Here is a 60,948-nt window from a genome sequence, read left to right as displayed (position 1 = left end):
TCAGGTGTGATTTCTGATTACAAATCAATACGTTCTATATGTTCTAATCCAAAATAAGTAAAAAAAAAAACACACTCAAAAGTAAATATACAATTGAAATAAATAGAAATAGTAGCTATAATAATATATATTAAAAAATAAAAGGATAGTTGTTGTTCAATCTCCTCCCATTTAATTAATTTATGCTTATGTTCTTAAAATTGTGTATTTTAATTGCGACATATAATTTACAGCAGAAGACATGGTGTATGAGATTTGAGTTTCTTTGTGCACCTGTTCTTCACACAAAGCTACAGAGTATTGTATGGATGTAGAAGATGTGAATATAGTGCACAAAACGCATGGGCTACATTTAATGTTCGGGGTTTGGCATGAAAAATCGCTATCATATTCTTTGTATGGAAGCTTGTGTGAAGTGTTTTAACTGTTTTTATGGTGGCTTGTTGTTCTGTTTGCATAATGGAAATACTTTCAAAACATATTCATGAATTTTTACACTTAAAAGGATATTACACACATTCTGATATTACACACACTTCATCTTTAATGAACCGAGAAACAGTCATTGGTTATATAGCGCCACACTGTGGTGTTTGTGATAAGTTGTTGAGAGAGTGAGAGTGATCTATACTAATCATTTAAATTCAGAAATGAAGATCATCAATAGAGAATATGCATGGGAATCTGACTTTTTTACAACATGAAAAACATTGTTTTCATGCAGCATCAATCTGGACACAGACCTGTAAATAAAACATATTAAGACTCAGATAATAATGTCTAAACCAAATAATACATTTTTCAAGAGTTGGATTGTGTAATTTACTTTGTTACCTTCCTCTACATCACATTTCTGCCGTCGCTGCGGAAGTTTTGTCCAGGACATTTTGACATCAGTGATCCCGCGTAATGCCAGAGCAGACTGAAGCTAAAAAAAAAAAAAAAAAAAAAAAAGATGATCATAATAATAATAATAATAATAATAATAATAATAATAGTGAAAAAAATAATGTGGATCTTTTTTTTTTTTTTTTTTTTAACAATCTTTTTAATTAAAAGAGATCATATTACTTTTTAGACAAACTATCAGAACAACTTATGGAAGTTTGTTTCTGACACAATTGAAAAAGAAATAAATAAAAATGTGACTTAATATCACAATTCTGACTTTTTTCTTAGAATTTTGTGATATAAATTTGCAATTCTGAGAAAAAAAGTCAGAATCGAGCTTTTCTGGTTTTATAACTCACAATTACAAAAATTATATTATTAAAAAAAACTCACAAAAAGAAAAAAAACTAGAATTATGGGATATATGTATATGCAATCACCTTTTTTTTATTTTTTATTCTGTGGCGAATGAAAACAAACTTCAATAACAACTTCAAGAGCATTCATGAAACAAATCAGCAAAGTCAGCTTGATTTGAATTTCCGCAATTTTCTACCATCAGACCGATGCATATCGACACCTGACTGCCTACATTTACACATCAGTGATGCCCAACATTAGACACAAGCAGCTGATCTCAGTTTGAGCGGCACATTTATATTGTACATTGATTTGGCAGATGCTTTTATCCAAATGAGGAACATCATAAGAGGCTAATATAGTAAGTGCCTTTGTTTATGGTTGTGGATTAGTTGAGTGTTTGTGGAAGAGGTTGTTTCTTTAAACTTTTAATGGTCTCAGCAGATCGAGTGACGACTGACAGCTTGATTTCAGGAACAGAGAGAGTGAAGTTTCTGGAAAGCAAATTTATGAATCTGTTTCTCAAAGATACAGTAGCAAAAATGCCTGTTTACTTGACTAACATTATAAGTAATAGGGATAAAATAAAAACAAATGCTTGATGTGACTCATTTAAAAGAAAAAAGTGCATGCTACTATAACTGTAGTGGATTTGATTGTTTTTGTATTCAACTAAGATGTCTTTTCAATTTTAGGCTGTTAAGTTTTTCTTTATATTTAAGAAAAAGGCCAAGTTGATGAATGGGATGGCAGTGAACATGAGCAGTGAACTACAGTGTAGTTTACAGCCTGGCGTCTGTTGCATTTTCTTTTCCCCAACCTGATATAGGAGTTTGTCGTTCTCTGGGTCAGAAGTGGAGACAAATTTCATCCTCACAAAGTTTTTCCTCACTGAAAAAATACAAATCAACACAGTAAAGTGAACACCCACAAGCTGTGGAATGAGTTTTACGAGATAATGGACTTTTTTCTGGATAGACATTTAATTTGGTGCTAATGAAAACAAGGTCGTAAAACATATTTTATTATATAAATATGCATGATTACACGGTTAGTTGCATTTGATGTATTTATAGGCCTATAGAGCTGTGTATTGACACAAATTTCATGATTGGATTTCAATTCACAAGCTTGCGATTCAATTCAATTCTGATTTCGATTCAATATTGATTAATTGGGTGATGTATCAGTACATGGCATATTTTCTCAAGGAAAAAAAAAATCAACTAATCCTGTAAACTACAGGGAACCCCAGCTGGTACATTACTATAATATTAAAGGTTAAAATTAACCAATTTGTATAGGTTACCTACATTTAAATTACACATATGAATGTTTTTTACAATAATAACTTCATAAAAATAACTTTTTAATGACATAATTATGTTTCTACTTGTAAAAATATAAACATTCAAATGGTGGCTGTCATAAAAACCATTATGGATTTATTCAAACATTCATTAAATATTGAAGAACAGGTAAGTAAAATACAACGAATATGTATATAGTGAATATTTTTTATCAAAACGCTCCTCTCTAGTGTTCATTTCTTTTAGCATTTCTTAAGTTTATGGATGTTATGTCTCTTTCATGCAGGCTTCACTACTGACGTCCACTAGTACTGACTACTGATTGTTTGAATGCTTTTGTTAATTATGACATATCGTTGAATAAATTATTTCGTTCACTACTTGCCCGTGATTTTGGTCATACCCCCCATAACACTGAATTACCTGTCAAACTCCCATAGACTTCTACCTCACACAGCGAAAGAACGTTCTTGTCTCCGGGAATGATCACGTTCACATAACGTCCCTCCATATGAGGAAATGAGTAGTTATAAGAAACAACTCCTGGAATATTCTGAATTACAGCACATCTGGAGAGAGTCAAAGAGATGAAGCAAAAAACAGGAGGAATGAAATAAAACCCCACAATGGCGTGTTGCGAGGTGAGTGTAGGTTCAACTCTTAGAAAAGATTTCAATTTTAGAAAAGAGTCCATTTTAAAGAATGCTTTATGCCAAAAAGGTTCTATATAAGGGGATATGTCTTAAAAGATTACATACTTTGATGTATTTAGAAGTTTATGAGGTGTTTAATTCATAAAATTCAGTTATAATTAAAAATGAATTAAAACAAATTGAATTAATTAAAAATAAATCCAAAAAAATGATCCTATGATGGGTACCCCTAAAATGTTCTGTGTACAGTATAAAGCGCCTGACGGAACCTTTAAGGTTCTATATAGAACTTTTTCTTCTAAGAGTGATGAGTAACTATAACCTGGGATTTTTGTTGCCGTCACTGTCCAGGGATTTTCCGATGCGAATCTCTGCTCCGTTGATTCGTAGAAAATCTCTGTCTGCTCGTCCTGTGATGGTCACTGCACTAACATAGTAAATGTCCAGCAGATCCAGCCTCCACCATGGATTCTTCTCCTCCTTTGTATGGGTACAAAATGAGGCTATGCCTGGGGCGATTTTTATTCCATCGACGGCACGTTCCGCATTCCAGTATTGAAATATAGATGACTGAACAGAATTTCCATTTAATTTCACATTGTCTGGAAAGTGATTAGGCTGCATGTTAGGGCACATTTTAACTAACACTAGAGCGGTCAAAAGTTTGGATAATTCAGACTTGTTTAATGCTTGCAAAGTCTAACAGTATTCTCATCGCTTCATAACATTACGGCTGAACCACTGTAGTCATGCTGTATATTTCCTTATTCATATTTCCATATATGTTTTTACTACTTTTCTGGACCTCAAAAGGTGCAATGACGTTGCTGCTCATGTGTGGTTCAGATACCCTCGGATTTCATCAAAAATATCTTAATTTGTGTTTTCTGAAGATGAACGAAGGACTTACATGTGTGGAAAGACATGAGGGTGAGTAATAAATGACAGAAATTTCATTTTTGGGTGAACTAACCCTTTAACAATATTAATTATTCCAGACTTTTGTAAATTTTATATATTATTACCTGTTCCATAGACTTTCACTTCACACAGAGTGAGATTCTTTGAATCTCCAGGAATGACCACGTTCACATAACGACCTTCCATTCCACTGCATGAGTAAGAGACGGATCCACCTGCTGGAATACCAGAAATGTTCGAACATCTAGAGAGAGAATATGAAACGTTAATCACTTCAAGTCAAGTCAAGTCACCTTTATTTATATAGCGCTTTTTACAATGTAGATTGTGTCAAAGCAGCTTTACATTGATAACTGGTACATTGTTTGGCTGCACAGCAGCTCTTAAAGAATAGTGTCAATGCGGGCAGATCAAAGCACTGTTGAATATCAAATGTCAAGTCAAGTCACATGAACATAAGCATAATCAAGAGTCTTATTCTCTTTTTAAAAATCCTTTTAAAAGGTCCTATTATGCTTTTTTTCCCATGTTCATCTTTCTTTAGTGTGTAATGTTGCTGATTGAGCTTGAAACGCTTGAAATGCCTCCATTGCAGTCTTGAGTTTTCTTTACAATATTCCTCATTTAAATAATTCATATGCAGAATAAAGGGGCAGGGCCTGGTTGAGTTAGCTAATAGTGTGTTGAAACTGGTGGTTATGGTAAGGGGCGGGACATTTCCCAAACATGCTTGAAGCTCTTGACTAATCACAACACTGCTCCAGCCAACCAATCAGAGCACACTGTGCTTTTCAGAAAGAGGGGCTTCATAGAGACAGGAACTAAACAGAGCGTTACTGACAGACTGGGAAGAGAGGAGCTGAACAATGGAGAATATGAGGAAAATAATCAACATTCAAGCAGGAAAACCTGTTCTAGTAGAGCCCAAAAACACCATCAAGACTTTGAAAAAAAGAGCATAATAGGTCCTCTTTAAATAATATTGCACGTTCATGTTAAACTTTTGGAGTACCGTCTATATTTCGATTGTTACTTTTATTTGAGTAAATGCAAATTTTTCTTATCAAGAACGTCACATGGGATTGTTGTTGCCGTCGTTCTCCAGGGAGTTTCCGATGCGAATCTCTGCTCCGTCGATTTGTTCCGGACAGCAGTCGATCCGGTTAGTGACAGTCACATCTCGAATGCTTTTCGAGCTCTTTAGATCCAGCCTCCACCACGGGTTAGTCTCGGTTTCGGTGTGGGTGCAGGTAACATTATCATCATCAGTGGCAACATTAGACTCATAGTAAAATGTGGATGACTGTACAGCCTTTCCCTTGATTGCAATATTCTCTAGAAAGGGTAAAGAAAATACATACATACATACACACACACACACACACATATATAATGTTATCATTATGTATCACTGCTTCTCAGAACATTATTAATAATCTACACTGAATTAGTTTCATCAGAGAACATGTTCATTTACTTAAATATTAAAGAAACAGTTACCTTGCAAGTTATTTGTTGTGGCATGAATGGCAACAGTGCCTGTTTGTAGAAATAAATAGCAAATGGTTATAAATCTGGCATAATTTCATGGAAAAGCATGAAAATGTGCCTCGCCGCATTTACCACGGGTTTGGTGTGAAATCCATTTTATTTTTTCCCAAATTCTGATTTATTTTTTTCATATGAATTTCTCTATATTCCGTTTATTTAAATACTGCACATCTAATAAATTGGACTGTAATATATAATCAAATTAAAATATAAGACCTAATTTACAAAAAAACAAACAAAAAAACTTGGATGCAAAAATCTTTTGATTGTGTATTTCTCAATAATAAAAGTAACTGTTGTTATTATTTGAAATTAATGTTATTATTTTTACTTTGCAAAGTACATTTTACTAAATAATAGTAATATATTTCTGAACCAAAGTTAAACCAAACTTTTATTTTGGTGGATAGTGAAGACCTTTTTCAGCCCAGATTCAGAGATTCCATCCACAGAAATCATACACTCTTAAAACTAAAGCATTGCACTAAAGATTCTTTAGACTTTTAAAACGTTCTTCACACTAATAAAATAATGGCTCTTTTAAGAATTGATCACTGAAAAGTTCTTTGGGGAACCAAAAAGTGTTCTTCTAATTTTTACGTGTAGATGAACATCCATGACTCTGTGTCATATAAGTATCATCTATCATAAGTTTTGGATATTTTAAATGGTTACAGGATCCTATAATCCTATTTATAATGACTGACTGTACATTATTTTTAACATATCTGGACTCATTTTATTCAGTGAACAAATGGCAGACTTGTATATACAATTTCGGAACAAATGCACATTCAGTGCATATGTCTAGTTTGAATTTAAAATGGCCATATTCGTGTTAAAACCAAACCATTTAAAGTTATCCATCAACTCATGCAAAGGAATCATTTGCTTAAACCCTTATTTGTAAAAGAGATGCAATAACATATTAAAACAATAGTGGTGCAACCAACTCTGAAATCAGAAATCAGAGAGTCAATTGTGTGTTATATGGAGTGTCATTCTGACATACACCTTTAATCACTCATACAACAGCATAACTAGCTGCAAGTGGTTATCACTCTAGACCAAACCTCTTGTTAGTTGTGCATTTGAGAAGTATTTTTTTTTTTTTTTTTTAAAGTAAACAACAGCTATTTAGTACAAGAGATGTGAGAGATCCTTACCGAGAAGTGAAAGCAGGAATCCAAACATCCACATCTCTCTTTTCAGCAGGACTACAACCAGATACGAAGATCACTTAAAATAAGAGAGGATGATTCTTTATTTCAATCCTACTTGTTGTAGAAAAAACATGACCTACCTTTAATTTACTCTTTTTAGTGTCTTGTTGAATTAAGTGGTTAGAGATGATGTTCTTCTTGATGACTTCTCTCTTCAACTGTCTCCGCCCTTCACTATTTTTCTCTTATCAACCTTAAACTCCGCCCCTTTAAATCATCGCTGCTTTGATTAGTAATTGGTGTGTTTTGTTTACAGTATATGAGATTTAAATTAGGGCTGTCAAGCGATTACAATTGTTAATCAAATTCATTACATGATGTGCCGATTATTTAAAATTAATCTCACATCAATGTTGGCTAGAAATGAAAGACTAAAATCTGGCCATAACATTTTTTTTTCCCCGAAGTTGCACCTGAAGTGGCATTTAGGTATATTTACACAGACTGTTTAATGCAGCTCAGAGGTGGCATGAATATAAATGAATAATGAAAATGATACACTAAATATGAAACTAAAACCGCCAGTAGGTGGCTGCAAGTCACTGCCTTAATGAGTGAGTCATTGAATCATTCATTCAACTGATTCATTCAAATAGCTGATTCATTCAGGAACGAAGCGATCATTGAATTAATGGCTTGCTCGATTTGTTAAAACCGTGGATTCATTCAGTAATGAAACATTGCTGTCTGTTTCTTGGTGACGCACAACAGTTCTGAAGTTTGTTTGGAATTATTTTCATTAGCTATGTTTCCATCCACTTATTTTAATGTCAGTTTTTTTAGATGTTGCATAAAATAACCTGGATGGAAATGCCAGAAATTCTAAAAATCTGCAAAATATGTGCTCAATTGAAGAGAATACATGTTATCTAAGAAGACATGGGCATATACTATGATCAAATAAATCCCTCGATGCGCAACTAAAAACTCATGTGACTTTGCCTCAGCAGAGACTGTGATTGGATCACTGGACTAACCAGCGGACCAATCGCATCGCAGCATCTCAAATGTTGGTTTGGTGGTTCTGAAACGCCTGAGCCAAAGTCTGTCATCAGAATGATTTGGTTTAATTCCCTCACAGAAGCGTCACGCGATTGAGTTCCCAAACACCAGCATCCGAACGCGAGATCACATGACAACGTTTATTGTGTTTTGCTCTGTAAGACAAAAACCCATACAGGGGCATTTTGCCCTCATATCTTGAACTTTAGTGGCATTTTAGCTGCTTTCTAATAGGCTTCATCATGCAGACAATTGTTGCTGTGCATCATGTTTGTAACTAAACTGCAGGCAGTGTAAGATGACAGAGCTCTTGGTGAGGCGGGGTGCGGAAAAAGCATTCATAATTTTAACATTATTTTTTCCATAATTACGCCAAATTAACGCATTAAATCGCCCGCCCGAGTTTAATTGTTTCACTGCATTGTTGTGATCGATTGCCAAATTCCATATACAGTAATATATAATTTAAAGTACTGGAAAATGTCTTCAAAACAACAATTTTAGTACATTAATGTACATTAATAGCATTTTAAAGGGGCTTCATCATTCTTATCAACCCTCTTGAAGAGCTTAAGTGAAACTGGGCATAACAAAAAGTCCCACCATACAACGCGTATGCAAACGTGGATAAGCGTTGATCTATTGGCCCATTTCAGATGCAAAAGGTGCTCATTTGTAAAGCAAACCGTGTCGTGACTCTGATATAATTGCCGAAATTCTTAGATGCACTATGACATTGTTGGTCCCTTTTGTTTGTTTGTTTTGGGCGTTGGGGTTGTCAGGCCTCAGAGAGGTGATTTATAGGAAAAGTCAGTAAAAGTCCTGAACATCATCAAACAGTGCAATTGCATTTAGTGCTGCTAGTTAAACACTGCAGATTTAAGGTTTAATTTTGACTGTTGTCTGTACTGATTGAATCAGACACAGTTTTGTGTCTCATTCTCACTTAACTTTGTCTCTAGACCAATGAGGAGTTACAGCTGTCATTATAAACCAAGAAATAAACTCTTATGTGTGTCTCCAAATTTAATAAAATTATGTATAAATGCTTCAGTATGCAAATACAGCTCTAAATGCAAAAGATTTTTACTATTTTTATTATCACACATTTTTTTTATTTTTTTTTATTGCATTAAAAAAAGTGAACTTTGCAACATTAATTGTAAACTGAAAGAACGAACAGACGAATGAATGGAGCACCATTTCTATAGGTGTTATTTTTTATTCATACACTACTGTACAAAGTTTTGGGGTGTGTAAGATTATTTAATGTTTTTGAAAGAAGTTGATCAAAAAAGCAGTATAAAACATGATATTGTGAAATATTATTGGACCTTTCTGCGTCAAATCAACAACATTCAGAAACCTGTCATCTAAAATTTTAGATTTTGTTAATAGTTCTTTCTGAAGAAAGACAAACATACACAGTGACAAAAGGCGAAACATATAATGCCATGGATGAATATTTACTGAGTAATCCACCATTTTGTAGAGGGGGGTCAACATTACAATTTTCACCTGAGATTTGAAGCCAAATTATAGGAGGGGGAAATTACTTTAGAATTAATTTATTATTTTATTTTTACACAGAGATTGGTAGGTCTATTAGTAAAATCAGATGACTTTAGCAGTCTTTGTTGCATTATATGCCAATGATGACCCCATTAAATTAGCTTTTATAAACTTGCCTTCGAAAAAAAACATTTTAATATATGTCAGTACAAGTTGCTTTCAGTTAAAACAGCTTTTAGAATTAGTAACGGATCTTGGGCTCAACTGTTAAACTGTCAACTTGAGATTTGAATCTGTGGCGGAAAGAAGTAGTTGTTCTTAATTAGTTACACACTCGTGCCGTCGAACTGTTGTATAAACGCAATATCACACTCGTAGATGTACAATATGACTGTATATCAGCACGCTGTGATTACCTACGGCCCTTGGCCTGCGAATCACAGCTGTGCTGATATACAGCTATATTGTATTGGTTTAAATGCTTATGTAATTTTTCAAAGATTTTTGAGTGTTTGTTGTGTATGTCTGCACTGTTTTTTGCATGTGGGTTAGAATGTCAATTTATTCAAATTATGTACGACATATTACTGTCAGTGAACCATTGTGTGGACAAGAAAGGATTTGTTTGTTTGTTTGTTTACATCCATAACTTTACAGTGCACAGACGTTTAGGAAATAATAATAATAAATCTGAATAAGTCATCCGGGAGTAGCTTTTTTTTATTTTTCAATAGCTTTAATATCAGATTTGGGGCAGAGAGAGAAGAGATTATATTTGCATATACAGTGGGGTCCACAAGTCTAATTTAAACCTGTAAATAATTGTTTCAGAAATTACAAAATAATTAAATAAAAACACAGTCGCAGCTTTCCAAACTCTTTAGGATTTATTTAGCACCACACTAACTTCAGTCACAGCAAAGAATCAGTGACTTTATTGCTCTCTCACATCTAAAGAACTTATATTTAAAATAAAGTATCTTCTAGAAAGCACAGTAAATATTATTACAATTATTAATTAGGAAGATATATTTCAGTATGCTGTTCAGTTAGTTTTGTTTTACTAGCTTAAACAGGGCAGCAGAAGTGCTTGAAGAGGCTTAACATTGTAAATAAATCAAGAAATCTACCATTCGAATTGTTTTCCTTTTAAAGATACCTTCCAGGGTGTCAAGTTTCTTTATCGCAACCTGTAAATTAAACATTTTTGCTTATTACATAACATGTTTTTTTTTGTTTTTATAATCATTTACATTGATGCAGTTTATGGCATAAGTTGTGAGAACAGACTCACGTTTATCAGCGTTCACCTTCTGGATCGCCTGTTTAGGAGTTTGAGACCATCGCAGTGTCAATCCTCTATCAGCAAGAGCAGATCCCAACTGAAAATAACACATTCATAACGGAGTAGATCGAAATGTGCTCAAATCTCTGTCTTGTGTTTTTACAAGGAATTTTTAGGTATGATAAATGAGTCAGACACACCCAAACATTAGTTTACATTGCAGATTTGTTTGTTTGTTAAGATAATGAAAGATAATGGGGTCCAATGTTATTCAAAAATACCTGCATGCAATTTCATGTACTGTAGATGTGTTGATGTGAATGTTGTTATACACAACATGTACACCTGGGGCCATATTCACAAAACATCTTAAGGCTAAAATTAGCTCCTAACTTGCCGATTTAGGAAAAACTCATAAAAATAATGGGCGTATCAGTCCTAATTTTAGGAGTCCTAAATTTTTGCTCTAAAAGTACTTCACAAAGCATTTTAGCACTAAAACTAGCTCCTAAATCTGTGAAAGGAGTAATCAAGAGGACTCCTATGTGACTAAGACCAAATCACAAACAATCCTAAAATGGTTGTTGACAGCAATCTGCGTTTTTCAATTATACCATGGGCTAAATATCATGTTATTTGGAGTCGCTTCAACTCGCGGCAACAGTGTAAAAGTAGCCCAATTCCACGGGAAAACCTGACAGCGACCCCTGCCCCATCAGCCAATCACTGTGGGCAGAGTTAGTAAGCATGCTGACATCATCCATAGCAATGAGGTCAACCCCGCCCTTTCTCTTAGCTTAAAACTTCTCTCTATTCCTTAGTAAAAGTTGGTCTCAGCAGCTTTGTGAATAGGTTTTTAGAAAAAAAAATCGTATCTAAGAACTTTTACTGCCATTTAGGAGAACTCTTAGCGGTAACATAAAATGTTTTTGTGATTTAGCCCCAGGTCTAAATGATTTTTCTGTGAGACGTTCACTGCAGTTCTCACACAGCCATGAGGAGATGCTGTAGACCTACTTCAAATTAGCATGCGCCTTCCTCATGTTGTCTGTTTTCTTGGATTCCGTGGTTCTGTCTGCATTTCCTGCTTCACGGAAATCAAAACAGGGCTCTGATATTCTCTCGCCTGTTTCAGAACATTTTCTCTCATCGTCAGGTTGGTCAGGTCAGCTCTGGAGTTAAACTGCATCGTTACAAATGACTGTTCTGAAACAGGACCTTTTTAAACAAACAAACAAACAAACATTTATACATTTAGACATTCATGTAAATGCACAAAAACACATTATTAGTTTGCATTTATTAAAAAGTATTAGTGCTCCTTACCGTGTCTCTTTGACAAAAATATAGCAATGTGAAGTCATTATTATTAGTTGAGATTAGAGATGGGCGATATGACCAACATCTTTTTAATTTGTAAGATTTTGAGAGTAAAAGAGTAATTTTATTTCATGAGACAGATATACCACACAATATAGTTATTTTTGTTGGAAATAAGGTTGTTGCAATATCAAAATAAAAAGACCACTTTGATACACTTATGGTGTTCCGGGTCAAAAATGACCAGCCTTTTAAATTGTTTGTAAATCTCTCATTATGCTATGTTATTGCCAAATTTTCCATTCAATCTTTTTATTAACCTTTTTTTTTCTTTCAGTTAGCACATGCAGGTTTTGTATTTGTTTTTGGAACTGATTGATCGCAGGCCTCTTGGATCTGAGCTCATGCACCTCGAGTTTTTTGAGGTGAATAAGCTTGAAAACTGAGGTGCATCAGCTCAAATCAATGAGGCCTATGATCAGTCAGTTCCAAAAAGAAATGCTTATTGAAAGAAAACAAGTTGAAATAAGATTGAATCCAATGTTTGGCAATAAAATAGCATGATGAGAGATTTACAAACTATTTAAAAAGCCTGTCATTTTTGAGCCGGAACACCAAATTAGGTTAAAGGTTTTCAGCAAAGTTGGCTATACTTTGCGCAAAACAAAGTGCAAAACTACTGAATTACGATCTCTTTTGGATTTTATTGCTCTTTTGCTCCTTCTTTTTAATATCAAGGACATCCAATTCTTAATTTGCTCTTTCATCCATGTTTTTTTAATCGCCCTAACGTGTCAATAACTTTAAGCTGTAGGCTAATGTGCTGAGAGAATATATATTTACATGCCGCAATATCAATTTGAACTTTATGTCGTTGCCAAAAGATATACCATCATACTGCCCAGACTTAGTAAATATTATAAACCAATTCTACAGATGTAGGCTACCTTTTCCAAAAACCTCCACCTCACAGAGAGTGAGTATCTTCATGTTTCCAGGAATGATCAGATTCACATATCGTCCTTCCATCCCATTACATGAGTAGCTGTAGGACTCTCCTGCTGGAATAGGAGGAATAACAGCACATCTACAGACAGAGAGAGAAACCGATGGAGATGAATAAAGTGTTAAATCTTCACATATACGTTAATCCGCTTGAGTGTCATGTTCTTTCAACCTCAAGAGTCTCACATGGGATTGTTGTTGCCTTTGTTCCCCAAAGAGTTTCCGATGTGAATCTCCAATCCATCTAATTGTTCTGCGCAGCAGTCGTTTCTTTTAGTGACGACCACTCTACTAACACATCACGCATATCCAGCCTCCACCAAGGGTTAGTCTCATTAAGAGTTGACGAGCATGATGCGTTCGATTGCTGGAGACCTCGATTACCATCAATGGCCTTTTCAGCAAACCAGCCCCCAAATGTTGACGACTGTGTAGCAGCTCCTCCTACTGCCTGATTTCCTAGAAAATGCATTAAGAAGAGTTTCACATTTATGTGAATCTTTTGCATAAAAACTCTGGATGGAAACACCAAGCTGGCATAAAAAAAAAAAAAGTATGCTCTGTAATGTTTTTATTCGTCATCATCGCACACCACCTGAAATGTGATTTAGTCCTCAAGTCAACGTGTGTCATCACACAACTGTGTGCGTCAAAAGATAACATGAAAGTATTTGTTAATGTGTTTCATCTATGATCAAGACAACAACATTGTAGATGAACACATGGGATGGAAACGATGCTTCATGCACAAATGTTTTATGCACAAAAGTAAAATCCGCATGCCAACGGCAGCATTACTACAACCCAGTTACAGATTATTCAGTTACAGAGCACAGGCTTTCTGCATCTTCTTCAGGAGGTAGCGATTCTCAGCGCAATATATGTTTGTATGTTTTATTTTATCTATAAAGTTATTGTGTTGTAAATAATCTATAAACCATCACTTTTTGCCATCAAAAAAAAAAAAAAAAAAAAACTGTAAACCATTTGCTTTTTGTCATACGTGTGTTTGTTTGACATTTGCGAAGTGTGATGTAGGCATGTTGTGAAACTCGCAGTAAATCCCCCGGTTAAATCAAGCCAAGAAGCAAACTGCCCAACTAAAGGAAACACACATTTTCCATAAAACCTCAACATCTAAACCTCTGTTAATTCTCAAAAAGAACTGTAGACGAATGATAGAAATAAAGTCAGTCTGGTTTATAATAAGAGAGATTTAATGTCTTTTCAGTTGATTTCATCTAAGGCTGTGGCTGGAAGTCATTTGTAGTTCTTGTGTTTCTCTTTCCTTCACTGATTCTGCTCGTTATTATCAGGTGTTTTCAATAATCATACAATCATCAACCCCCCCCCCAAAAAAAGTTATCGTGGAAACACAATGGTTTTGTAGTGTAGTTTGTACAATTTTAGAAGATTTAAGTTAATATGGATATATTAACCCATATGTGAGCTATATTAACTACTATAAACAACTTATTATGCAGGGTTACATACAAATAAAGGTTCCAAAAGGAGGTTTTCACCACGATGCTATAGAAGAACCATTTTAACCATAACCATTATGTTGGACAATTAAAAAAAAAAAAACTTTTTCCACTATGAAGAACCTTTTGTGCAATGGAAATATTCCAGTGATGTTTAAGTTTCTTCATGGAAGTGTCAATGCCAATAAAGAACCTTTATCTTTAAGAGTGTAAGCAATCCAACCAATGTTAACCTTGTAATGTAATCTGTCCTAACAGAGGCTGGCTAAAACAACCCCAAATTTGGTTGTTATAATTGGGTTGTGTAATTTTTGCACCAGTAGCGGCAACTGCAAAATGAATGATGGTTTTCAGACACATTTTCACTAGTCAGACAAACAGTTAGTCCTGCTTCATCACTGACTACACATTCTTTCAAGTTTCACATAAGGCAAGTATGTCATGATGATGATAAATGCTCTGTGATTTACCTAACAGAAACCCGTAGACTTCAACCTCACAAAGAGTGAGAACCTTCTCATCTCCAGGAAGATGGACAATCTACAGACAGAGAGAGATCATCTGTTATTGGTTTCTGTTCATTCTCAGCTGTAGCCAAAGATAAAAGTCAAAGAAAACCTCACATGGGGTTGCTGTAAACGTCGGCAGGGAAGTTTCCGACACGAATCACTGCACCGTTTATCCTTTCATAATAGGTGTCACCAGCTTTGTTAGTGATGGCTACTCTGTTTACTTGGTATTCATTCAGCAGATCCAGCCTCCACCACGGGTCTGTTTGTATGTCAGCGCTGGCACAGGTATCATTTAGACCATCGACAGCATATCTATGAATCCAGCTCTCGAACTTTGACGACTCGCGGTTCGCCACAGTGCTGCGTTCTCTGGAAAATGTTTAAAGGATCGAGGTCAGTAAAACATTGTTTGCACTGAATTCTTATCAAACTTTATGGCTGGCAGAGTTCTTCAAAGCATTTTATTGAAAAAAAGTTAATATTCATTACATCAAATGCCTGTTTATGTTGCCTTTCAGGTTTTTGAATGAACCCTTGTGATTTTGTACTGTTCGAAAAAACTTTTAGGCTACCCTAAACATCAATTCCAGTGGATCAAATAAAGTTAATGTCATCACACTGAAAGATTCTTACCTGCTCCATTTGCCATTTCTTGAATTGATAAAAACCCTGTGTAAGCAAGAAGATTCAAATGAATTTCAGACCATTTAAATGTGTACTGTGTGTATACATTGGGGGGGGGAAATGATTCACTATTGATTTTCCACTCCTGTGGACTGAGACCAAATCATTGAGTTGAACACAAGAACAAAGGAATCAGACTGGATCAAATGATTCAGTGAATAGATCTGACTCAAAAGAGTCCCGTTACTTCTCTAATGAACTCGGATGATTTTTGTCTTTTCCTCACACAAAACTATTGTATTTGTATTGCAACATCATATGAACAACTTTAATAAAACTCTTCATGTTTTTTATTTTTATTTGATTAATTATATGAAAAGTTCTTTGTTAAAGAATTTTTATTTTCCTTGAAACAAGCAGCGTATGAGGAGCCATTCCTGTGGGATAGCTATACCAGTCTTTCTGGATTTTCAATCACAGGCGAATTTGGAGATCGTATAATCATTTACATGCACAAATGAGCACTGATTCCACTTTTGTAAGTCAAATCTCAGAAACTAAGATAAACTATTCTAGAGATCCAGTGACAGTCGAATGGTGCAAAATCTATACTTGGTTAAATGCAACATGAAACCATGAACAAATAGAGAAGGAACAGTATTTCTGGACTCATTATACTGTACATGGACAACATGAAACAAACACACATTACAGTGTGCTGTAAATACACATTAAAGGACGAGATGAGTGTAAACTAGACTAGAAACAGAGCAACATTTCTGGGAGAATCAGGGATATGGGAAATCACCTCTCCAAAAAAGTCAATCAAATCAGCCTCAAAAATACCTTTCAGTTCCTCAGTATAGTTGCCAGGGACAGCAGTCATCTCAACCACAGCGGTGGTGGTGTGGGCGGGGCTATCTTCCCAGCCCTCGAGCTCCACAAGCACTCCCTCAGAGTCGCACGATGTTACCGGCTCACGCACCTGGTCAGAACCTTGCTGTGAGGCGGGCTCCGGGGCAATGGTACCATCCAAACCTGTCCTCTGTCCTGGCTCATCCATCGCGGCAGGCTGGCCTCCTCGGTCTGCGGTGGGCATGTGTAACATCTCTGTCGCGTCGTTCGTCGGTGGTGGCTGGCTGATCTCTGGCAGTGGAGTAGGGCTGGTGGCTAAGCCTAATCGTTAGTGAGTCCGACTGGTAACCCAAAGGTTGCTGGTTCGACTGAGGTGCTCTTGAGCAAGGCACCAAACCCCCAATTGCTCCCCAGGCGCCACAGCATAAAGGCTGCCCACTGCTCCGGGTGTGTATCACAGTTTGCAGTGTGTGTGTGTGTGTGTGTGTGTGTTCACTGCTCACTGCTCACTAACTCTGCTCCTAATGTGTGTGCACTAACTTGGATGGGTTAAATGCAGAGGAACATTTTCCGAGTATGGGTTACCAGGCACGTGCACACATAGACATAAAAGGGGCTTGAGCCCCTGCCCTTTTTCTTCCTCGAGAGAAAATGCCCTTTTTTTCTGGGGTGCTTTTTTTTTCTTTTCTTTCTTTTTTTTTTTTTTTTTAAATAAATGAACATAGATTCCTGTTCGACACGCCATTCATTCCCGCACCCATGCGCGCCACGCCCCACCTCGTGTTTGCTGCAGGCTGAAATCTTGTGCCAACTATGCCCGGGAAAATGCAACTGCTGTCTGGCGATGAGAAGCGAAAAAGAAAAAAGCCCTAGATGGATCCATACCGTGCATTTCTTTCATGTAGCTTATGTATGTTCTCAAACATGTGAATTATTTTAATGTGATATGCATTGCGTTTTGAACCATGGTAAAGATATTTGTAGGGCTGTCAATACCAGAAGAGGAGAATTCCACGGACGAACATCCATGAACCGCATTATTCCAATTGAAACTATTTAAAAATCATAATACCGCATTACATAATGCTATTCTTAAATCTACACTTACATAATACTTCAATAAAAGTTTAAACCCTCGCTCTGTCTTTGCATGTTTGATGTCCACATATTCTTGTTGAAGAAATTACAGTGGCTGTAGCATTTCTATAAAAAAAAAGTGTCCGAATATTATTATTTAACTAATAATATATTTTTAATTATTGTGGTTGGCTTTGATCATGCTGTGCTGTGTAACAACAAAAATCAGCAGGCGTTTGGCGCCCTCTGCAGGCATTTGTTATAATATATAATGTAATTATAACATTTCAGGGGGGAAAAAAAACTCTTGATGTGTTTAAATATGCAGATATGCTTGTTTTGGTTAATTTAGAAGAAATCTACAGATGCAAACAGACGAAGGGTAGTAGGCTTAAAACAAACACCATCTAAATGTGTTCCAATAACACCAAAAGAATTAAAATGATTTATTGATTTGTGCAAAATAAACAAATTATTAGTGAAACTATGTCCCTCTCCTTGGTGCAGTCATTTATTCTAAATATATAATAGTTGCTGTTTCCTTCTCTTGTGATAAACCTAGTGAATACTAAAGAAGACCATGGTCTCTGTGTGAACTGATTATTCTGTAGAAACCTGTGGAGTATAAAACAATTGCGTGAGTGTAAGGGAATTAAAATAAATTGGTAAGGAAGTCAAAATTGTCTTAATATATTTAAGGGTTTATTATTATTTTTTTAAAATAAATAATTATGAGAAGTGCCCTTTTTTTCCACTTGAGCCCCTGCCCCCCAAAATGTCTTTGCACGTCCCTGTGGGTTACCATACTTGGCCTTCACGTGTCACTTTCACTTTCACTTTTTAAGTCATCCTCCGCGGGGCCGATGGTGAAAGGCGAGTTGTTACCAGAGCCGGCCCTCCCTATAAGCGAGCTAAGCAGCTGCTTAGGGCCCCGCCGCCACCAGGCGGCCCCCGAGAGCAAATAAAATGACAGATTGATTTTTACAGCGCTTATTCAATCAGTTGCAGTTCTGTGCCTCCGTCACAATACTGTACAACTCGACGTACATTTGCATCACGTTAACGCAGCGGTAGAGTTACACTCACGGGACTCTGCACTTATTCGCTATCACAAAAGTTCATTGTTTGCATGTGCTTCAAAGCCTTGTCGGTTAAACATTTCATTCATTTCATTCTGACATGCGCTTTTTCTGAGCGCGTACACCCAAAGCGCGCGCGCACACACTAAAAGCTTGTCAAACAGCGCCCGAATAGTGGACTTTATCTTTCGCGTCTGATTGCACTAATACTGTCAAATACACACAAGGTTTACATAAACACAGCTGGTTGTGTCTAAAGTGAAAGTAATCAGTTGAGAGAAAATCGCATGCGTGTCTGTATTTTAGATGTGTGCAGGTGTTATGTAACAGCCTCCTAATAACTAGTAAACATGTTGCCCTTGTTACTCACCAACACCCATTCCACGAATGCAGTGACATTTTTAGGAGGACCGCTCCCTGGGAGGCGTGCCCGGGACCGCTCGCTTACGCTGGAGAGCGAGCAGTCGGGAAAGTGTGATAAGCACGCCAACTCCAAAAAAAATTCCCTGGTGTGTAATTCCAGGGAGCGGCCCCTTTGCTCCAGGCATAGCAGGGCAACAGCAGGAATGTCAATGGTGACGGAGGAGGGAAAATAAAAAATAAACAAAAACGCCGCAAAAAACTGTTTTGGTCCGTTCTTCTCCCAGGTGAAAAAATACTATAGTAAATTGTAGTATACTGTATTTTTTAACACTTTTAACACTTTGTTAATGAATGCTACAGCGTACTGTAGTATTAACTATAGTGAACTGATAAGCTGTAATAAATACTTAAGTATACTTTAGTTTTTACTACAGTAAACTGTAGTGTATTGTAGTATAATATGTCCTATAGTTGTAGAAAACGTAGTACAGTATTGGGTATATTACAATAGTTGTTATATTATCACAGCAACTATATAATTACCACAACAAATTAATTCAAGTACTTTACTATAGTATGGTTCAAAAACACTATAGTATTTACTATAAATTACTATAGTATTTTTTCACCTGGGCTGTTACGTCACGTGGTAGTGAAAAGCACGAGGATGAAGGAAAATACGAATAATGATATTTAAAGGGTTAGTTCACCCAAAAATGAAAATTCTGTCATTTATTACTCACACTCATGCCGTTCCACACCCTTAAGACCTTCGTTCACCTTCGGAACACAAATTGAGATATTTTTGTTGAAATCCGATGGCTCCGTGAGGCGTACATAGGGAGCAATGACATTTCCTCTGTCAAGATACATTAATGTACTAAAAACATATTTAAATCAGTTCATGTGAGCACAGTGGTTCAATATTAATATTATAAAGTGACGAGAATATTTTTGGTGCGCCAAAAAAAAAAAAAAAAAAACGAATTATTTAGTTATGGCCGATTTCAAAACACTGCTTCATGAAGCTTCGGAGCGTTATGAATCAGTGTAAAACGGCACGAGGGTGAGTAATTAATGAGAGAATTTTCATTTTTGGGTGAACTAACCCTTTAATGACAGAAACAGGCAGGAAACACACTTCAACACAATTAACATTAAAGAGAACGGACGAGGAATGAGGGAGAACAAGGAACTAACGAGGGAGTAAATGAGCACAGGTGGAAACTAATTACATGATTAACAAACTGACAGACAGAAACTTGGTCAAACTAAGGAATACAACACAGCAGACATGTGACACATTTGATGACCTAATAACTAAAACTGAAAGAAAAATAATAAAAACTATATATAGACTTTAAATAAACAAAAACTTATAAAAATGACAAAAACAAAAAATTACTAAAACTTTAACTAAAATTAAGTTATGTAAGTACTGAATAGTTTTTTTTTATTTTTTATTATTATACAAAGTTACAATGCAGCAATTCACACAAAATTTTGACCAGACATTGGTATTAGCGATACAAATAAGGAAATCATAATATTACAATCCATAAAAAAAAGTTTTGTGTAATAAAGTGAAATGATTCAGGAAAAAAGTATTGAACACACTAACTGAAATTGTATTTAATAATTGGTGGAAAAGTCTATTTTGCAATGACAGATTCAAGACGCATCCTGTATGACCAAACTTTAAATCTTGAATATTCTGGGAGTCTCTCTTGGGAATTTTGATCTTCAGTTCCTTCCACAAATGCTCTGTTGGGTTTAGGTCTGCTGATTTACTGGGACATTCTAACAACTTTATTTTCTTCTTCTGGAACCAATTCAGACTCTCCTTTGCAGTGTGTTTTGGATTGCTGTCCTGGTGGAAGGTCTACCAAAGTCTCATCTTCATCATCCTGATGGATGGCAACAAATTCATCTCAAGAATTCCCAGTACATGGCTCCATTCATCTTCCCTTCAATAATACTGATTCGGCCAGTACCATGAGAAAAGAAACAGACCCATACCATGATGCTTCCACCTCGAAAACATCACTGTTGGTATGGTATTTTTAGGGTCATATGCAAAGCCGTTTCTCTTCCAAACATGGCATGTGGTATTGTTGCCAAAAGTTTGATTTCTTTCTCATCTGACCACACTAAACTCTCCCAGCAGTTCAGACCTTTCCAAATGTTGTGTAGAAAACTACAAATGAGCTTCAACATGCCTTTTCTTCAATAATGAGCGTGCATGGAGGCTGTGGCGGTGGAGTGCATTTCCTATTGTTTTCTCTGTGACAACTGTACCTGCTGCCTCCAAGTCTTTCTGGACCTCTTTCCGAGTGGTCCTTGGTTCTTGGGCTACTCTTCTGAATAACCTTCTGACTCCCTGTTAAGAAATCTTGCGAGGAGCTCCTTTGCATAGTTGATGGTGGAATGATGTTCCTTTCAGTTGTGGAAAATGGCCCCAATGGAGCTTACAGGAACATTTAAGAGTTGGAAAATCCTTCTGTAACCAGTACCGTTGTTATGTACGGCAAAAATCTTGTTGTGAAAGTCTTGGGAGAGCTCTTTGCCTCTACCCATCATGAGATGTCTAATACTTGCATTCAGAGGTGGGTAAGCCTTTTTCTAACCGAACAACATGCACTAACCCAACTGATTCTAATTTGCACAGGTACAGGAGGTAAAATTACTTAGTGAAATCTGTTGCTTTTTTGACTTGACTTGCCTTGCCTTAGTGTGCTGCTTTTTCTTAGTATGTTCAATACTTTTTTTCTCGTGTCATTTCACTTTATTACAAATAACTTTTTTATGGATTGTAGTATAATGATTTGTTTATTTGTATTCATTTCTTGAGCTAATACCAACGTCTGGTCAAAATTTTATGTGAATTGCTGCATTGGAATTTTGTATAATAAAAAAAATTTTACCCGCTGTGTGTGTGTATATATATATATATATCAGGGGCGTTTCCTCCGAGGAGGCAAGGGAGGCAGTACCTCTTCAAAAAAAGAAATAGGATGAGAAATTAATTCATATTACATATAAAACAACACAAATATTACAAATTATGGCATTAAAAAGAGCGCAAGTCACTCGTATTTCTAAAGGAACACTGCCCAACAGCGACACCCACAGGTAAAGTTACTGCAGGAGTCATGCCTCCCTTTCCACTCAAAGAAAACATCTCAGGTTACGTATGTAACCATGGTTCCCTAAGAACAGGGAACAAGACACTAGGAACTACTCAGCACCTGATTATTTGCACTGAGGAGGCTGTGCACTCAAATACCTTGACAAGGGAAGCACATTAACCAGCCTGGGGGCTGGATCTCAAACGGGAGGCCTCATGGAGGCCTTCAACCAATAACCAGCTTAGGGAGCTAAGCACTACACAGGACGACCCTAACAAGGGGAGTACAAAGCTCAACCTAACAGCTCAACAGGCTCACCTTCTTCCTCTTCAACCGCCATCTCCTGGTCTCTAGGGCTAGAAGCCAGAAGAGCACTCGCTGCTGGATCCGATGACGTCAATGACAGGACGTCATCGTCATCCAGCAGCTCATCCTCGTCAGCCGCTGGGGGCTGAGAAAGATTTACACCTCTCTCAAACTCCTCAGCGAGCTCCACCTGTGAGCCCCATGATTTCAGCCGCCGCTCTGCCTCAGCACAAGCTGGGCCAGAACCACCAGGCACAGATGTCTCTCCCCTCGAGAAGAGTGCCAAACGAGAACAGTTAACACAGACAGCGCCCTCAAGCACTGTCCGTGCGTGCTCCTCGCCCAGACAGAAAACGCACAGGTTGTGTGTGTCCTCGGGTGTCAAAAACCTTGGACACGGGTCAGCACACTTTCTGAAATGTTTGTTCAGACATAATACAAAGTTTCCTTACCAGATTCAATGAAATCGCGATCAGACAAAACAGTCCCGAAAGACGAAAAGATACTGACTGGTTCTCTAGGTGCTCCTTATACACTCCCGGGTCGCGCTATGATGACGTCATAGGCTGTCGCCGGCCAATAGGATTGGAGAGATTTGATACTTGGCTTTCAGACACCGGTTCATGAGTGACGTTCCCCATATGCGGTAAAACGCAGTGTAGAGTTCCCTTTCGAAAGGCAACTATTAGACTCCTATAGCGTGCGGTGGGTTTTGTGGGAGGTAATTGAGAATGAATGGGGGAAAGTCATGTGAGAGGAGGCAATGTCTCCATCGCGCTATGATTGGATGTAATTGGTTTGTGTGATAAATCCCGCCTCTTGTTTACGTGCACCATCCATTTGAATGAACAAATGATGGCGTCAATGGGAAAACTAATTGAAAAGTAAGTAAACAGATCACCCAGTTAGATATCGCCGCTTTATGTCACGTCAAAATCAAACTTGAAATGGACTGAAAACATGATGACTGCGGGGGTTTTTAGTGCAATCAGCTTGGTGAAATTAAAAATACATCTTCGTGTCTGTGACAGACGGTGTTTACAGAGCATGACTGATGATCCTAAGTTGACTATTAAAAAGAAAAACATCAATACACAAATAAAATCTATTGTTTAAATTGTTACAGCCTTTAGTTATTATTTTGGAATGAATGTAGAAATGCTTAAAACACTAACAATGTATTGTAATAAATGTTCTATTTATCAAAACCAAGTCAATCTCATCGTTAATGTAAAATTACAAAATAGAATTGTATTTGGTTTCTTTTTTTCACGTTTTTGATGTAATGTTCTTTTAACAAGGAAGATGTGTCAACATTAAGAGTAATGCACACAAATTTACATTTGATTCATAAAAATTTCAAAATATTAATGAAAAAAATAGTTTTGTCTTTTCTCATCATTGCTCTACACCGACCTCAGCTTGCTAATCTCTTTCTGCTTGATTTCCTACCAGTGCCAGTGGGTTATTAAATGTCTTGAACTTCATTTATACCTGTACTCAGCACTGAACACTTTGTATCTTGGTGGAATAGATCTGCTACGCTGCTGCTGCTTTTACTGCTGCTGCTGCAGAGCAAGTACAGGACTTGCTACTGCCAATACAAACGCGACACGCTGCTGTGAGCAAGTAAGACATGCTACTGCTGTACAATATAGTGCACAAGAATTACCCGTAGCAGATCTATACAGGTGGAGCTGGGGAAGGTGGAGGGTTTCTGAAGCATTCTGCACTGCTAAGACAAATGCTACTCATGTATTTGAAGATTGAGCACGCAAGTTCATTGGCTACTAATACAGCAGGAACCAATCATCTGTGTCCTATAGATAATGATGTGATTATGAACAGGTGAGTTAAAGGACCTATTAGCCTGTGCGTCTAGAGTTTCATGACAGAACTTTGTATTTCAGTTGCTACCTTAAATAGAATTAACTTGGTTGTACAAGTCATTTCAACTTAAATTATATTAAACTTACTTTTTAAAAGTTGAAATTGCTTAAATTTTGATGTGATAAAGTAGTGAAAAAAAAAACAAACAACAAAAACAAACAAACATAAGTTGCTATGAATTACTGATCATATCAATGGATACTTTCTAGTACGACCTTAAATAATACATTTTAATTTTGAAATCTTTGTAATCTGACAGATATAAATAAAACTTCTTGGACAGCATCATTTGTTTTGCAAACTGTCTTAAAACTGACAGAAGGAACAAACAAATATCACCTTAATGCAAATGAGCTCAATAAACACACAAGTTTCTACAAACCAAAGATCTGAATTATAAAACGATGTGGTGCAAAGTATGGAAAGGACAATTTCTGAAAGAAAAAATACACAGACGTGTTCACAGGTTTTTATGGAAACACTTTACAGGGTCAATCTGTTAACATTTGCATTAGATATAATGATAGCAATGGTTACTTTTACAGCTTTTAATTAATGTGTAATTTTCTAGCTATGCACTTGTTACGTCCCTGCGTCACGGCGCTCTCTCTCTCTCTCTCTCTCTCTCTCTCTCAAGATTCCCATTGGCAGAGATTGGCACCAATCACCATCTGCCCTGCTGACATTACAACCAATCCCAGTTGTTCCAGTTGTTTTAAAAGACCCCCGTACACCAGCTGTGTTTGATTTGGCACTGCCCACGTCCCGTATCCCCTTTTGTTGTGTTGGGTTATTCCCCAAACAGACGTGGGATATTATAAATAATTTTCTTTATCTTCCATTTATCCTCCCTTTAGTTTTTTCCCCTCACCTTGGCCTTTGTAATGAGAATAAACACTTGCATTGCAACATTGGCACACGTGAGCAATCCACAATAAATAATGCTATACCAAAACTACCCCTTATAACACTCAAGAGTTAACACACTTTTAACATTCAAGCTGTATAAATCAAGTTATGAAGAAGCATAAATTAACAACAGTGAACAATAGTATACTTAAAGTTTAAGATTAGATTATTAGTCCATGATATCTAATGCATAATGATTTGAAACTTATTGTGAATTCTTACCTCTGTTACGTTGATGTTTTTCAGAGAAAAGCAGCTAAAAAAACATGACGGTATTGACACATTTATTTTGTACCAGTTTCTCTTCTTAATCTCTCTAATCTCTAATTATTGTGAAATAATTTCATTATTCTGACTTATTTCATGGTTGATTAAATTATTTCCATGATAACAATCAACTCTCCGTGTAGACTGTAAAAAATTAAAAACTTAAAAGTTCAGTTGCTGCCTAAAATTCAAACTGGCTGTACAAGAGACATCGAAATTGGTTAAATTATTATTTTTTATTATTTATTTATTTTTATTTTTTTTTACAGTGCCCATGTAATAATTCATCAAACTTTTGCTAAACTTTCTTTTTTTAATACAACTCAGATTTTGGGGGTTACAGACTGCATACATAGATCATAAAAAATGCTACTGCGGTTAGAAATATTGTCTTTTCAAACAATATATGTGAATTAATAGCTAAAAAATTGTATTGATTTTTTCTGCACAATCCTGACAATTCATAATAGGCTGAGATAAATAGACTAGATATAGAACTAGATTCGATAGATAGATAGATAGATAGATAGATATAGAACTAAAACTGAAATTAAAATTAAAAACTTGTCAAATCAAAATTGTCAAATCAAGTTTAATAATTGCACTTTATAAAATACAAATTACTTCAAAGCAGCTTCAGTTTGAGCATTTTCAGGAAACCGTAGCTTCAGTTTTCACATCCTTTATTGTGATCAGCACTGAGGAACAGAGAATATTTGAAGTAATGTAACTGAAGAACTGAACCAAAAGTTTTCCCCGCCATCACTTCTTTCTGTGAGCACATTGAGCTGTAAATGAAAAGTTCATTACATCATAAAGGCGCCGTTTCCATTTCATTTGTAATATACACATTCATTTTAATGAATCAACATTCTTACACTCACCAGGTGCAGCTTCCTTCCGCATCACTTCCTGTTTGGGCAGTTGAGACCAGCGCAGCGTCACGTTAGATATCCCTCTTCCCGCCAGAGCAGATTCCAGCTGAAATGAATGAATGCACTCAGATTTCTGTATTAGTGGAAATCTGATTCATTTCTGCAAACCGGTTCTTTTGGACAGTTTGTTTTAATGAACCGGTTAAAAAAAAACCCGATTCATTGGTTCTTTACATCATCACGCAATGATGTCACTACGCATTTATTTTCGAACAACTCAGTATCATTTTATATCGATTAAATATTCAAATAAAGTGCTTTGTGTGAATGCATATTGCTGATTATTGCCTTTCACTTAAGTAATGGTGTTTGTGGTCACAGTGTTGCATATGACTGACCAACAATATTGAGTAGCCTACATCTTGGATAAGTTTCCTAGAAAGTTTCACACCTACAGCACATTACAGACGTTGATGCACAAATGCGGATATGTTCTGTATGTCTAAGTACACCGATCAGGCATAACATTATGAGCACTGACAGATGAAGTGAATAACACTGATTTTCTCTTCATCACGGCACCTGTTAGTGGGTGGATATATTAGGCAGCAAGTGAACATTTTGTCCTCAAAGTTGATGTGTTAGAAGCAGGAAAAACGGGCAAGCATAAGGATTTGAGCGAGTTTGACAAGGGCCAAATTGTGATGATGACTGGGTCAGAGCATCTCCAAAACTGCAGCTCTTGTGGGGTGTTCCCGGTCTGCAGTGGTCAGTATCTATCAAAAGTGCTCCAAGGAAGGAACAGTGGTGAACCGGCGACAGGGTCATGGGTGGCCGAGGCTCATTGATGCACGTGGGGAGCGAAGGCTGAACCGTGTGGTCCGATCCAACAGACGAGCTACTGTAGCTCAGATTGCTCAAGAAGTTAATGCTGGTTCTGATAGAAAGGTTCATCACAGTTTGTTGCGTATGGAGCTGCATAGCTGCAGACCAGTCAGGGTGTCCATGCTGACCCCTGTCCACCGCCGAAAGCACCAACAGTGGAGCATCAGAACTGGACCACGGAGCAATGGAAGAAGGTAACCTGGTCTGATGAATCACGTTTTCTTTTAAATCACGTGGATGGCCGGGTGCGTGTGTGTCGCTTACCTGGGGAACACATGGCACCAGGATGTACTTCACGAGTTCACACTTACAAATAATCAGATAGTTAATAGTATGCGTACTTGGCATGCTGGGAGGGCTCCGTGCTCGGTATTTGGCCCGAACCCAGAGTACTCCCCCCCGTATTTCTGGTTTAGGAAAATAGGTGAGTCGACAGCATATATATATATATATATATATATATATATATATATATATATACATATATATATATATCTCCACTCATGCTGATTGGCTAGACATGTTGATTGCTGATTGATGACTGCTGATTGGACTGATGTGATGATTAGTTAGATCATTTGAATGTGTTCCTTCCAAACTTTGTTATTAAAACATAATTATGGGAAGAAGGCAAGCTGGCGGAGGCAGTGTGATGCTTTGGGCAATGTTCTGCTGGGAAACCTTGGGTCCTGCCATCCATGTGGATGTTACTTTGACACGTACCACCTACCTAAGCATTGTTGCAGACCATGTACATCCTTTCTTCGAAACGGTATTCCCTGGTGGCTGTGGCCTCTTTCAGCAGGATAATGCGCCCTGCCACAAAGCAAAAATGGTTCAGGAATGGTTTGAGGAGCACAACAACGAGTTTGAGGTGTTGACTTGACCTCCAAATTCCCCAGATCTCAATCCAATCGAGCATCTGTGGGATGTACTGAGCAAACAAGTCCGATCCATGGAGGCTCCACCTCGCAACTTACAGGACTTAAAGGATCTGCTGCTAACATCTTGGTCCAGATACCACAGCACACCTTCAGGGGTCTAGAGGAGTCCATGCCTCGACGGGTCAGGGCTGTTTTGGCAGCTAAAGGTGGACCAACACAATATTAGGAAGGTGGTCATAATGTTATGCCTGATTGGTGTAAAGAATAAACCAGTCTTATAAACTCCTTGATTTTGCTTAACAACTAAAAAATATAATCTGCATGTATAATGGCAGTTTGTGGGATATGACCGAAAAAGCTGACTTTCAACTCTGACTTTTAATTTCATTGTTAATCTGTAATCTGTAATCCTCTGCAAATTTTGACAGTTGGTTGAACTGGCTTATTCGATCCTTTTTGAGTTGGATGTGCTACTTCAGCTGTGTGTCTTCTATCATCAACCCAAAACTAAAGTTCGATTCAGTTTGATTAGTGAACCGGCTCGACCAGTTACTTCCTGAGAACTGGCTCAAAAGAACGATTTGTACAAGAATCGGACATCACAATTCTGTAGGTTTCTCTCTCTCTCACCTGTGTCAGGAGCCGGGCTCTCGCTGTGGCTTCAGACAGACTCGAGCTGGAATTCAGTTTCATCTTCACAAACATTTGCTTTAAACAAGGACCTGAAACACACAGAGGATGTAGATCAGTGGTCCTGATGGGTCACAGACAGCAGAGGAAAACAAAGATAAATACATATAATCATGCATTTTTAGGATCCCAAAATATATTGTTGCATCTTTTGTTCTTGGCATCAAATGCCGTGTGTCTATAATATCTATTCTGGTGCAAATTCATCTGTCACTTAAAATTAAACAGATGCAACATGAACAGATCCTCAAAAATCATCACAAAGTAAAACAAATTATGACCTAGAGGATTTTAAATACATGTTCACGTGCAGTGAGGATGAACGTGGTTTAGTGTCAAACACAAATGTGTGTTATTGACTGCTGAGAGAATGTATAATCAATAATGAACATATTTCAACATAGTGCTTGATCAGACCTTCTCCATAGACCTCCACCTCACACAGAGTGAGAAACCTTGAATCTCCAGGAATGATCAGATTCACATATCGACCCTCCATATCGTTACAAACGTAGGTGGACGAAACACCAGCTGGAATACTAGAAATCACAGTACATCTACAGAGAGACACAGAAAACTTCACTGAGGATACGTTTACACGACAAAAACAGAAATGTTTTCTTTTACGTTTTTTTTTGCGTACAGACGACAAAAGTCAAAACGATCCCCGTTCACATGGATGCATAAAAACAACTAAAAACACTATTATCCTGCCAGGCCAGTAGATGGCGATGTCACTTTGTAAAGAAACACTATGTGCCTATAGACTGAACACACATGTGCATGACGTCACCGTTTTCACAAATTCACGTTTTTGTAGTTTACACAGGGACTGTATCGTTTTCAAAAACTTGCACTTTGAGTCCAGTTTTCAAAAGTTTGCGTTTTCAATGCTGTTGTTGTGTAAATGATCGGCCAAAATTTATAAAGGGTTTTCCCACTTTTAGTTGAAAACGATGTCATGCAAACAGAACCTTAGACTTTATTCTTTCCGCACTTGTGTTTTCAGGCTTGAGAAATCAAGGATTTCTATGGATATTAAACCACTGAAAGAGGGTCTCACATGGTATTGTTGTTGCCGTTGTTCTCCAAAGAGTTTCCAATGCGAATCTCCGCTCCATTTATTCGTTCCGGACAGCAGTCTAGTCTGTTTGTGATGACCACTCTATTAACTCGGTAAATATGATGCAGATCCAGCCTCCACCACGGGTTAGTCTGACTATTGGTTGATGAGCACGCAGACCCCGGTTGTGTGAAACCTGGACTGAAATCAATGGCCTGTTCAGCGATCCAGCTGTTAAATGTTGATGACTGTGTGACGCTTCTTCCTGCTGCCAAATTACCTGTAAAATGAAATGCCAAGAAATATTTTATTTTACAAGTGTTTACTTCATTTTAGGAATGCATTTCTACCTGATCTGTTTGGTTATAGAGTAGAAATACACTCTATAACTATATTAAAACACTTAAATGGAATGAGAATGGCTTCAAAAACTCAAATTACCCTGGAAAGTGTTAAGTCATAACAACCATGGTCTAACCTGGATAAACCACATAGACCTCCACCTCACAGAGAGTAAGAATCCTATCATTTCCAGGAATAACCACAATTACATATCGTCCCTCCATCCTATTACACGAGTAGCTGTAGGAAGCTCCTGCTGGAATACTAGAAATTACAGCACATCTAGAGAGAGACAATAGAGTGAGTTGAATTTGCTCATTGTTACTCTTTACTTGTATTTTTTTCTTTCTAAATTAGTTTTTATATAGTACACTATTATTGCTTTTTCCCTTTAAATGGTTGGTTCACCCAAAAATGATTGATTAATTACTCACCCTCATGTCGTTCCACACCTGTAAGACTTGTGTTCATCTTTGGAACACAAATTAAGATATTTTTGATGAAATCCAAGGTGTTTTTTTAAATCCCCATAGAAAGCAACGTAATTTCCGTCATTCAAGGTTCAGAAAGATGTTAAAGGCGTTGTTAAAAATAGTCAAAGTGACTGCAGTGGTTCAACCTCAATGTTATGAAACGACGAGAATACCTTTTGTGCGCAAAAAACAAAACAAACATAATGACTTTATTCAACAATTTCTTCTTTACGCAGTGAACGCAGTTCGGCGTTTCCGTGTTTATGTCTGGACGCCAGCTCAGTATTGGCCGGCTCCTGCATCAGGATCATGCGTCATGCTGCTCACGTGAACAGCATCGGCCAATACTGAGTCTGCATTCTGACACAGAACCTGCAACGCAAGCTTTGCAATGAAAATAGCCTAGGAAAATGACCGCAGAGACTCATTTGTTGAATAAAGTCGTTATTTTTTGTTTTGTTTTTTGCTCACAAAAAGTATTTGTCGCTTAATAACATTAAAGTTGTAGTCATATTGACTATTTTAAGGATGTCTTTAATACCTTTCTGGACCTTGATTGACGGTAATTAAAGGGTTAGTTCACCCAAAAATGAAAATTCTGTCATTTATTACTCACCCTCATGCCGTTCCACACCCGTAAGACCTTCGTTGATCTTCGGAACACAAATTAAGATATTTTGGTTTAAATCCGGTGGCTCAGTGAGGCCTGCATAGCCACCAATGACATTTCCTCTGTCAAGATCCATTAATGTACTAAAAACATATTTAAATCAGTTCATGTGAGTATAGTAGTTCAACATTAATATTATAAAGCGACGAGAATATTTTTGATGTGCCAAAAAAAAACAAAATAACGACTTATTTAGTGATGGCCGATTTCAAAACACTGCTTCAGGAAGATTCGGAGCGTTATGAATCAGCGTGTCGAATCATGATTCGGATCGCGTGTCAAACTGCCAAACTGCTGAAATCACGTGACTTTGGTGCTCCGAACTGCGGATTCAACACACTGATTCATAACGCTCCGAAGCTTCCTGAAGCAGTGTTTTGAAATCGGCCATCACTAAATAAGTCGTTATTTTGTTTTTTTTTGGCGCACCAAAAATATTCTCGTCACTTTATAATATTAATATTGAGCCACTGTACTCACGTGAATGGATTTAAATATGTTTTTAGTACCTTTATGGATCTTGAGAGAGGAAATGTCATTTCTCCCTATGCAGGCCTCACTGAGCCATCGGATTTAAACCAAAATATCTCAATTTGCATTCCGAAGATTAACGAAGGTCTTACGGGTGTGGAACGGCATGAGCGTGAGTAATAAATGACAGAATTTTCATTTTTGGGTGAACTAACCCTTTAAGTTGCTTTCTATGGGGGAGATTAAAAAAAAAACAAAAAAAAAACTTGATTTTATCAAAAATATATTAATTTGTGTTCTGAAGATGAATGAAGGTCTTACGGATGTGGAATGACATGAGGGTGAGTAATTAATGACAGAAATTTTATTTTTGGGTTAACTAACCCTTAATTTACTCACTCTGTATATTTTATAATTTCGTATTTCCCCCAAATTATAGCCTACCATATGATGTTTTGCACTTTTTTCTTTGTTTGAGCTGGAATAGATACATGCAATTATTTGCCATGCTAGCTTTATTATACAGAAAATAAGTTGTTTTTTTTTTTTTTTTTTTTTTTTATCTGTTTATGTATGACGATCCAGAGAAACGGAGTCGTCGAATTTTATAGTGTCACGCGAACGTCCTCGTCACAAGGCAACCACCAATATTGGCGCCATTATTCATTTTAGCAGTTCATCAGTATGGTTTCCTCAGCGTTTGATCTTTTTAGATATTATATTTTAATGGAATACAATGCAGAGAATTTAGAGTATTTCTTTATTCTGGAACAATATTAGTATTGTATGATTGTAGGCACCAAATTAATTCTTTGATCAATGAGTTCTGTGTGACTCTCGTGCTGCTGTCTGAGAAAGCATAACGTCTCTGTTCTTTACTACGCTTCAGGTATGTGAACATTGTTCTCTTCACCAATCATTGACACGGCTGATAAAAAGAATTTACCTGAGCTGTTAATCTCCGTGTGTTCGTAGTCTGGATTGAATAAAATGACTATATAACTATATATGACTATATAAATAAACTGCTTTGTGGTTTTCCTCGTGCGCTATGAAGAAAAAAAAACGCTATGAACGAACAAATTACTCTTATGATCCGGTTCCTTTTAGTAAATTAAAAAATGCACAGTGTTCGTGTAGTCCGTTTCACGAACAAATGACTCCTATGAGTCATGTAAATGAACTGTTCAAAAAGAAGCGTTCCGGTTTGAATTAGTCTTCATTGAACAAAATCAACATTTGACCCACTTGAACTGTCCGATTCATGAACAAATTACTCTTATGATCCTTTAAAATCAATTATTTTATAAAGACGAGAGGACAGTTTGAATCATTTGACGAATCTTTCACTGAACTGAACAGACATTGCTATGGAAATGTTGAAGCAAATTCCTAACAGGCTATAGGATTTCTACAAATATTTATTTCTGTAATGAAGTTCTGTTTTTATTTCATAAGCAATTTTTAGTAAACATTCTACAGGGCAAGATGTATTTCTCATATTGTATCTCAATGAATTCTGGATAGTAATAGAAGAAAAAAGTTTCCCACTTGTTTTTAATCACTTTGAGCAAATGTTACTTAAAATCACACAGTTTGCTCTATGAAACTTGTCAGAGTTAGCAAAAGTGAACAGTGGGGGCAAACAGTCAGCTGGTTCTATAGCCTACTTAGAAAAAAAAATGTTAAAAGTTACCGGCCAACTGGACAGAATCTCTGTAAATAAGAATATATCAGAAAAACTCACATGGGGTTGCTGAAAACATCTGAAGAGACGTTTCCGATCCGAATCTCTGCCTCGTTTATCCTCTCGTTGCAGCAGTCTGGTCTGTTAGTGATGACCACTCTGTTCACACTGTACACCTTCAGCAGATCCAGCTTCCACCACGGGTTGCTTTGAGACGGTGTATGTGTGCAGGTGGAGGGTCTCAGATCCAGAGCGTTTGAGGCATACAAGTTCAAATATACTGCCGACTGGCTGACTGAGCCCCATCCTGCTACGTTCACTGGAATATGTTCAAGGGAATAACCTTATTCATGTTTCCATTTACTATTCTGACTTGGATTTTATATGTTAAAAGCAATGTTAGAAGTTTCTGTAAAGCTGCATTTAAACAATTTGTATTGTGAAAAGTGCTATACAAATAAATCTGACTTGACTTACAGGTTTAGAGGGTTTAACATTTACATGTAATCATTTAACAAACACTGTTTTGACAAGATGCCATCAAACGGGAAATTTATACCACAAATATACATTACCTGTCACGTTGAGTTGATGCAAGAAATCAAAAAGCAGGTTTTAATTGCAGCAGTAAGGTGTTTAAATGACAAAATAAAATAACATCTTGAAAAATGAGAACAGAACAACCTCACATTATGGATGAGAACAGCCAACCAATGATACGAACAGAGGATTATAAAATACACTGGAGAACAACGAAAGGAAACGAGCAACTCAGTTACAAACAGGTGTGTATCTCAAATCAGTAACCATGGAAAATCATACAATTAAATCCTGCTTTTACATTTCCTGCATCAACCCAATGTGACAGAAGACTGTATCTTTAAAAATCGATTTAGCAGCAGTTCATTAAAAAAACAAACAAAATAAAAAAAAAAACATAGTAACCCTAAACTTTTGAACGGTAATGTTAGGGTTATGGTCTGTTTGTCTGTGTTTTTAGGGGCCATTTACATGACACCAACTAAAAATGGAAAACTTTTTACGCGTTTTGGCCGTTCATTTATATGACAATGGCATTTTGGGGGCCTGAAAACACAAACTTTTGAAAATGGGATTCAGAGTGCAAGTTTTTGAAAATGATATCGTTATCATCTCTGTGTAAAATTACACTGCACTTTATTAATAAAATGTTCATTACAAATATAGTTACAAAAGATATTCAGTCAAGAACGAGTGAATTTTCTTTGTTTTTTGTTTAATTAGTGTTATTATAGAGGTGGCAGCAGAAATGTTAGGCTGCTGTCACTTTAAAGGGTCATTTCAGCAGCAGTCAGTTCTCAACACAGTTTTGAAAAATGCTACAGTAGTGGGCGTGGTTAAGCTGTGGAGTGGAGGGGGATGAGGGGAGACCGACGACAGCAACGGCTTTTGATTCAGACAGGTTTATTTCGCTCTCATTAAAAGCATAAAAAAAAGTGTCCAATCAAAGCACACTGCAAATTACTATTACATGCAACACAATATACACGTGGTATTTGCTATAATTTAATACACAAATAAATGCACAGCCATTCACATTTTGTTCTCTGCATCGAATACGAACACGCTGTTGCAGCTTTGATAACTTTTGAGACTTATTTTTGCGGCATTTTTTATAAGCCGTTTGATCGGTTAAAGAGCCATAAAGAGCGGTTATGGTGCGCTCACACCAGACGGGAATGAAGCGTTGAGCGCAAGTGATTTACATGTTAAGTCAATGCAAAGACGCGAATAGACATCCCGCGGCGCGATTCGCGCGAATTGAGCCTCGGGCATTTGACGCACGTGATTCGCGCGAATCGCCCGAGTTGAAAAATCTGAACTTTGGTGAATACTCGCGCCATGTTAACCAATCAGGAGCTTGCTCTAGTAGTGATGTGATTACAATGTACCGAGCGGAGGCAGAAATCCGAAACAACAATGGAGGACAAAATCATCATCGCTGTACAATACATCTTTGTACTTTTATAGAAACAGGAATAAAAAGGATCTTGCTTGGAAGAGAGGAGGTCGGACAATCTGGTAAGTTGTAAAAAATGCTCTTTACTCAATTTGAGCTATATATATACATATTGAGACTACAAGCTAGCTAAAGCCGGCAAATTGAGCTTATTCGACGTATTTTACAACTACTTTCCCGCTGACGAGTTGATGTGTTTATTCAGAGGAAGTGTGCAGAAAGAAAGAAACTCTTACAGAGCAAAAACAAACACTAGTTTTTGATCCATTAATGCATCTCTCACTTACTGTATGTGATCTCACTGTTTGATTTAAACTTATGTGACGCAGAAACTCTTACAAAGCTAAAAACAAACACTTGTTTTTGACCCATTAATGCATCTCTAGCTTATTTTATGCGATCTCACTGTTTGAAGCGCCTGTCAGAGGATGAATAAGGCCGAAGTTCACCTTTCTCCCGTTCTCGTAGCTCTCTCGAGAAAAATGCTTGCTAAACACAAACAGTTTCGATGTGTCGGTAGTTGATGGCCAACCAACCGCCCTCAGCCAGTCTAGCCCTGGCAGCATCGTGGGGAAAGCCATGCAACACACCCGAACTTTTACACCACGAAAACAAACACTTAAGACCCATGAACACCTCTCTCCTCTAACGGTTTGACATGTCTGTCATTTGAAAGAATCACGTGGTGTCCTGAATAATTAACAGGCAAAGTCTTCTCATAGGATAAGAAAACTCAGTCTCATTATGAGACACCGACGCGTCATCGAAGTGTTATAGTGTTATAGATTTTAAACCCGGAAGATGAAAATAGCAGAAAAAATCTCAAAATGAATCACTTTCCCTCTACAATTAAATCTAACAGATACTAACACTGTATTCAATGATGTTCAACACACATACCTCTGTTAAAATCTGAGAAAATTTAGTTTAGGGTTTCATGACCCTTTAAGAGCTGCACGGATCCATTCAAGCGTGAAAAGACTCGCTCGCTGTTTTCTGTGCTGCACGCATGTGTAACAGTATAGGTTTAAAATCACATTAAAATCCCTTTTTCTGTGAGCGCGCTTTGAATGTGTATGCAGCATGGAAAACAAGTCTTTTGCACTTAAATGGTTTAAATCACATTAAAATGCAGACACAGGAACGATAAGCGGAATCAAAATGCATGTTTCTTATCGAATCACTGGTTCTTAGAAATTTGGAACTGGTTCTAAAATGGAACTGGTTCTCTGGAACTTCCTAATCTTGGATTTTTAAAAAAATATATATCACAGTTTCCATATGAAGCAGCACAGCTGATACTGATAATAATCATAAATGTTTCTTTAGCAGTAAATCATCATATTAGAATGATTTCTGAAGGATCATGTGACACAGTTCCTCAACAACCATCCATACCGCCATGATGAATACGATCCTCAATTGGATGGAACTGAAATAAATACTTTTAATGTTGCGATCCTATTGGACTTATGATAGCAACCTGAATTGTAACAAAGCACTGTTGGCCAGAGGAGAACTGGCACTCCGACTAAGCCTGGTTTCTCCCAAGGTTTTTTTCTCCATTTTAACACCAATTTGCCACTTGTCTGCCACCTGATGTCACCTGATGGAGTTTGGGTTCCTTGCCGCTGTCGCCTCTGGCTTGCTTAGTTGGGGACACTTGACTTGACATTTTGATATTCAACAGTGCTTTGATCTGCCTGCATTGACACTATTCTTTAAGAGCTGCTGTGCAGCCAAACAATGTACCAGTTATCAATGTAAAGCTGCTTTGACACAATCTACATTATAAAAAGCGCTATATAAATAAAGGTGACTTGACTTGACTTGACACTGAAGACTAGAGTAATGATGCTGAAAATTCAGCTTTGATCACAGGAATAAATTACACTTTACTATATATTCACATAGAAAACAGCTATTTCAAATTGTAATAATATTTCACAATATTACTGTTTTTACTGTATTTTTGATGTGCTTGGAGAGATTACTGTATAGACATTTTTAATTTTTACTCTCCTCTTGTGCTCTTTTCCTCATTTTCAGGTTCACTGACTTATTGCTGGTTTTTCACTCGTCAGGAAAAGCGCACAGATGTCAAACAGGTTTAAAGCTTGAAATAAGTTCACAGCCGATGATCGTGAGTCGTTGAGATGTTGTTACAGTAGGTGAGTGGATCTTCAATATAATGCATAAACTCTCCCATGTGATGAAAAGCAATCTCTTTTTACACATTATGCCTTAATTTCATATCATGCTGCCCAGTTGCAAACCTTCTTGCGATTTCTCTGTTGACTTGGATGGAAGGAATCAAAAAGCAGACAGTTTTACTCGAAATAAGATAAGCATTTCAGGAATACTTATTGTCATTTTTCAAACTGGTATCAATCAAACTTTGTAAAAGAAATATCCTTAAATAGTCTCAAAAAACGCTGCTTTGTTCAGTACAGATGTAAATATATCTTGAGCCATTTCTAAAGATTAAATTAATCTGTACCTTCTTTATTTTTAAATCCATTGGTGTTTAAATTTCCTTTGCATGGGCTGTTTAAGTTCATAAGTTTTCATTATGTGTCTGAAATTGTAGAGCCCTAAAAAATGTTTCAGCACAAATTATCTAACAAAAGTTTGTGTTTAATTCATTAAATCTCACCTTCTTTTTCATCTGCCTTCATTTGAACTGAGAAAAACCCTTGAAATGAGAAACACAGAGTGATGGTCAGTAAAGAGTTAAATTTAAGTAAAATTTAAGTAAAGTTTAAGTAAAGTTCCCTTTCAGTCGGTTACGTTCGACGTACGTCAGTAGTGACCGACGAATCGGGATATCGCTAGAGAGCCCTATCAGCTTCGAGTGAACTACAACAGGCCAATGAAGTTGGCGTGCGATATTTGCATAATGCGCACCGCCCCCGCCAGGTGGTATAAATAGGGGAGCAGATGCAATCGCACTCTGTCTTTGTCAACCTGTGTGTTCCTGCTATTAGTCTGAGAGTGACTTCGCAAGCCTTTGAAGAGCTTTTGTTCTACAGTGCTGGCTTTATGGCACCTTACAGCGAGGCCGCAAGCTTTCCCAGAGTGTGAGCTTCTCGAGCTGTTATACAGCTCTCAACTGCTGTTTTCACAGCATTATTTGCCCCGTTTGGTTTACAATTTGGGCCGGTTCCTCTGTGTGTGTGACTCAGGGAGTGAAAAGTGTACCTGCAGTCACATCGCGGCTGTTCCCCGTGTGCTTCGGCACAAAGAACAAGAGCTTCTAAAAGAGCTTCACAGACAGACACTGCGTCTTTTTCAAGACGTCATTCTGTCTGTGCGTTTCTGGAGGCGGACGTTTCCTATCCTCACTGACGGCCACAATCACTTTCTCTCATGTCTGCTTAGCGTGCTGAGACTGTGTTTGTGGGTGGTTCATATTCTCTTGTAAAACAAAAAAAAGAGAGCATGCCCATGTCGGCGCGTTGTTCGTCTTGCCTTTCTCGTAAGGGCTTGAGCGCTCAGCGCGCCGTGTGCCGTCGAGCTGCCGGCTGACAGCGCGCGTTGCCATGGCAACCCAGCGCATTGTTCGGCGCTCTAGATGCGTGGTCGAGACTCGAGTGCCTCAAATGAGGTGGAGTCCCCTCACCTATTCCCCGATCTAGTTTCTCTTTCTGAATCAGAAAAGTACTACTTTTGGTGAATAAGCCAGGGTGACCAGAGGATCACAGTGGGGCAATACCTGCCGAGCCAATCTCCGTGGGCCCCCCACTCCTCTAATGCATCGCAAACATGTTGTGACTGTGTTCGTGGGTGGTTTATGTTTGGTAAAAACATGGCCACGTCGGCGCTCAGCGCCGTGTGTCGTTCAGTTAGACGACCACGTTCACTCTCCCACATGGCTGGTAGCTTCTGGGTGGATTGCTGGTCCTTCTCATGGGGGACCTAGCATCTTAGTCAGGGCTCCAGCAGAGGATCAGATGTCGACTGCTACATTGGAGAGAGGGTTGTTTGGGCTCTGGACATGAAGATGAGGCTGAGCGTCCCACGGTTGTGATGTGCTCATGCTGAATCTGATTCAAACATAACGACCATGCTTTTCCGGGCCCCTGGGGGCGTGGTGCGACGCATACTCGCCTTGCCCCGCCCCCTGTCTTAGCCCGGACGTGCATGAAAAACTTGGCAGTTTGGAAGCCTTTTTTGGTGCCAAATATGGAACACCAAAAGGGTCATAATCTGCATTAAAAGTTTTTTTCTCTCTCACTACCCTCTGTGGTGGGGTGGCAGTGCTACGGGCACACCACCTCTGCCCTGCATGGGTCTTGGCCCCCGGCAAGTCTGTGGAAGGCCAAAGCACTCATTGCATATGGGTAGTTCTGAGTCGGGGTTGAGCTACGCATGATGTAAGTCATAGCGCAGGCCCCTGGCCAGACAATGTCCACCATGGTGGTCCGGAAACACCCCTGGCTAGCCTTGCAGAGGTGTGTCATCGTCTAAGTACGCTTTCTCGATGCTCTCATCTCACAAGCTGGCCTAAAATACAGCCCGCTCAGCCCGCAGCCAAGCCACTTGGCTAGCGAGAAGCGGTCCTGGAGAAACGGGTGACCTGGAGCTGAGGTAAACAGTTCTTTGGGAGACGATGCCCGCATCGCTCCCTCCCCGGAGGAGGGCCGGGTGGAGAATTTTGGTTTGTTCCGCCGCTGGCTCTCCGGAGACCAGCGGTACCCACGAAGTAGAACTGTTTTCTAACCCTCCAGGTCCCAAGAGGGCGCGGCTGGCAGTGCGCGAGGCCCCATCTCACCACTCTCAAACCCCCTCTCACTTCGCCAGCAGGTCCCAGTGTGTTGGTCGAGGCAGCCTCCCATGTGCCGTCTCCCATTCACACTGCCACCTTGCAGAGTCTGACCCCACTACGGGCCGCTATGCCGTCCGAGTCGGGTCCCAGCACTCTACCTCGCTGCCCCACGCCCGGTACGTCTGTGGTGCATTTGGTCCCGCTGGTTCGGTGTCTGGAAGCCTGGCTAGCGCTTTCCAGCCCGTCCCGCTGGCTCATTCGTACCATCAGACTCGGCTATGCGATTCAGTTCGCCCGGCGTCCCCCGGTGTTCAGGGGTGTCCATTACACTCGTGTGTCCCTGGACAATGCACCAGTTCTCTGGGCGGAGATTGCTGTCCTCCTGGCGAAAGATGCAGTCGAGCCGGTCCCTCCAGCCGATATGGAGTCAGGGTTCTCCAGCCCCTACTTCATTGTACCCAAGAAGGGCGGTGGGCTACGGCCAATCCTGGATCTGCGTGTCCTGAATCGGTCCCTTCACAGGCTGCCGTTCAAGATGCTTACGCAGAAGTGCATTTTCAAATGCATCCGTCCCCAGGATTGGTTTGCAGCGATCGACCTGAAGGACGCGTACTTTCATGTCTCGATTCTGCCTCGTCACAGACTCCTTCTACGGTTTGCGTTCGAGGGTCGGGCATATCAGTACAAAGTCCCACCCTTCGGGCTGGCCCTGTCGCCCCGCGTCTTTACGAAGGTTGCGGAGGCGGCCATTGTTCCGCTCAAGGAACAGGGCGTTCGCATCCTCAACTATCTTGACGACTGGCTCATCCTGGCCAGCGCGCGGGAGCAGTTCAGCCGGTTGGGTCTTCGGGTCTTCAGGTCAACTGGGACAAGAGCAAACTCTCCCCCGGGCAGAGGATCTCTTATCTCAGTATGGAACTGGATTCGGTCGCCCGGACCGCGCGCCTCACCGAGGAGCACGTCCAGTCAGTGTTGACCTGCCTGAGTACGCTCAAGCGCAGGACGGCGGCCCCACTGAAACTGAAACTGGGCGACCCCAGGTGGTCCAGCTGATCTGGCAGCGCTTCGGCGAGGCACAGATAGATCTGTTCGCCTCCCCAGAGACTGCCCACTGCCAGTTGTTCTATTCCCTGACCGGCGGCACGCTCGGCACGGATGCCCTGGCAATCAGCTGGCCCCGGGGCCTACGCAAATATGCGTTTCCCCCAGTGAGCCTTCTCGCACAGCTCCTGTGCAAAGTCAGGGAGGACGAGGAGCAGGTCTTGTTAGTGGGTCCATACTGGCCCACTCGGACCTGGCTCTCGGACCTCACGCTCCTCGCGACAGCACCTCCCTGGCCCATTCCTCTGAGGAAGGACCTCCTGACTCAGAGACGGGGCACCCTCTGGCACCCGCGTCCCGACCTGTGGAAACTCCATGTGTGGTCCCTGGACGGGACGCGGAGGTTCTGAGTGATCTCCCGCAAGCGGTCGCAGACACTATCACTTCCGCTAGAGCTCCTTCTACGAGGAACCTCTGTGCGCTGAAGTGGAACCTGTTCGTCGAATGGTGCTCCTCTCACCAAGAGAACCCCCGATCATGTTCGGTCAGAGCCATGCTTTCCTTTCTGGAAGAGGGCCTGGAGCGAAGGCTGTCTCCCTCCACCCTCAAGGTGTATGTTGCCGCTATCGCCGCACATCACTATGCAGTTGATGGTAAATCACTAGGGAAGCACGATCTGATCGTCAGGTTCTTGAGGGGGGTGAGGAGACTGAATCCTCCCCGGCCCCCCTCTGTACCCTCTTGGGGTCTGACCCTGGTTCTTACATCTCTCCGGGGTCGTCCCTTCGAGCCTTTGCAATCAGCTGAGTTAAAAGTACTGTCCCTAAAGACCGTCCTCCTGGTTGCATTGGCCTCGCTCAAGAGGGTAGGGGACCTGCACGCATTTTCGGTTGACGAATCGTGCCTGGAATTCGGCGCGAAGAGCCCATTCTAGTGTCGACTTGCAATGCCACTCCCGCCCCCTGGGCCGGATACGTGCATCCTTTTTACTCCAGTCGAGTTCCCCGCTTGGCGAACCCTGTCGAGTTCCTCCGCCTCCCCCTTCGGCTCGGACATTGCGGAGTGTCTGATGCCAGGCCAAACCTCCGTCTCCGACGTTGACGTTTGGCTGGGTTCCACATGTCGTGACCCCTCCACATGAGTGGTCCCATGTGTGTATTTGTCCATGGTCAACTCCCCACGGTGAGCCTGTGTCTTTCCCTTAGCAGAGTCAGCTCTGCTGTCACCTGTCAGATGAGTCTCCCCCTACCCAGGTGGAGCCATCCCAGGGACTCCATATGCGTACTGCCCACGGCCAGTCCATATGTGTACTCTCCACGTAAATTCCTCCCCTACGGGTAGGTAGTGGTCTCTGCAACGTCCCCTACAGGTTCGCTTCCCCAGTGTAGTCTAGTTTACTTAGTGGGTATATCGGAACAGCAGTAGACTCTCTCGGCGTCAGCTCGCCCCCTTCCCCGTCCCACTGGTGCGCCGGGTGGCTAGAGCTTGCGCTGGGCACTGGAAGGGGTTCATACTGTGGCGCTTTATTTGGGATCCCAATTCGTCGATCACTACTGACGTACGTCAAACGTGACCGACTGAAAGGGAACGTCTCGGTTACGTATGTAACCCTCGTTCCCTGAAGGAGGGAATGGAGACGTACGTCCCGTCGCCACAGTTGCTGTGCCCTCGCTGTAGTGCAGACTAGGTTGTCTCCTCAGCGAAAAACAGAGTGCGATTGCATCTGCTCCCCTATTTATACCACCTGGCGGGGGCGGTGCGCATTATGCAAATATCGCACGCCAACTTCATTGGCCTGTTGTAGTTCACTCGAAGCTGATAGGGCTCTCTAGCGATATCCCGATTCGTCGGTCACTACTGACGTACGTCTCCTTTCCCTCCTTCAGGGAACGAGGGTTACATACGTAACCCAGACGTTACCTTTATTAATATAGCACTTTATATATAATACTGATTGTTTCAAAGCAGCTTCAACATCGTCAAATATAAGACAAACACAAATTCTGCTGTAAATTTGAGCTTGTCTCGTAATTTAGTTCACTTTTTATGGAGCCCCTAAAGGGACATGGTGATGGAAAAAAATTTCAATGCTTTTGCATTCTCTCGCAAAAGTTTTACGTTTGCTAGCAAATTTTTTGAGTGAACAAAAAGTGTCTCGGGGGAACGCAAAAAAAGCATTGACAGAATTTTTACCCTTTTTTTTTTTCATCACCATGTCATTTTATGATAAATATTAAAAATATTAAAATAATCGCAGAAGTACTGGGATAAAAGATTATAGTTCGGATATAAACACTGATGTCTAAGGTAGCGATCAAAATCAAGTAAATCACCTTTTGAAAGTAACTTGTTGCTTCATATAACGATTGTATCTAATACGAAGGTGGCGACAAGTGACTGTTAAAAAAAAGTATTTCTCATTGAATCATTCATTCAAGAGATTCATTTAAACATGCTGATTTATCCAGTATTTAAACAAGCGAAGTATTTATGAGTGAGTCATTGACTTGTTCATTCAATCCAATTTTTAAAAAAAATAATTCATTAAGTTTAATTAAACATTTTTATAAAGACTGCAGCAATTATCAGTTTGCCAGAACCTCTAGTATATTACATAACTGTGATTCTTAATTTATCCAGAATCATGCAGCTCCAAGTATAGGATAATATAAATTTACACATAAGAAAAAAAATTTCCAATTGGGTAATATTCAGTATGTTCTCTAAAATTATGTATTAGTATTTCACACAATTTAGCTTTTGAAGTAAATGTGTGCTATTTTAAGGGTTTTTAGATAGAACGCAAGATAACAATATTGATAAAGAAAGTGATTTTTTTTTTTTTTTTTGGTTCTCACAACTAAAAATCTGTTAGTGATCCACAGTCATCTTCCAGAAACACCCAAGATGTTAGAAAAACTGAAGATGTTTGTATATTTTACTTACCCAGTAAAAGTGACAGACTCCTGAAGAAAACCCTCATGTTCACTTCTTGATTCCTTCTGTTCTTATTTGAGCATGTTTGAATGAACGTTGCTCCTGGGAGAGAGAGGTGAGAGAATGATGCACTAGATCAGCTTTACATGCCAGTGTCACTTCTGTCAGTCGTGTCACATGATCATATTTCTCTCTCTTTCTCGCTGACTGGAGCGGGAACATTTTCACACAAAAACAGGGTATTATTTTTTAAAATAAATCATCTTTCAAATCCATGTAGAAACAAGCAAACAAGCTATGAGATAAATGTCTTTAGTGATTAATGATATCAAAATAGTTGATACCAGTGCGGTACCAATAATCTCTTTGGTGGACACTTTATCCAAACCAAGTAAATTTATGAATGTCACGCTGACATGTCATAAGAAACACCTACTAGTAGCAGGTATAAATAGCAATGAATAACTAAAACTCACCTACAAATCCACCAAACTGGATCTCCTGAGAGAAAACTGAGGGATAGTCTTCCTAATCTATATTAAGGTTTGTATTTGCTTTTGTATTCAATTTTTAACATGTTGACTTGAATTCTGTCATTATTTACTCACTGTCATGTAATTCTTAACCTATATGACTTTTTTTTCAGTGGAAAAAACCAAGGGTGAATTTTTGAAGTAAATGAAGACTGAGGCTGTCAAACACCAAAATGACAAAATAAAATGCATCACAGAAGTGGTTCATATTCCCTAAGGTGATATCTATCAACGCTGTAATGTTGTTTCCATCTTGAGTGTTGCACCTGCCATTTTTAAATGTCTTTTCTTTCCCCTTTCATAAGACACCACAAGATTACAAGACAAGGCATTTATAACTGTAACGACTCAGAAGAGTATTGATCCATTTGCAGTTTATTCAACAACAAGGGCAATACAGGAATCATAAACCAAGTAACAGGCAGAGGGTCGAGGCAGGCGGCAGACGGGGGAAACTGGAACAGGCAAAGAGGTCGAGGCAGGCGGCAGGCAGGAATAAACAATAACAGGCAGTCAAGTAGGCAGGCAGCAAGAATCACAGTCCAGAATAACAGTCCAATCGATAACAGGCAAACAAACAGGAAAGAATGCTCACAAATGATAACCGTGGCTGATCAAGACTTCGCACGGAGCTGTGTGAGAAAGGGTGTTTTATAGTGCATGGGTAATGAGGTGATTGGCGGCAGGTGCGAGCGTGATCAGTCCCAGGTATGTGGGCGTATGGGAATTGTAGTCCAATAGAACCTAATACTCGGGAGAGGGCTCCCTCTGGCGGCCCAGGAGATCTGGTGCAGAGGACCCAATCGTGACAGAGCCCCCACCCTGCGAGCGGCTCCTGACGCGAGGAGGCAAACGACGTCGGGGTCTACCTCTGGGTCTGGGGGCTGGTTTCTCCGGATGCGTCCTATGAAACTCATCTGTGAGCGAGGGGTCGAGAATGTCCTTGGCATTGACCCAGGATCGTTCCTCCGGACCGTAACCCTCCCAATCGACCAGGTATTGCAGCACCCCGTTGCGACGTCGTGAATCGAGCAGGTCCCGGACCTGGTATACCACCTCGTCGTCAATCAGCAATGGTGGGGGTCTCTGGTCCTCAGCCTCGGTGGTCCCCTGACCCTCTCCCGGACCGTCAGCGGGTTTCAGAAGTGAAACATGGAATGTAGGAGAAATACGGTAATTAGCAGGAAGTTGTAAACGGAATGAAACTGGAGTAATTTGTCTAATGATTTTGAACGGACCCACATACCTAGGACTGAGCTTCTTGCATGGTTGCCGGAGACGAAGATCCCGGGTGGACAGCCATACCCATTGACCAGGGGTGTATTCAGGCGCTGGACGTCGATGACGGTTGGCTTGGATCTCTTGTCGTCGGATGGCTCGTTGCAGGTGGATGTGGGCGCGGTTCCATGTCTCCTTGCTCCGTTGTAACCACTCATTGATGGCTGGTAGCTCGGAAGGTTCTCCCGACCATGGGAATAGCGGAGGTTGGAAACCGAGCACACATTTGAAAGGGGTGAGTCCAGTGGCTGGCTTCTGTAGGGAGTTCTGAGCGTACTCCGCCCACATGAGATATCGACTCCAGTCGGATTGGTGGCTGTGACAGTAGGCCCTGAGGAATCGAGTGAGTTCTTGGTTTAATCTCTCCGTTTGGCCGTTTGACTGGGGGTGGTAGCCGGAGGTGAGACTGATGTTGACATTGAGAAGACGGAAGAAGGCTGACCAGACTGTGGAAGTGAACTGGGGGCCCCTGTCTGACACTATGTCATCTGGCAGACCATAAAATCGAAATACAAAGTTACATAGGGTTTCGGCAGTCCCCATGGCGGTGGGCAACTTGGGCAGAGGAATCAGACGACATGACTTCGAGAAACGGTCTACAACAGTCAGAATGGTAGTGTTGCCCTGAGAGCTGGGGAGATCTGTGACAAAGTCTATTGCTATTTGACCAGGGTCGATGTGGAATGGGTAGTGGCTGGAGCAAACCGGCTGGCACTTGATGAGAGGGTTTGGTAGTGTTGCAGGTTACGCAGTGTGACACGAAGCGAGCTGTATCTTCGGACATAGAGGGCCACCAGTACTTGTTTTTGAGCAGTTGGAGTGTAGCAGTGATACCTGGATGACCTGAGCTTGGGCTGTCGTGTATGTGATGTAGCAGCTTGTCTCGGTGTTGATCAGAAACGTAGATGAGGTCTGGTGGGCATTCGGATGGTGGTGGTGTCTGAGTGTTTGATAGGTCTATTTCTGTGGAGATGTCCCACTGGACCGGTGCTACCAGAAGATTGGTGGGAATTATGGTTTCGTGATTTTGGGACTGTTCGTTACCCTCGTGGATTCTGGACAGAGCGTCAGCCTTAGTGTTCTTGGAACCGGGACGATACGTGACTGAGAACTGAAAGCGTGTGAAGAAGAGGGCCCATCTAGCCTGACGAGGATTCAAACGCTTGGCAGACCTCAAATATTCCAGGTTCTTGTGATCGGTTAGGACAATGAAAGGGAGCTGTGCGCCCTCGAGCCAGTGGCGCCACTCCTCCATGGCTGCTTTCATGGCGAGCAGTTCGCGGTTTCCCACGTCGTAGTTACGTTCAGCAGATGAGAGTTTTCTTGAGAAGTAAGCGCAGGGGAACATTTTGTTAGATGGTTCGTGTCGCTGTGAAAGTACTGCTCCGATACCCGTGTTGGAAGGGTCAACCTCCACGATGAAGGGTTGGCTGGGGTCTGGATGATGGAGAATGGGAGCTGTGGTGAACCGATGTTTTAGTTCTTGGAATGCTTGACAAGCTTCGGGAGTCCAGGTGAGTGAGGACGACTTGCGACGGGTCATGGAAGTCAAGGGCGCTGCTACGATGCTGAAGTTCCTGATGAAACGCCGATAGAAGTTTGCAAACCCCAGGAAGCGTTGAAGTTCCTTGAGAGATTGTGGCCTAGGCCAATTCAGCACCGCTCTGACCTTCTGATCGTCCATAGCCACTCCCTCTTGACTGATCACATACCCCAGGAATGCTGTTTTCGTCTGATGGAACTCACATTTCTCTGCCTTTGCGTACAATTGGTGGTGAATGAGACGGCGTAGAACGGCTCGAACATGTTGGACGTGTTCCTCCATGGAACTCGAGTAGACCAGAATGTCATCTATATAGACCACCACCCATCTGTCCAGCATGTCTCAGAACACATCGTTGATCATAGATTGGAAGACGGAAGGACTGTTGGACAGGCCGAACGGCATAACAGAGCATTCATAGTGCCCAGAAGCGGTGGAAAAGGCTGTCTTCCACTCGTCCCCCTCTCTGATGCGAATCAGGTTGTAGGCTGAGCGTAAATCCAGTTTAGTGAAGTACTTTGCCTGGCGGAGCTGTTCCAGAGCGGCCGGGACTAATGGAAGGGGATACCTGAACTTGACCGTGATGTTGTTGAGTCCACGATAATCAATACAGGGTCGGAGACTTCCATCTTTCTTTTTGACAAAGAAGAATCCGGCAGAAGCAGGAGATGTGGATGGGCGGATGAATCCCTTGGCTAATTCCTCCTCTATGTACTTCTTCATGGCGTCAGACTCGGGTTGTGAGAGTGGGAAGATTCGACCCTTGGGTGGTGTGGTGCCAGGGAGGAGGTCAATGGCGCAGTCCCAGGAGCGATGTGGAGGTAATTGTGATGCTTTGGCCTTGCTGAACGCCTCATAGAGATCAGAATATTCGTTAGGAAGTCCAGGAACCTCGGGTTTGGGTGGAGTGAGAGAGATGGTACGGACAGGGATGAGAGATTTGGGCATGATGCAGCTCTGCTGGCAGGATGCGCTCCATTGAACAATCTCTCCACTTCTCCAGGAAATACAGGGATCGTGATGGCGTAACCAGGGTAAACCCAGGATAAGTGAATGGATGGGAGAGCTGATGACATAGAATTGCAGGGTTTCTTGATGAAGAAGGCCAGTTTGCATCTGTAGGTGGTTGGTAATGTGTGTGATTCGATCCTCTCCAATTGGCCGACCGTCTAGCGCCTCCACTGCCAAGCGAGAAGTGCAGGGTGTTAGAGCAAGATTGTGTTTATCAGCAAATTCTTTGGAAACGAAGTTGCCTGCTGCCCCAGAATCTAACAGTCCATCCACAACTATCTTTTTGTTGCCATTGATTATTTTCACTGGTACTTTAACACAATGTATTGTTTGAAACGGCTCACTCACCGCTTTGTTGCTGCTCGTGGCGGGTCTCACAGGGCACGAGGACTTGTAGTGACCAGATTGTCCGCAGTACATGCAGAGGTGATGTTGCGCTCGTCGTTCTCGTTCCCCCGGTGTCAGATGTGTATAGCCGAGCTGCATGGGTTCAGGATTCCCCGGGAGAGAAGGAGCTGGAGCGGTAGTGACTCGTGCTGGGCGCCGTGACCGCATTACGTTGTCTATTTGTATCATCAAATCCATGAATTCATTCAAAGAACGACCCTCGTCACGACAGGCCATCTCAGTCTGGAGAGCTGTGTTTAATCCACGGCGGTAGAGGAGTTTGAGTGTATCCTCTACCCAATCAGTTTGAGCGGCGAGTGTGCGGAAGGTTAGTGTAAACTCAGCGGCTGTATTTGTATCCTGGGACAGAGTGAGTAGTTGTTCACCCGCACTGCGGCCAGTACTGGAGCGTTCAAACACTTCTCGGAAGCGTCGTACGAAGTGATCAAAAGAGTGAAAACTAGACCCGTCAGACCTCCAAACTGCAGTAATCCACTCCAACGCCTTTCCAGTCAAAAGTGAGCAGACAAAAGCAATCTTACTTGCATCCGTGGTATACAGGGCTGGTTGCTGATTCACGAACAATGAGCATTGTAGTAAGAAACCTTTGCATTTGTTAGAAGCGCCGTCGAACTTCTCAGGAAACGCCAGTTGAGGACTCACGGTGTTGGCGGCCTGCTCGGGAGGAGGGTTAGTGGCTGCTACCGCGACTGGTGGCGATGCGGTAGACTGGAGAGTGGAGCCTTGCAAGGATCTCACCAAATCCTCCGTCAAGTTCGTCAAACGGGTGAGTTGATGCTGATGTAACGTCAGCTGGCTGGCCTGAGCGGATAACTCCGTGGACAGTTGAACAATGGCTGCTGAATCGCTTAGCGGCGAAGTCTTCTGTAACGACTCAGAAGAGTATTGATCCATTTGCAGTTTATTCAACAACAAGGGCAATACAGGAATCATAAACCAAGTAACAGGCAGAGGGTTGAGACAGGCGGCAGACGGGGGAAACTGGAACAGGCAAAGAGGTCGAGGCAGGCGGCAGGCAGGAATAAACAATAACAGGCAGTCAAGTAGGCAGGCAGCAAGAATCACAGTCCAGAATAACAGTCCAATCGATAACAGGCAGGCAAGCAAGCAAACAAACAGGAAAGAACGCTCAGAAATGATAACCGTGGCTAATCAAGACTTCGCACGGAGCTGTGTGAGAAAGGGTGTTTTATAGTGCATGGGTAATGAGGTGATTGGCGGCAGGTGCGAGCGTGATCAGTCCCAGGTATGTGGGCGTATGGGAATTGTAGTCCAATAGAACCTAATACTCGGGAGAGGGCTCCCTCTGGCGGCCCAGGAGATCTGGTGCAGAGGACCCAATCGTGACAATAACGCATGGCGAAAGCATCTGGTCCACCACGAGGGGAAGCTCCGTTTCCAACAGAGATGACACAAGACTTAATAAAACTGTTAAAACTTTAAAATGTACATAACATAAGTGTTCATATATTGATGTATTAAACTAAATCATTCTTTTGGTGCATCTGCTTCTTTGTCCACTTCACTAAACATTACTTGTTTTTCTTATTCCCTGTGATTTTCTTTTATTTTTATGAACATGTTATGGATTCATGTTAATGTGTTTGGCCAACATTGACCATTGCCAAAGTAATTTTATTTAAACTTTTCTTTTATCGTGCATATTTGAAATTTGTCATTTCAGGCTGGTAAATGTGAGATTTAACAGCTTCTGCTTGAAAGTTAAACTTTCAAACTTTTCAAGATTTGTCAGGCTGATCGGACAGTCGTATATTTGAAGCAAATTTCAGCAACATCCATGACGAGTTTTCTTGAAGTAATTTGCTTAGAAAGCATGTTCAAAAAATGATGAATGTAAATCTACATGTAAATGTTCCTGAATTACTCTGTGTTGGCGTCTTGGGGTTTGGTGTGTAACAACGCCAGCAATTAGGTCATCATTATGAATTTTAATTGATTTCCAAAATGCATCTACATTAACCTGCCATGATTCTTATTTCTAATATTGTCTGATTATAGTTTTTTTGTGTGTGTGTGTGTGTGTGTGTGTGTCCCCATTGATTTGGTTTTGCGAATCATTTGAATAGCTAACAACTCTTTTGCCTATATGTAAATAATGTGTGTCATCTTTTCTTGGAAAGAAGCTAAGAAAATTACTTTGTTGTTGAATTAGATGTTGTGAGATGCTGATGGATCTAAGAGGGCTGGTGAAGTGGCTGTTTGCATTCAGACCAAAAATCAAGCTCCATGTGTGATTTAATATTGTTCTTCCTCATATGTGTGTTTTCATAATTGAATAGTCTTATTGTTCCCAACCTTTTATTTATTTTGTCCTTGAGATGTAAAGTCAGTAATTGTACACTGAATTTGACCTCACTTCAGTCTTTCAGTATTATTATATTTAGCGTTCCCTCTCAACATTAATTGAATACATGAAACTTATGTTGGATACTTTATTCCGCACGCCATCTGATTTTAATTTTAAATGCTGTTCTGAACACATTCAAGTTCTTTATTTTGATATAATTTTTGTGTCTTCTGGAAAATGTTCAAAACATGTTTTACAAAAGGAAAATTTTAAATTTTGTAAAGCTTTCAGTATAGTTTTACAAATATATAAAATCTATTTTTTTCCTTATGTCTGTTGACATTAAAGGAATAACCTCACATTACAAACTCAAATTAGACATCAGTAGCAACATCTAACATATGTTTCATCTAACGTCTCTATATGTTTTTTTTTTTTTTTTTTTTTTTTTTTACAAAACCCTCATTACGAAAACAGGGGGTTGGCAAGAAATCAGACTGTGGTTTCAGCATCATTTCCCTTATGGAAAAACAAAAAAACTGTTTTGAAATAGTGTTAATCTAATGCTTCATCATCTTTAAAGTGATTGGAATATTCCTGTAAAGTAAAATATTTATTTTAGGGCACAATTTGGTGACCCAACACAGTACTAAAATGATTAATCATTAAAAAAAAAAAGGCCTAGTTTTGTTCATGAATTTTGGTCATGATGGCATGTCAAACAATTGCACAAAGTGTCAAAACTTATCGGCAAGGATTGATTGAAAGCACAGCCTTTACCAACAATATGGGATGTGTTTCACCATTTCTGTTAAACCTGTTTAGTTTACTATCTGTTTGCATTTAGCATTGTTCTTTCATTGACCCATTTTTTGGGTTGGCACACACCGGTTAAGAACCACTGATACAGCAATTTCATTGTTTACTTGAACATTTAAATAATTTTTATTATGCATAATTCTTTTCTTCCAAAAACAAGTGACTTCATTTAAAACTTACAGGCAATCAATGTTTTGGGGCAGCAGTGTACTTTCATTACATAATAAATGAAAGACATTTAAAAATAATTTTCTTAGCTATTTCTAGACATTTCAGCCACTTGGTGACTTGCGCCATTACATTAACAGACTGATTATACACATTCTCATCAGCCCATTCTGTGCAGGAGCCTGATTTTTAAGTATCAGTACATTTGCAGAATACAAACACTAACTCTCACAAAAACACACTCATACACACAATCTTTCTCTCTCACACAGATTAAATAAATGATATATTTCCCTCTTCCCCATATTTTCAGCTTCTTGCTTCATTGTTCCCAGAGTCACAGTATTACACAATTATAAATGTGCTGAATAACTTATACTTTAGTGTTGGGTTCATCAAGTATTCAGTGCTCATCGACCAGTTTCAGAAAGCAAAAGACACGTCCAGGCAGCATCCTTACAACAGGAGGACTGCAAGGATCCCTGAGAGAATTACCACAGCAGCTGAAAAGACATGAAAAAAGAAATTATTTAATAAAGGACTTGTCTCAGCTAACTGACCATGAAAAAAAAATCTGAGACTCAACCAGAGGTCATTATGAATAGTGAACATTATCAAATGACTTCTGTTGGCTAGATGTCGGAAATGTTCCTGGATTGCACAGTACATGCTATGCTGTTTGTTGTGCAAGTGCTTATGTGCCAATAAAATTCAAATAAGATCACATTAATCTCAATTAACATGCATTTAGCAACTAAAGAGCTGTCGGGCAGTCGGTTTAGTGGTGTGTTGCGCACGTCGGCTTTAGTCCGGCCAATTAAGCATGTTGAATCGGCGTCGGGAAAAGAGCTCACTCTGATTTGCTGTTCAGCTTTGTAAACCACGACACGAACCAGAACTAAAGTGACAAAGCAATCAAACACCGAAGACAAGTAGGCACACAAAGAAGGCGTACCTACATCTTCATATTTTCGGAGCATTCCAATACACAAATATTTTCATAAAGACATGGCCGTACGTAGCCTAATTAATATAAATGAAGACAAACTGTTTTAGCATTGTTCATATTAAAAATGGTAAGCGAGTGCTGCTTTGTTGACAGTTTGTATATTCACATTTGTAGTTAAAGTTGCCTTTTTTGAATGACAAATTCAGAGTACTGTCATCTGCTGTTGTGGAGGTTATTATCTTGCAGGTGCAGAACGTACATGCTGGTTGGCTGTCGGCTGTGTTCAAGCACAGCTTTTTTGCCCAGATGCAGCCAAAGTCAGCTGACACAACAACATCGGCTTTCGTCGCCACTAGTTCTTTGACATTGGTTTGGTGTGTACCGGCCTTAACACATAGTACAGATTTTCTATCAAAATCAGAAAAAGCAGATTCAGCCTGGCCTTGCAATTAGCCATTGCCCCAAGTGGTGCTCATGTCCAGTGACTTCCAGCTCCTACTCTCTGGGCATAATGGGTGGAGCTTGACCTAGTTATGTTTAGGGTTAGGGTGTGGCTGGACATTTAAGCTCCACCCATTACATCCAGAGTGGCAGAACTGGACGACAAGCTCCACCCGTTGGCTCTGCAGTGAGCAGCCTCTCCATTGCCCTAATGTGGCAGTATCATGTTCTTACCCTGAGAAGCCACATGCTGCAGCGCATTGCTCCCTCCTGTAGTAGGTTTTGCAGTAGTAGTTGTAATAGTAGTAGAAGTGGTAGTATTAGAGACTGTATTTGTAGGGGGTGTTATTATTGCAACATCTGAGCTGTTAAAGTTGGTTAGATCAACTGATGAATTTGTTGCCATTCGTGTAAATGGAGACCCCATGGTGCCTGAGGAAATGGAAACAAAGAAAATGTTTTTATTTTGTAACTAATTGAAATCTCTTTCAATATTTCGTATATAATAGTGTTGTTCTCACCATTGGTAAAGTTGCCAGTGAAGAAGAAGAGAAAAGCATTTGTGTTCGCTGCACGGGTGCTGCTGTTGAGACCTGCAGCTATGAATATGCATTGAATCTTCGTGTTGTTCACAGAGCTACGGAAGGATCCAGGTCTAAACTGCAAGACAGAAAAGTAAAATTTGTAAAAATTGAGTGGGCTTCCCCTCCACCTCAAGGTGTTCAGCTCCACTCTGGGTTTCCCTTTTTCGCTCACTGCTGTCTAACATACTGTACTTTTGCACCATTTCTGTTCTACTGTATAATTTTCTCAGAATGCTTTTTTTAAAGCCTTCCCTGTTGTTGTTCACTGGCATATAATTTATAGCAAAGAATCTTCTGTGCGAAAAAGAAAAGCTCTGTGAAAGAGAGTCTTACGGTGTTATCTGGAGTCAGAATGGTGTTGTTCAGTGTGGCACGGATGAACTTCACTGTACCATTGTTGTTGGCACATGAATAGATGGTATCACCATCACCCTATGAGAAGCAAAGGTAAATATATCAGAGAACCCAAATATCTTGGTGATTTGAAATCACATTCTAACAAAGGAAATTTAAGATTTAAGTGTATGTGGACATATTTGAGAAATAAATTAGATCTTCTACAGACCTCCTTGTTGTCTCGAGAGAGGCCAACTGCGATATAACCATTCGACTCCCCACTGAGCTCAAAAGTGAGATTGTCTGAGCTTCCATTTACCCCTCTTGTGGAAGCAAAAAAACAGCTATTGGAAGTAGATGGATCACAGCTGGCTGGAGTGGAGAAACATGCCTTGTCCTTCTTACAGCTGTCCCTGGTGACCTTATCCTGCAATGTTATGTTCACATAAGCCATGAAATGCAGTGCTAAAATTAAAAAAAAATCTGTTGAGAATGTTTAAAAAATGCATACAATCTAAAGTAAAACCAAGAGTGTAACTTAAAAACTAAATAATATAACAATTTACCATCACACAATACTGTAGTCAACACATCACTGACTTTGCTAACACTTCACCTTTCACTTAAAAAAACAACAACAACATAGGCCATCTTAAACAAGAAAAATATAACTGGCTCTCCAGTCTGTTCACACTTACAATTGTAGTACTAGTGTTTGCTGTAATGTTAGATGAAGTGGCGTTTGATGCTGTAGTGGCGTTAGATGCAGTGGCGTTTGTACTGGGTGTTATGACCAAAACATCTGTGCTGTTAGGGTTGCTTAAGTCCACTGACCCATTTGTGGCCAGTCTAGTGACTGGAGAATCCAGAGAGCCTGGAAAAGGAGTAGAGGGAAGAATATGATTTACTTTTACTACAAAACAAGTTATGTAATTTACTTGATCAAGGTGTTGCACTCACCATTTGAGACGCTGCCTGTTAAAACGAAGATGAAAGGTTCTGTGGTTTCAGCACGAGCGGTGCTGCTGCCGAGACCTGCAGCATTGAAAATGCATTGAATCTTTTTTCCATTCACTGAGCCACGGAAGCTTCCAGGGATGAACTGCAGCACAACAGATGTAACGTTACATTTTATTACACTGCAAATATGGCACATAACCTGCATCTGAGGTGGCATATATGGTGCTGTGAACCAGTATATTTAATTGGATTTTATGCATTATTGCATCTTTACACAGATTTTAGAGGCAAACTTTTGAGACCTTTGTGGATAGTACTATAATTGGGATTTTCCTTGAGGTCTTCCCTGCTTTTATATATATAACTATATTATTTTCTGTTAAGAATCTTCGTTGCTAATATTGCCATATGTTTTTATAAAGTAGGCCCTCTGAAAAAGTGCCTTACTGTGTCATCCTGAGTCAGTCTTTGATTGTTCAGTGTGGCACGGATGAACCTCATTGTACCATTAAAATTGGCGCAAGAATAGATGGTGGCACCTTGACCCTAAGGATGTGAAAAGTAAATTAGCTGGAGAACCAGAATCCCATACTTTAGGTTTAAGATTAAAGTGCTTCAATATTAGATTCTATTAAAAGAAACATGATTAAAAAAGCAACTGAATTTAATCTCTTACAGTGCTGTCTCGAGAGAGGCCAGCTGCAATGTAACCATCTGACTCGCCACTGAGTTCAAAGGTAAAATTATCTGCATTTCCGGTTATTCCTCTTGTAGAGAGGAAATAGCAGGAACTTTGTGCACCTGGATTACAGGTAGGTGGAGCGGAGAAACAAGCCCTATCCCTTCTGCAGTTATCTCTGCTAGTGATTTCCTGCAATAAACAAGAAGTAAAATTGAAATGAAACAAAAACATAAATCCAAGGTATACAAAATAACTTTTAAACAAGAAAGGGGCTTACTTGTGATTGACTAATGATGTTGTTGTTGGTCATGGTATTAGAGCCGGACGGTGTTATATTGTTTGTCATGTTAGGAGGGCGCGTCTGGGTTGAGTTTGTGGTCATGTTGAGTGGGCCCGGTTGGGTCATGTTCATGGTTATGTTGGGAGGATGTGTCTGGGTTGAATTTGTGGTCATGTTGAGTGGGCCCGGTTGGGTCATGTTCATGGTTATGTTGGGAGGGCGCGTCTGGGTTGAGTTTGTGGTCATGTTGAGTGGGCCCGGTTGGGTCATGTTCATGGTTATGTTGGGAGGATGTGTCTGGGTTGAATTTGTGGTCATGTTGAGTGGGCCCGGTTGGGTCATGTTCATGGTTATGTTGGGAGGATGTGTCTGGGTTGAATTTGTGGTCATGTTGAGTGGGCCCGGTTGGGTCATGTTCATGGTTATGTTGGGAGGGCGTGTCTGGGTTGAGTTTGTGGTCATGTTGAGTGGGCCCGGTTGGGTCATGTTCATGGTTATGTTGGGAGGATGTGTCTGGGTTGAATTTGTGGTCATGTTGAGTGGGCCCGGTTGGGTCATGTTCATGGTTATGTTGGGAGATGGCGTCTGGGTCAGGTTTGTAGATACTGTTGTGGTGTTAGATGCAGTGGCATTTGTACTTGGTGCTATTATTGCAGCATCTGTGCTGTTAGGGTTGCCTAAGTCCACTGACCCATTTGTGGCCAGTCTACTGACTGGAGAATCCAGAGAACCTGGGAAAAGGAGTAGAGGGAATGAAATTATTTACTTCTACAAAACAAAATATATGTCAGTCACTTGATTAAGGTGTTGCACTCACCATTTGAGATGCTGCCTGTTAAAACGAAGACGAAAGTTTCTGTGGTTGCAGCACGAGTGGTGCTGCTGCCGAGACCTGCGGCATTGAAAATGCATTGAATCTTTCTTTCATTCACTGAGCCACGGAAGCTTCCAGGGATGAACTGCAGCACAACAGAAATAATGTTACTTAATATTACACCGTGAAGGTGACACAGAAGCTATATCTGAGGTGGCATATACAGTGCAGTGGGAAAATCTTTGAGATTTCTGTCACAAAAATTATCTGAAACATACAAGCAAGCTTAGGTCAGAATGGTTGAAAAACAAGAAAATGTATATTTTGCAATGGCTGGTCAGTGCAGTGCAGTACTTGAACACCACTGAAATGCTGTGGAAGGACTTTAAATGCACAGTTCATGTTTGAAAACCTACAAATGTCACTGAGCTGAAGCTTAAGGAGGAGTGAGCCACAATTCTTCCACAGCAGTAAATAACTACGGGAAGGTGTTATTGCTGGGTGTTACCAGTTACTGACTAGAGGATGAAGCAGTCAGAGCCATTATTAGGGGTTCAAGCGCGTAGCGCTGAAACCCTATTGTAATTGTTAAATTTTCCAAGGATCAGCATTCTCCCCTAAAAGTGATTGGGCGGACCGAACCGTAAGTCATAGAGGCTTGAAACTTTGAGGGCTGGTAGTACTCATACCACCTACAATGTCACCAAGGCTCGCCCTGATCGGCCTGACGGGGGCGCTACAGCGGTGAAAAGTACAAAATGGCTCAAAACTCCTGAACCGTTAGGCCTAGGCTCAAGTGTCCTATATCGTTGGAATCCTTGGCTCAAGGCTGACAAGATGCATGTCTCGGATCCGCTCTTCGAAATGTTCGGGTATTTTGGGTTTTTTGAAAAACCTACTTTTGCGAAATGGTCCTAGGTTTTTGACCTGATCGGAACCAATCCAGTGCAGAAATGTTTTCTGGAGTCTGAAAAAAAAAGTCAAAATTTTGGTTCACCGTCGCCAAGGGGCGCCAAAACGTACGATATGGGCGGAGCCACTTCTACTAAAATGGCTATAACTCGAGAAAGAAATGAGATATTTGCACCAAACCCGGTTCACGTGTGTATGGGCTCAATCTTTGGTCACGATAAAAAAATTGCGTCGATTGGACACTAGGTGGCGCTATAACTTGAAAAAAACCCATGAAAACAGCTGTAACAACTCAACTGTTAGTCCGATCGACTTGAAATTTGGCATGCAGCGTCTTGGTCCAAGGGGGTATGATGGTCTATGAGGACATTGGCGTATCTCAAAAAACATGGCCGCCATCGGCCAATGAATTTTGAGCACCTATTAGACAAGGTTAACGGAGGCCGACGGGAACAAAACTCGGTGGGCAAGTTCGACTCACGGTCCTAGAGGTCTGTAAGAATTTTGAAAGGAATCGGCCACTTGTTGGCGCTAACGAGTTTTACGCCTCAGTAATCACGTGGTGTTTCAAAACTTCAAAACAAAATGAGATATTTTCACCAAATTTGACACACATATGTATGGGCACGCTCTGAGGACACCCAAAAAAATGGTGGAGATTGGGCAATAGGTGGCGCTATAACTGTCAAAAAAAAACCCTTTAAAAATCATATTTTTCCTTAGTAAATTGCCTGAAACTGTCATTTGGTGCCACCAGATGGCAGTAGAAGGCCACTAGTATAATTCAAGGTTTAGTCATTTAAAATCCCTTTTAAACTATATAAATTCATATAATAACATTACAAATAACATTTTGTCAAAGTTTACCATTTCATTTATTCATTTGATGTATGTTTTTGCAATTATATAACATTACAATTACATTGAGACCTGAAAATGATTATTTTTATTTAAAGGGGAAACCTGAAATAAGCATTTTCTTGCCTCATTATTGATTTCAAATATCCATATCTGCAACAAAATGTGTGTATAAGCACGTTTAATTAATGGAGTTAACATGGAAAATAAACTTACCACAAAACAGACACTTTTAAAATGAAAGTTAATGAAAGTGAGCTAATAAGAGGTGCTCTGCTGCCACCTGCTGTTTAAAATAGTAATTTTGTCATACTATCTTACTATCATTTTTTTTTTTGTCAAAATTCATCACTACATTTCAATTAGAGTATTAGTTTTAACAGTTATGCCACATTATGAGTAAAATGAACCCTGAAAATGATGTTTTACTGAGATTTGCAGAAAACATCTCTACCTATCATGTATATCAAATACTAAATCTTCAAGAAAATGTGTGTGTGTGTGTGTGTGAGTGTGTGTGTGTGTGTGTGTAAGCATGCTTAGTATGTACCAAGTATTATTGTTTAAGCCTTTTCTTTCTCTGTTTTTGTTTTAGCATATATCATAGCTGTACCTCTATGATTTCAGTGGTTACATGCTTGCTAAAAAAAAAAAAAAACTATTCCTTTTCACGCATATGTGCTTAAAGGCCTTAAAGTGCTTGAACCCTGGTAAATGCTGCTTGCAGCTTTAATATTTTAATTAGATTTTATGCATTATTGCATTTTTACGCATATTATAGAGGCAAACTTTTGAGACCTGTGTGAAGAGGAGAAGAACTAGGTTTTATGTTGATCCCTTCCTTGTTTTTATATACTACTAAATTATCTATTGTTAAGAATCTCCATTGCTAATATTGCCATATAGAGAAGTCTCTCTGAAAAAGTGCCTTACTGTGTCATCCGGAGTCAGTCTTTGATTGTTCAGTGTGGCACGGATGAACCTGAGTACACCATTGAAACTGGCGCAAGAATAGATGGTGGCACCTTGACCCTAAGGATGTGAAAAGTAAATTAGACAGAAAACCAGTTTCCGATACTTCAAGTTTTAAGATTAAAGTGCTTAAATATTAGTTTTTTTCATTAAAAGAAATATATGATTAAAAAAGCCCCAGATCTCTTACACTGCTGTCTCGAGATAGGCCAGCTGCGATGTAACCATCTGACTCGCCACTGAGCTCAAAGGTAAAATTATCTGCATTTCCGGTTATTCCTTTAGTAGAGAGGAAATAGCAGGAACCTTGTGCACCTGGATTACAGGTAGGTGGAGCGGAGAAACAAGCCCTATCCCTTCTGCAGTTATCTCTGCCAGTAATTTCCTGCAATAAACAAGAAGACAAATTGAAACAAAAACATAAATGCAGGGTATACAAGAACTTGCAAAAGTACATTTCATCCTTCAAAAAAACTTTCACTTCAACATTCAAGAATGTTATTTCCATTTTCTTAACAAGAAAAGGAATTTGGCTTACTAGTGATTGATTACTGATGTTGGTTATGATATTGGAGCCTGGTAATGTTATATTGTTTGTCATGCTGGGAGGACGAGTTTGGGTTAGGTTGGTGGTGATGTTGGGAGGGCTTGTGTGGGTCAGGTTCAAGGTCATGTTGGGAGGAAGGGTCATGGTCATGTTAGTGGTGATGTTGGGAGGGCTTGTGTGGGTCAGGTTCATGGTCATGTTGGGAGGAAGGGTCATGGTCATGTTAGTGGTGA

General features: G+C 39.9%; 3 protein-coding genes across 8 annotated transcripts in view; all 3 read right to left on the bottom strand.

Moving 5' to 3' along the window:
- Nucleotides 1-526: 526 nt before the first annotated feature.
- On the bottom strand, nt 527-19,203 carry LOC127516167 (uncharacterized). 4 transcript variants are annotated; one of them, XM_051900539.1, is made up of 18 exons: nt 19,035-19,203; nt 16,500-17,346; nt 15,663-15,698; nt 15,141-15,398; nt 14,988-15,057; nt 13,220-13,492; nt 12,976-13,115; nt 11,726-11,926; nt 10,718-10,805; nt 6,853-10,613; nt 5,636-5,674; nt 5,212-5,470; nt 4,240-4,379; nt 3,537-3,816; nt 2,985-3,130; nt 2,072-2,142; nt 827-928; nt 527-743 (listed from the first exon to the last, which is right to left on the bottom strand). In XM_051900539.1, exons 10-18 carry the CDS (start codon nt 6,884-6,886, stop codon nt 717-719), a joined length of 1,098 nt encoding a protein of 365 aa, XP_051756499.1. In that variant the 5' UTR covers nt 6,887-10,613; nt 10,718-10,805; nt 11,726-11,926; nt 12,976-13,115; nt 13,220-13,492; nt 14,988-15,057; nt 15,141-15,398; nt 15,663-15,698; nt 16,500-17,346; nt 19,035-19,203; the 3' UTR covers nt 527-716. The 4 variants fall into 4 exon arrangements, with proteins under 4 accessions (XP_051756499.1, XP_051756498.1, XP_051756501.1 ...); XM_051900538.1 differs by having other exon boundaries at nt 16,500-19,203; XM_051900541.1 differs by having other exon boundaries at nt 835-928; nt 16,500-19,203.
- A 6,776-nt stretch (nt 19,204-25,979) lies between these two features.
- LOC127516175 (fucolectin-like) lies at nt 25,980-34,256 on the bottom strand. Its single transcript, XM_051900549.1, has 7 exons — nt 34,143-34,256; nt 33,628-33,886; nt 29,925-30,204; nt 29,279-29,418; nt 28,802-28,893; nt 26,412-26,508; nt 25,980-26,315 (listed from the first exon to the last, which is right to left on the bottom strand). The coding sequence occupies exons 2-7, from the start codon at nt 33,644-33,646 to the stop codon at nt 26,290-26,292; spliced, it is 654 nt and encodes a 217-aa protein (XP_051756509.1). The 5' UTR covers nt 33,647-33,886; nt 34,143-34,256; the 3' UTR covers nt 25,980-26,289.
- Nucleotides 34,257-52,306: 18,050 nt separating this feature from the next.
- The window catches only part of si:cabz01007794.1 (uncharacterized), a 10,449-nt gene continuing 1,807 nt past the window's right edge, over nt 52,307-60,948 (bottom strand). The window contains exons 1-14 of one of the 3 annotated variants that reach the window (XM_051900513.1): nt 60,707-60,948; nt 60,359-60,553; nt 60,130-60,228; nt 57,430-57,571; nt 56,610-57,343; nt 56,327-56,521; nt 56,098-56,196; nt 55,651-55,792; nt 55,389-55,564; nt 54,920-55,117; nt 54,688-54,786; nt 54,292-54,430; nt 54,005-54,202; nt 52,307-52,883 (exon numbers count right to left, since the gene is read on the bottom strand). The exon at nt 60,707-60,948 is cut by the window's right edge and continues 1,807 nt beyond it. In XM_051900513.1, the coding sequence (XP_051756473.1) occupies nt 52,837-52,883; nt 54,005-54,202; nt 54,292-54,430; nt 54,688-54,786; nt 54,920-55,117; nt 55,389-55,564; nt 55,651-55,792; nt 56,098-56,196; nt 56,327-56,521; nt 56,610-57,343; nt 57,430-57,571; nt 60,130-60,228; nt 60,359-60,553; nt 60,707-60,948 (2,705 nt within the window). In that variant the 3' untranslated portion in view covers nt 52,307-52,836. The remainder of the gene's footprint in view (nt 52,884-54,004; nt 54,203-54,291; nt 54,431-54,687; nt 54,787-54,919; nt 55,118-55,388; nt 55,565-55,650; nt 55,793-56,097; nt 56,197-56,326; nt 56,522-56,609; nt 57,344-57,429; nt 57,572-60,129; nt 60,229-60,358; nt 60,554-60,706) is intronic. The other 2 variants (XM_051900515.1, XM_051900514.1) reach the window with 2 other exon arrangements.

The sequence above is a fragment of the Ctenopharyngodon idella genome, chromosome 7 (genome assembly GCF_019924925.1).
Source record: "Ctenopharyngodon idella isolate HZGC_01 chromosome 7, HZGC01, whole genome shotgun sequence".
In the NCBI taxonomy this organism is placed as follows: domain Eukaryota; kingdom Metazoa; phylum Chordata; class Actinopteri; order Cypriniformes; family Xenocyprididae; genus Ctenopharyngodon; species Ctenopharyngodon idella.
Note: the sequence above shows the minus strand (reverse complement) of the source record. Positions and strands in the feature narration are given on the sequence as shown.

Coding starts and splice junctions, on each gene's coding strand:
- LOC127516167 (XM_051900538.1), bottom strand. CDS start 6,886: ATGTGGATGTTTGGATTCCTGCTTTCACTTCTCG. Junction 5,675..6,852: donor ATTCCTGCTTTCACTTCTCG/GTAAGGATCTCT, acceptor TTCTACAAACAG/GCACTGTTGCCATTCATGCC. Junction 2,143..2,984: donor AGTCTATGGGAGTTTGACAG/GTAATTCAGTGT, acceptor GTATTTTTTCAG/TGAGGAAAAACTTTGTGAGG.
- LOC127516175 (XM_051900549.1), bottom strand. Junction 28,894..29,278: donor GGTGGAGGTCTATGGAGAAG/GTCTGATCAAGC, acceptor TGTGTGTTTCAG/GTCCTTGTTTAAAGCAAATG. Junction 26,316..26,411: donor GCGGAAGGAAGCTGCACCTG/GTGAGTGTAAGA, acceptor TTTCATTTACAG/CTCAATGTGCTCACAGAAAG.